The sequence below is a fragment of the Malus domestica genome, chromosome 04, assembly GCF_042453785.1.
Source record: "Malus domestica chromosome 04, GDT2T_hap1".
NCBI classification, from domain to species: Eukaryota; Viridiplantae; Streptophyta; class Magnoliopsida; order Rosales; family Rosaceae; genus Malus; species Malus domestica.
Genome location: NC_091664.1, coordinates 15,417,177 through 15,489,265, shown reverse-complemented (window position 1 = coordinate 15,489,265; position 72,089 = coordinate 15,417,177). Strand labels below are relative to the sequence as shown.

The 72,089-nt window shown below is 37.3% G+C and overlaps 1 protein-coding gene and 2 long non-coding RNA genes across 4 annotated transcripts; 1 reads left to right on the top strand and 2 right to left on the bottom strand.

Moving 5' to 3' along the window:
• Positions 1–39,132: 39,132 nt before the first annotated feature.
• LOC114824557 (uncharacterized) lies at positions 39,133–41,315 on the bottom strand. Its single transcript, XR_011580032.1, has 5 exons — positions 41,100–41,315; positions 40,857–41,016; positions 40,683–40,751; positions 40,252–40,320; positions 39,133–39,263 (listed from the first exon to the last, which is right to left on the bottom strand). It is a non-coding gene; the product is annotated as an uncharacterized lncRNA (long non-coding RNA).
• A 3,787-nt stretch (positions 41,316–45,102) lies between these two features.
• On the bottom strand, positions 45,103–47,442 carry LOC114824361 (uncharacterized). Its single transcript, XR_003772636.2, has 5 exons — positions 47,070–47,442; positions 46,827–46,986; positions 46,653–46,721; positions 46,222–46,290; positions 45,103–45,233 (listed from the first exon to the last, which is right to left on the bottom strand). It is a non-coding gene; the product is annotated as an uncharacterized lncRNA (long non-coding RNA).
• Positions 47,443–66,343: 18,901 nt separating this feature from the next.
• On the top strand, positions 66,344–69,129 carry LOC103446618 (carbonic anhydrase Nec1-like). 2 transcript variants are annotated; one of them, XM_008385755.4, is made up of 7 exons: positions 66,344–66,499; positions 66,634–66,854; positions 67,331–67,437; positions 67,512–67,617; positions 67,701–67,862; positions 67,950–68,003; positions 68,741–69,129. In XM_008385755.4, exons 1-7 carry the CDS (start codon positions 66,403–66,405, stop codon positions 69,011–69,013), a joined length of 1,020 nt encoding a protein of 339 aa, XP_008383977.3. In that variant the 5' UTR covers positions 66,344–66,402; the 3' UTR covers positions 69,014–69,129. The 2 variants fall into 2 exon arrangements, with proteins under 2 accessions (XP_008383977.3, XP_070676433.1); XM_070820332.1 differs by lacking the exon at positions 67,950–68,003.
• The last annotated feature ends 2,960 nt before the right edge of the window (positions 69,130–72,089 follow it).

Here is a 72,089-nt window from a genome sequence, read left to right as displayed (position 1 = left end):
TGTGGGGGAAAGGATTTGTTATGTGTGTGGGCCAAAGTCTTAAATGAGGCATGGGTTAGAAAAGAAAAAAAAAAGAAGAAAGAAAAAAATTCGTGGAAAATAGAAAGAAAAAAAGAAAAAGTTGTGAAAAGTATGACCTGATTTATTAAATAAATTAAAAGTGACATGTAGTCCATTAATCTGATAATAAATCCAAAATTATTGACCTGAAGATCAGTTTTGGACATTAACGATTCAATAATTTATTTTTATACTTTAAACTGTCACATACTTTTGTAGTAACGAAGCTCTCACACTTGAGTTCCCGACGAACCTCAAATCCACTACACTTAGTTAGTATATTGCATTATGTGTTTCTTGCAGGAACCTCTCATTATGAACTAATTGTTCATAAAACTAAATTGAACCTGTAGTTTCAAATTTAGTGCCTTTGAAACCCGAAGTTTTCATTCAAAACATACCACATGAAACCCGTAGTTTTCATGCATAAATTAAACCAATATATGTCTATAGAACCTGTATGTTCTACGATATATGTCTATGGCTTACCATATGACTAATCACGTGTTCTCCCTTCGTTTTAGGGACATGTCGAACTTGAACAAGCTCGATTTCTCCACTCTAGAAATCTCTGGAAGAAACTATCTGAAGTGGGTTCAAGACGTGAAGCTCCATCTCACTGCAAAGGGTATTAAAGCCACCATTGAGGCACCTATCGTCGACAAACCTGTTGACGAAGCTCAAAAGGCTACTGCAATGATCTTCATTTGAAGACACATTCATGATGCGCTGTAGACTGAGTATCTCACTGAGGAGGACCCACGCACCCTTTAGCTTACTCTGGCCGACCGTTTCGATCACCAGAAAGACATATACTTGCCTGAAGCAAAACATGACTGGCAACAACTTCGCTTTCAGGACTTTAAGTCCATGAATGAATACAACTCTGAAGTTTGTAGAATCTGTTCTCTGTTGAAATTCTGCAAAGTGGAACTAACCGAATCAGATCTCTTGGAGAAGACCTATTCGACCTTCCATGTCACCAATATTGTCCTACAGTAACAATATAGGGCACATAAATTCACCAAGTTTTCAGATTTGCTCTCTATTTCACTTATCGCTGAAAAGTAGAACCAACTTTTGATGAAAAATCATCAAGCTCGACCCATTGGCTCGAACGCCACGCCTAAAGCACATGCGACCTATTCTAGCAGCCATAAACGACGAAAGGACTGTCATGGCTGTGGCAATGGGCGGCAAGCCCAACCACAGGCCCAAGGTTAACATAGTGCCGCACCTAAGGGAAGAAATGTGACCCAGCAGTGTCCACCAATTGCCCCTAAGGCCGCAAACTTGAAGAATAAGAGCAAAGCTCCCGTTTAGGCTACTTCTACTGAACTGGACATGTGCTATCGCTATGGATCAAGGGATCATTGGTCACGCGTATGCCGAGCTTCCCCTAAGACTATTGCCAAATATCATTCTTGTCGTGAGTCTAACTTTGCACATGTGGATCATCCGGAAGATGCAACTACATCAATGGAGATATCGGATTCCAATGAGGCGTCAGGACCTATGGATGAATAAATTAGACATGTTTTTAGGGTGTTTACCCCTAGTGGCCGAACCTACTAGGAGTGGCCGGCCCTACCCCCTATTTTGCTAGGTTTATGGTTTAATTTTGAACAAATTTTCTATGTATTTGGAATACTTTGTTTGGTTTTGGTTTATTTTGAATTATGGATTGTTATTTGAACGGATATTATTTTCTCGAATTGCTTAATTGAATGAATGGACTTATATTTATACATGTGACCAATTCAATTAATTTATTTCTAGGTATGTCTAGTGGGGAAGTTAGTTGTCTAGCAGATAGTGCAACCACACATACCATCTTACGTGAACGATATTATTTTACTAACTTAATACCTAAGAAAGCTCCTTTGACAACTCTCTCAGGCCCATCCAACCTGATTGAAGGATACGAAAAGGCACGTATCATGTTGTCTAATGGTACAATTCTAACCATTAAGGAGGCACTCTATTCTCCATGTTCTGGAAGAACGTTGCTGAGTTTTAGAGATATTCGAGATAATAAATATCATCTTGAAACCACTGAAGATCATGGTTCTGAATTTCTTTGTATCACTTCATATGAATATAGCCAGAAACATATTCACGAGAAGTTGGAATGCTTGTCGAATGGGTTGTACATCATAACCATTCGCGGCATAGAAGCCCATAGTGTAGCCGACCCTATGCCTGAGTTCCCCGACACTTTGTTGCTTTGGCATGATCGTTTGGGACATCCTGGACGTTATATGATGCGTTGAATCCTCAAATCTTCACATGGGCATAAGTTACATCCCTATGTTAGACTTCTACCATGCAAAGCGTGTTCTTTAGGGAAGTTGAATACTCAACCCTCATATACAAAGATTATTCACGACCCCCCTAAATTTCTTCAGAGGATTCAAGGGGACATTTGTGGACCAATCCAACCAACTTGCAGACCATTTAAATATTTTATGGTGTTGGTTGATGCATCAACAAAATGGTCACATGTTTGCTTGTTGTCCACACGCAACATCGCGTTTGCTAAACTCATAGCTCAAATCATTAAGTTAAGGGCTCACCACCTTGATTATCTGATCAAGTCGATTCAACTAGATAACATTGGAGAGTTTACGTCACAGGCTTTTGACGATTATTGTATGTCAATAGGAATTAATGTGGAACATTTTGTGCCCCATGTTCATACCCAAAACGCCCTGGCAGAAGCTTTCATAAAACGCCTTCAATTGATAGCTCGAACTTTGGTTATGAGAACCAAACTGCTAGTATATGCCTAGGGCTATGCAATATTGCATGCAACTGTGTTGGTCCGCTTGAGGCCCACCATTACCCAACCACATTCATCATTACAGTTGGTCACTGGATACGAGCCTGACATCTCGCATTTACGGGTGTTTGGGTGCGACATTTATGTGCCAATAGCGCCGCCGCTACATACAAAATGGGTCCTCAGAGAAAAATGGGAATCTATGTCAGTTATGATTCGCCATCTATTGTTCGCTACTTAGAACCCTTGACAAAGATCTCTTTACCGCACGTTTTGCGGATTGTCACTTGATAAGACAGTCTTCCCATCGTTAGGGGGAGATAAGCATGCTAACGTTCTCGTAGAATGCCGCGAATTGTCGTGGTATGCTCCCACTATGTCTCATTTAGATCCCCACACTGCCCAGTCTGAAACTGAGGTGTGTTGAATTATAGATCTTCAGAGTATTGCTCAAAGCATGTCGGATGCTTTTAATGATCTAGCAAAGGTGACAAGATCACATATACCTGCTACAAACACACCTGCAAGGATAGATTTACCCCGTGTATGTCAACAACCCGCCTGGGAAAGCTGGACCGTCCCCGAAGATGGGAAATTGGCTAGCTGCCAATGTACCTTACCACCAATGTACCTACGCCAGTTTTGGGGTCGATTTATCTTCTAGAAAATTCTGTAAAAATATGGGAAACGTAGCTTTTGTTGTAGTCATATTTAGAATAGGAATGTGATTGTGTAAATTCTAAGGAATCTGGGAAAGTATCTTATATTCCTATTAGGATTAGATTATCTATTAAATATTGTAATCCTAAAGGGAAAGGTTTTACCCTTCCTACTACTATAAATAAAGGCACAATGGGGTGAATCAAACACACCTCACAATTAAATCAATCTCTCTTCTTTCTCAATATTGCCGAACCCTCTCTCTCTAAACCCTAGATCGTTCAATCAAATAGGCCTACAACAACTTTATCTTTTATCTTTCCAAGCATATATTGCACACCACTAGGAAAAAAATGGGGAAAGCCTTCAAATCTTCATTTTCCCATAGCTGTGCAATTCTGACAAGAAAACAACTTTTGCGGGATTGATTTGTAAAATTGGAAGGAATGGCTCTATGAAAAATTATGAAATTTTGACACAACGATTTTCAGCCTCTTAGCTTCCTTTTCCAATTGGCCTTGCATAAAAACTCTTCCGGAAAGTCGACTTATCATAAAAAAATGTTCTTAGTGTGCAGTTTGGCTGAAACTGAGAAAAGGAAAGTAATAAGGTTCCTTTTATAATCATTTCCTTAACAAAACTTAGGGATAATTAACATGAAAATATGATAAATAATGCACCTATCAAATACCCCCAAACTAAGCTTTTGCTAGTACTCGAGCAAAACAAAAATAAAAGACAACGAGGAAAGCACTAGACCTTCCATAAATTAGGCTCAATGCAATCTAAAATGGTCACCAAACTTAAAAGAATTAAATACCTTTCAAAATAAAATGAACCAAACCTTACACGACATTCTCAAGTGTAGTGGGTGAAATAACCAATGTCAATACAACTTACTCAACCCAAATAGATATATACAAACCAAAGCTTCCACTTCAAATCCTCTACCATGAATATCACTCATAAAGAAATCACACATTAGAGGCCAAAGTGTTTCACTCAAATCATGATAAGCAATACAAAACCCCATAAGCTTGCTCTTCACATCGTCTCTCCACTAATGTAAATCAATGCAACACCAAAGATCAAGGGTCTTTACAAGGATTGTAATGATAGACTAGGTTATAAGCTATCAAAAAAAGGATAGGGAAAAACTAAAACTTAAGAAATACCAAGACCTCTTCATTATGTAATTTGGTTGGCCCTCTTTTGACACTTGATCTTCAATTATTAGTGTCCAAGACTCATGATGTAGGGATGGAACAATTTCGAACTTTTATTTCCTAACTTCATAGATATATTTTTTTTCTTTTCTCTTTTTTTTCTTCAAAAATACGATTAAAATAAAGATCATACTACACATGGTACCTCGGTACACGCCACTTCTTTAGTGTAGAACCCAACCTTTATCTTCCTTGATGTCCACTTGGTATCCCTTAATCTATAAGGTATGGCAAATATAGGTTAAATGGGTAGGGATGAATGTGGGTAATGAAGGAAAAGGCTAAATGTTTGGCTTCAAGAGGATAACTAGGGATAATATAACATAAAAGGTTGGTTAGAAAAGCTCAAACAGTCCAAAGATAGCCTTAATCATCTCTCTAATGTTGCATGACTTAGGATTTCGCCTCAAGAGATATTGAAGCAAGTTCTAGTGAACGATAATGCTATCATGAAACTCACAAGAAAGAATATGCAAGAGGCTCAAAATCTCACAAAGGTTCAATAAGTTTTCACTTAAAATCCACATATAATTCTCTAAGTTAAAAGCTAATCATACTGACATTGGTTATTTATAAAAAATAAATTTGAGAATGATCGTGTAAGAATCTGATTAACCATATAAAACAATTGAAATTTCACATAAAAAGAACCAATTCAAATAAGTTTGTGACCTAGAAGAAAGTGACGTATTATCATTGACTTATGGAAGATCTAACTAAAAGAAAACAACTCAAGAAAAAAAAAAATCTTTTTGAATTTTTGAAATTTTTTTTTGTTTTTATGACATTAAATTTTAAATAAATGACACATTAGAAAAAAAAACTAAAAAAAAAAAAAAAACAAACTAAGACCTAAAAAGTAAGGAAACGACCCAATCAAATTAACTTTCAGCAAAATCAACTCCTAGCAAACTATAATCGGCAATGCTTTGAAAACCATAAATTTTTCGATATGTGTTTTTTCTTATGCTTTCAATGCTTATAAAACTTAAATCCAATCCCTACCCCCAAACTTAAATTAAACATTGTCCTCAATGTTTAGAACATAGAAACATAACAAATAACACATGTAAAGAGAGGGTTTCGAAAACTTCCCCGGATTTTTCATTGGAGCATGAATGAACAACGCTAAAGCGTGATGCGAGATGCCTTGTAATGAATTCCCCCAAACTTGAATTTTGAATAGCCAATGTTCCTGAAATCATGAAGGAAATTAAAAACTGACTCCAAAAACAAAATGAGAATTACGAAAATAAAAGAAAGATTTAGAAAACGTGGGTTGCCTCCCAAGAAGTGCTTCTTTATTGTCACAACCCATCCCGAAATAGTATATTTTTAGGTATGAAAAGTCAAGTATGCCCTTGAACGGTTGTAATGTTGTGTGGTTTAAACTTTGGATTTGGACCAATTCATTAAGTCCTTAATATTTTGGGACCAATTAGAATTTAAAGACTTAAGGTTTTGTGCTATTGGTGACCCAACTAGGACCACACACACACCACACGTGCATACTCAGATCTCTCTCTCTCCCTTCTTTCGCATTTCTACAAATTCCATACAGTGTACGGACAAAACTTGGATCAAGCATTCCAGGCACGGATCAAAGGTTTGAAAGGTGATTTTGAACTCCTAGCAATCCCAGGAATCCAACCATACCTTTGGTTGAAATCAAACCCTTCGGAAACCAGAGAACCAAGAACCCTAGATTTGATGCATTGTTCATGCACACGTAAATGTGGAGGTTTTGGAAGATTCTAAGGTTATAGGAAGCTTTGGATTGTCTTCACGAAGCTCGGAGAAGAAAAACCAAGCAAATTGGACGTCGGGAGACCTAGTTTCGACAAGTTACAGGTTTAGCCAGATTATCAGGGGATTTTCTGGCGAGTTCCATCGTTTTTGGAGCATTAAATAGGTATGGGGATGTTCTACAAGTTAAGAGCTTTAAATTGAGTTAAGTTTCATGAAGTTTGGATGAAAAATGACTGCGATATTAAGGTTAGAAATTTTCCAATTTTTCCGGCGACGACGACGGTTGGCGAACCAAGGAAGGAGACGACAAAATATTCCGTCAAAATTGACGGAATATTCTAACAGTGTCAGGTTAGTTTTAACGGTATACGCTATTTTTAACGAAATATTCCCTAACGCCGTTAGGGTTACCGTCAGTGTGCCTGGCACGTGGGTGGTCGGAAAATTTTTCTAAAAATATGGGGATATTTGTGGAGTTGTGTAGATCACGTTGGTATATTCAAACATCCCATTTAAGCAATGTATGAGAAGTTATTAGCTAATATTGGTTATGTGCTTTAAATTAACGTTTATTTAGTTAATTCGTGATGTGAAAATTAACTTAACACACAAATTAAAACCCTATAATTGTAGTATATGTAAGTAGGGATCGTTCTAGCCGGGGATTAGAAGGGATGCTAATCAACACAAATAAGACTCAAAAACACTAAACTAGACTCTATAGACTCAAAACTAACTTCAAACACTCAAAACAGCAACAAACAATAAAAAAGACTCAATTCTAGACCTAACAAGTGATTTTGACGAAAATAGAACTTAAAAGACTCAAAAGACCAAAAGAAAACAGGTTTTGACTCTAAAAACAAGACTTAATGAATGGGGATTTTGTTTTGACAAAATTGAAAGTTAAAACATAAACTTTGAAAACAAACTTAACAAAAATGATTTTGGATGAAAAAGAATGGTGAAAGGCTAGTTAGAGGGTTCCTTCTCCACACATGAAACATATGCATACGACTCGATTTCCAGTTACTCTTTCAACAAACCATGAATGACAATGCCCCAAATTAACTAAATTGCACCAATTAATTCTCAGATTTCCCTAGATTCATTGAATTGAATGGAATACGCATTACAACCAAATTATTCTTATCAAGGACCCTAACTATGGAATACGCATGATAGAGACACATATCAAAGATCATTAAGTTCAATGGAAATCATAAGCATTGACGAGGCATTCATAACTATGGAATACGCATGTTACTCTTGCCAAGGATTTACTTAACACAATCGTGACTAGCGACTTTTACTACTTATGAATATAAGTTCATAACGATTAGGTGAAATTCCCTTATACTCTAGCATCAAATTCATGCATGCAAACTAAGTGTCGACCCTCAATCAACATACATAAACATGTTATCAATCAAATAGATAAGTAAACCACATTCACGATTTATGAAATCATAACTGGAAGAAATCAAGTCATATAAAACATATGATCATGGCTTTGAATTCCCCTCTAACTATAAAGAAATTAGTTCATCATGTTCGCAAATAAACAAAGATAAATAAATTTAAACATTGACATAAAGATAGAAAACACCTAGAAACGCTCCAACAATCCAAGCTCCTTGAATGGCATGCACGGCTCCAAGAGTCTCCTTCCTTCTCCTTTGCAAACTCACGGCACAAGAGGGATGTTTGGGTGAATGGTGTAGTGAAAATATGGTAGAGGTTGGTGTTGGAAATGTGCCCTAAAGCCAATCATGTGATGATACTTTACGAACATTTCACATGTTAAACTAATCTAGTTTTACATATAAAGGGCATACATTATTGTTTGAGCCGTCTCATATAAATGTTATATGCTTAAACGATAAAGTCCAAGGAATATGTGATTGGGAGAATGTAATCTAATGAAGTTAGATTCATGAGACCATTCTTTCGTAGACACATCCTAAACGTTCCTGATCATAGGATTGCCAATTGGGCGTTGACAGTCCGTTAAGATCAGTACGTACTATGTCTTCTCTCAGGGAGAGTGATTAGTCTCGAGTCATTGGTGTGTGTGACATCAAGACAAGTACGTAGGTGCTCAATAGAGAATGAGTTCACTGAACGTGATCAACGAAGAGTTCTTATATTCCATGTCACATGAGAACTCATGGTTGGGATAATGCAAAGTAGTCCTTTGACCTGAGGCATCACAGTTGTCTTGTGGTTAAGTCCTTGATCTTTGATTATGTCAAAGTCACCCCCTCGGGGTGTCCACGGCATCGTTGGGGTTAAGCCACTTAGCTATGGAGACAAGTGAATGCGCAACAAGGGATCTCTAACCTTCAAACAGTTGAGGGAGAATACTCTATGATATGATTTGGAATCTCTGGCCAGAGTATGAATGAGATTGGGGAATGCGTTCCAAATCACATTCAAGGAAATCATATAAGCAAACGATTCACATTGGATAGTAGACATGAGTAAATAAACTATCATACCAAACAATGTGGTCAAGAGTATTAGATTAGAGAATGACCGTATTGCATTTGTAATCCCGAACTGAATAGGTTCTCCACCTCTTCTGATTAGCTTGGGTAACCATGATATGCTGCTAGGTGTCACTCATGGTTTGTGGAAGCCCTAAACGTGTGTAATCACTAAAGGGAGAATTGAAAATAGTTTCAATTCACAATCGATGTAAAATGGTTTTAATCGCCCACTACCTCGCTAAAAGGAACCTAATGGATCGCACACCGTAAAAGGTAGAGATTGGAGATTAAACGGAAATGAGTAAGAATGATTAAATGGTTTAATCATTTAATTATGGCAAGGATTAATTAATATGTTAATTAATCAAACGAATAAGTTCGTTAAAGACTTCGGGATAGTTTTGGACCTTAAGGCCCAATGGGCTTCGAACGTCAAGCCCATTAACTTAAGTTGTATGACAATTTAATGAATGAAGATTCATTAAAGCCCAAAAGCCCAAAATCCCCTAAATGGCCGGCCATAGTGTGATGAATTAGAGTTTTGGTTATTTAGGTCACTTAAAGAAGTGACTATATAAATGACTTTATAGCCAAAATTCATTAAGGAAAAATTAAGGGTTTATTTTGGGGGAAAATTGGTGAGAATTGTCTCTCCATTTTCTCTCTAAAGAGGCCAACACCTTGGAGGGTACATCTAGCAATCCTACTACTCCAAGGTCACTCATTTCTTCTACAATCAAACCTTGGTGAAGAGACTTAGAGGTTCCCTATTTTGGGAACTTGGAGAAACCTATTTTTCCATCCAAATCCATGGATCTAAGAAGCAAGGAATGAAGGCCCTATCTCTTTGGGTGATTAGCCTTTGCTTAAGCAAAGAGGAATCTACAAAGGTAATAATTTCAACTCACTTTGTTTTGAGTTGATTATTGGTTCACCAATCTACTAGGCTTTGAATTTCATGGTAATGTTTTGTTTTTTGAGTGCATGCAAGCATGATTCCGCCTTTAATTGTTAATTGCATGCTATATGATGTTGCTCAAATGAACATGTTTTTCAAAATAAATTCCTTCAGTTGGTGACTAAATGGTGCAGCAAAGGATGGTATTTATAGGCTGAAATTCGCAGCCCCTATGTAGCAAAGGAAAAGGATTTAAAGGCCTAATTTGTATAGGATAATAACACACAATCCTTGAAGGAAAAGGCTAAGGCTTTTAGAAACCAAGGGGGAAAGGAATAATCAGGTTTCTAGAAGTTCTAGAAAGGTTTGGGGCGTCACTTTTGTAGGACAAGGGATAAGGCCTTCTAGAAAGGTTGTTTTGTGGCTGATTTCTAGAAAAACAAGGGATAAGGTGTGGCACCTTTGTAGGAAGGGATAAGGCTTATAGAAATCAGGTTTTAAGCATCCTAATATAATTAGGAATCCTCCATCGTAGCTGAAATATAGGTGGATTAGGATTAGGATAAGATAGGATAGGATAAGGTTTGTTTGGATAAGATAAGCTAAGATAAGGTTATGGATAATGTTTTGGATAAGGTTTCTTCACTTGAGCTGATTCTTTGGCTTTAACTTCCCTTCTTCAAGTAGGAAACCTTGTTTGAGTAGGAATCTTCAATCTTCTAGAAATCCAACTTCAACTAGGAATCATTCTTCAACTAGGAATCCATTGTTGACTAGGATTTCATCTTCAATTAGGCACTTTCCTACTTCAATTAGGAAACTTTGCATCTTCAATTCTTCAACTTTGAAACACATTCCTAGCTTCTTCAATCCTTCAAATTCGTCCATTCTTTGTGCTCCACATGCATGAGCTCCATTCTAGCTCAATTTTGCTCCAAAATGCTCCAAATTGCATCTTTTTGCTTACTTTGTCCTTAAAACCTGAAAACACATGAAAATAGCTTAAAAGACTAACTTAACTAAGAAAACACAACATAAATGCATAAGAACTAGCTAACTAAGGCGCATAAATATGCTCCTATCAAATTCCCCCACACTTAGCTTTTGCTAGTCCTCGAGCAAAACAAAGAAACAAAACGAAACGAAACAAAATAATCAAAACATAACCTAAACCTTCCAACGTTTGTCTCAAGGATTTCCAATGAAACATGACACATTAAAAATCACTACTTACATAGATTTTAGTTATCCTTACCCTTTAGCACATACTTAATCATAGTCACCATTCACTAGCACACATTTAATCAATTAAAACAACATTTTGAATGTAGTAACATGCCTTAGAGAATTCCCTCAATTCCTCACAGGATATACTCTCTATTTTCACACAGATTTTCTAACTACACACCCTATACTAGTTATATGAGAGAAGTTTGATGTAAATATGAAAACGAACGCTCACATATATGTATAACAAAGAAAGCATTTTCTGGAGTTAATAAGCATTTAGATATGATCTCATGAATGGAATGCTACTACTTAGATGCGAGAACCAAGGATATCATATGCTCATACCAATTCCAAACTCCACATATTGAAACACATAACAATCAAGATAGAAGCAAAGGGTTGTAACGGGGCTAAGGTATTGGCTAACAAAGAAAGGTAAGGATAAACAAACATTCTTAAAGAATAATAAGCAAAGTAATGAAATTGACACTTAGAATTCACTTTAGAGCGCATAAATCAACTTTTAAACACAAGGTAGGATTCATGCAATACTTAGGGTCAAATTCAATTTTCTGGACCCTTTCTTCAACAACCAACACATGTGAGGTAATTCTCACTTCTTTTCAACTCTTTTTCCATTCTTTTCACACTTTTTTCTTCATTTTTTCTTTTTCTACGAATTTTGCTCCTTTTCTTTTTTTTTTTTTTTTTTTTAACCCGTGCCCTTCTACTTCTTTTGGCACACAAAATTTCCCTTCCCCCACACTTATTTTTCTGCACAATGTTGATCAAAAGGAATTCCCTCTAAGTCATGATTTATTATCCTTTAAGAACAAGGGTATGGATAGTCCTAATCTAGGCTAGGTAAGGATAATGTGGCTAACAAAGAAAATGGCTAACTAAGGAATTCCCTCCGATGGAATGCCGTTGACATGATCAAAGATCAAGGACCTAACCATTAGACATCTATGATGCCTCAGGTCAAAGGACTACTTTGCATATTGTAACTTTCGAGTTCTTACATGACATGTATGTTCGAACTCTCTTTTGATCGTTGTTCAGTGTACTCGATTACTCTTTCGAGCACCTATGTGTTTGTCTTAGTGTCCAACACCAATTGACTTGAGACTAGTCATACTCAAGCTTGAGTTGACATAACACATACTAACCTTAGCGGATTGTCAATACCCAATTGGCAATCCTATGGCTAGGAACGTTTTAGGAATGAACATAAGAGAATGGTCTCGATAATCTAACTCACTTAGATCACTTGTCTCTTAGATCAAATACATCCCTAGGATTCCCTTATTGCTTAAACACATGATACAATAAATAGTGATTAACAATAAGCTTTGCCTTTCATTAAACATATAAAAGTTTAATACATTAAGTATTCCAAAAAGCTATTACATCAAATGAGTGGCTTTGTGGGCATACTTCCAACAATCTCCCACTTGCACTCAAAGCCATCCTCCCATGTATCTAATACCCATCTTTTCCATATGACAGTCAAGCTGGATTTGAGACATTGGCTTTGTCAGTGGATCTGCTACATTATCGGCTAAAGCAACTTTGAGGATGTTGACTTTCCCCTCGGCAGCATATCTTCTAATGATATTAAAGCGCCTGTCAAAATTCTTGTTCTTTTGATGTGCCCTGGGTTCTTTGGCTTGAGCTATCGCCCCACTATTATCACAGTACAAAGTTATTGGTGATGTAATGGTTGGAACCACTCCAAGTTCAGTGATGAACTTCTTTATCCAGAACTCTTCTTTGCCGGCTTTAGCTTTAGCGACATATTCAGCCTCTGTTGTGGAATCAGCAATTACACTTTGTTTCTTGCTTTTCCAACTAACAGCCCCACCATTTAGAGTGAATGCATATCCGGAGTTGGAACTCCTATCATCGACGTCAGATTGGAAATCTGCGTCTGTATAGACTTCCACTCGCAACTCTGCTGCTCCTCCATATACGAGGAACATGTCCTTAGTTCTTCTTAAGTACTTAAGGACTGTCTTGACAGCTGCCCAGTGTTCTGGTCCTGGGTTAGATTGATATCGACTAGTAATGCTCACAGCATATGCGATATCAGGCCTTGTGCATATCATGGCATACATGAGACTCCCTATGGCAGAAGCATAAGGAATAATATTCATTTGCCGTATCTCTTCAGGAGTCTTAGGTTCCATGGACTTAGAAAGGTGAATTCCATGTCTAACAGGAAGAAAACCTTTCTTAGATTGTTCTATCTGGAACCTACTTAGCACCTTATCAATTTACATAGATTGGGATAATCCAATTAATTTTCTGGATCTATCACGATAGAGCTTTATCCCAAGTACATAAGATGCATCTCCTAAATCTTTCATGTGGAAGGTTTTAGACAACCACACTTTTACAGAAGAAAGTATTGCAGTGTCATTCCCGAATAGTAATATGTCATCTACATATAACACTAGGAATACTACTGCCTCCCCAACGACCTTTTGATAAACACAATTGTCGTCTTCGTTTTGAGTAAAACCAAACGTTTTGATTTCAGTGTCGAAACGAATGTTCCAGCTCCTGGAGGCTTGTTTAAGTCCATAAATGGACCTTTGAAGCTTGCATACCTTAGTCTTTTCAGACTTGGACACGAAACCTTCGGGTTGAGTCATATAGAGCTCTTCCTCTAGGTAACCATTCAGAAAGGCCGTCTTCACTTCCATTTGCCAAATTTCATAATCATGGTACGCATCTATAGCAAGCAAAATCTGAATGGACTTAATCATGGCTACAGGAGAGAAAGTTTCTTCATAGTCAATCCCTTCTCTTTGCCTGTAACCCTTGGCTACTAGTCTAGCCTTATAAGTCTCCACGTTCCCATCAACGCCTATCTTCCTCTTGAAGACCCATTTGTTTCCAACAGGTACAATACCTTCTAGAGGGTCTACAAGAGTCCAGACCTGATTTTGATATATGGAATCCATCTCGGATTTCATGGCCTCTTGCCATCTCTTTGAATCAATGTCGGACATTGCTTCAGTGTAGTCCCTAGGGTCCTCCTTTGTGTCATTGTCACCTAGAAGGTGCAATTCCGCAAAGTCATTGTCTAAGCCATACCTCTTAGGTGGCTTACTAACCCGTTCAGATCTACGTGGAGCTAGGGGTTCAGGAACAGGGTTGTCAACTTGTCGAGTGCTTGTTTGTGGTTCATTATTAATCTCATTAATTTCCATCTCTTTGCTTATAGTTCTTTTGAGAATAAATTCGTCCTCCAGAAACTCAACAGTTCTGGCGACAAAGACTTTCTAGTCGTCTGGATGGTAGAACTCATATCCCATAGTTTCTCTAGGATATCCCACAAAATAGCACCTTACTAATCTCGCTTCGAGCTTAGTAGCTTCAAGCTTCTTGACATATGCTTCACAACCCCAAATCTTAACATGATTAAGACTTGGCTTTCTTCCATGCCATATCTCATAGGGCGTTTGTGAAACTGATTTGGAAGGTACTCTATTAAGCAAGTAAGCTGCTGTATATAGAGCGTATCCCCAGAATGTTACTGGTAGATCAGCGGAACTCATCATAGAACGAACCATGTTCATCAAGGTTCGATTTCTCCTTTCAGAAACTCCATTAAGTTGTGGAGTTCCCGGTGGAGTCCACTGTGATATTATTCCACACTCTTTAAGATAATCTAGAAACTCATTACTCAGATATTCACCCCCTCGATCCGATCTTAGGATCTTTATCTGTTTCCTAGTTTGCTTCTCAACTTCATTCTTGAATTCCTTGAACCTTTCAAAGGATTCTGACTTGTACTTCATAAGATACACATAGCCAAACCGAGAGTGATCGTCGGTGAATGTGATATAGTAGGAGAAGCCTCATCTCGACGTAGTAGACATAGGTCCACATACGTCAGTGTGGATTAACCCTAGAATTTCAGTGGCACGCTCTCCTTTTCCAGTAAATGGAGATTTGGTCATCTTCCCTTTCAAGCAACATTCACTAGTACCCATCTGGTCATTACCTAATGGGCGGATATATCCGTCTTTCGACATCTTGTGAATCTTATCAAGGTTCACATGTCCAAGTTTAAGATGCCACATCTTTTCTTAGTTAACTTCTTCTCTAGCCCTTTTGGGTTTTGAGGTATTCCCGCCTGCAATACAGTGCATCCCACTATTCGTCTCTAGGTGAAAAAGTCCCTCTATCATATTACCATGAGAGATAATACGACCGTTCAAGTATAAAGTGCAACTCATTTTGTCAAACAATACTGAGTGCCCATCTCGTAAAAGCTTAGAGATGGAAATCAAATTCTTTATACATGAAGGAAAATATAAACAATTTTTAAGTTCCAGGACTTTCCCAGATGGTAGGTTAAGCATGTAGGTGCCTATTGCTTTTGCAGAGATTTTAGTGCCATTTCCAACTCGCACAACCATCTCCCCATTGCGCAGTGACTTGCTCCCCGCTAGTCCCTGCATCGTATTACAGATATGTTGACTAGCGCCTGAATCAAATATCCAGGAATTAGAGCTCACTATAAAAGCACTATCTATGAAAGAAATAGTCTCTTCAAAAGTTCGTGTCATAAGGCTCGCAATGCGCACCCTGTATTTCTTCTTCCAACGTTCATCATTTCCACAATGAAAGCATGTTCCTTTGGATTTCTTTGCCTTCTTCTTATGCAACCTTTTCCTTGTGTTTGCATTCTCACTCCCACTGTCCATTTTGAAACCTTTTTCAAATTTACAGCACATGTCAATCATCTCGTTTAAAGCATGATCGAATCTATTCACTTTATAGTTTACAATAAACTTAGTGAAATCATCCGAGAGAGATGCAAGGAAAAAGTCTTGGGCCATTTTCCCATCGATGGAAGTTCCTAAACTTTTAAGATCTTTAAATATATTTTCCATCTTTTGTCCATGTTTATGGACCGATGTCCCCTTTGCCATTTTGGCATTCATTAGACTACAAACATTTGAGAATCGTACATTACTAGTCTCAATGTCATGCATCTTATGCAAACTTTCAACCATGGCACAAGAAGTGTCCATGTGCTTATGTAGCTTCATAAGCTCCTCACTAAGTGAAGTGAGGATTAAACATTTGGCTTGTAGGTCATCCTCATAGTGTCTAACATATTTTTGACACTCCTCCTTTGAAGCTAGTTTCGTAGGAGGTAAATGAGGAGGGGATTGCTTAAGCACATACAGTATGTCTTTCACCTTTGAGACATTCTCAATGTGGCGATACCAAGCAAGGAAACGTTGGCCCTTAAGGCCCCTTTTGTCAAGTATAATGGTGGGTACAATTTTAGGTATGTCGTTAACTACATAACATAACAGAAATCGTATTAGATTGTTTGTTTTAAAACTATTTGATTGGGTCTTTGAATCAAATAGTACCACCCACTATTTTTGGCAAATTCCACATCCCTCAATAGAATTCGAGAGTTATATTGAACTCTTAGCGGGTTATGGGAGACTCACCATTACCAAGCCCACCTCACGATGATACGATGTTGGTTAGCAAAAATAATGATGAGAGAATAACGCATTATTCATTTACAACCTTTTGTAATTACCCATCCGTTTGGCCTCTAGAGAATGTTGCCTCATGATGATACGATGTCGGCTCCATTGCACTTAGTTTAAGTTATTCCCACCATGCTTAGTTTGTGAAGGGGTTCAAGAATAGCCTCACGATGATACGATGTCGGCTATCCTCGTTGCCTACACTCACCTCATCATATGTTTATGGACTCCTCCTGGATGTAAGCACATACTTTGAACTCTCCCATGATAGGGTGAAGCCGGTGCATGAGTCACAAACGATTGGAGCCCATTACGGTGGAAGGCCTACGAAGAGATGTTCAAAACATCTCTCGCTTATCAACTTAATATTCGTTTGTCGAGGGAGTAGTTTTGGGCTACATCAAAATCATTTTAATCTTATTAAAAGAACATGGGCCTATCACAACTATTGGTCCAAGTTAATATGAATTTAGTAGTTTATAATACTCCCACTATTTCGAAGAAATAAGTGAGACTATATGGAACTACTAACGAATGCATTGCATCCTCATATGGACTATATAGTCATATTAGGTTTTTAGGATGATTATGAACCGTTTAATTTGATCCAACACAAGCCTTGTGTTGGACCTTGGGTTTAAGGTAGATAGTTGTTGATTTTAGTTACGCGTTTAATCCAATTAAACCGTTATTTCCTATTGGGCGTTGGACCCAACTATTCCATTTTGCATACAATTAAACAAATAGGAATACATGAAATAATAAGAAGGGCTTATGCCCTTTTACAACACAAATGATGGACTTATGTCCATTTACAACAAATTGAATTAATCAAATTACATTCAAATCTACAATACCAAACCCAAACATTCATAATGTAAAGCGGCCAATCACATAGCTCAATTATCGAGGCCTTTGGTTCATAATCACCCTTTTCTTAATTAATCACATTAACTAAGAAAGCAACTTAAACAATTGGTTTTTGGATCCATAGAATTGATTTAAATGGAACTAAATGAAATGAAAATCCAATTCTCATTAAAGAGACAAAACAATTTTGTTCTCATTTTATTTGGGCCAAAAGGAAACTATGACCACAACAATTGGGCCACAATGCAAAAACACAAACTTTTGGGGTCACTTTGTAAAACACAAAAGTCCACAACTTCATGTAATTTCAACTGGAACCCAAAATTTTAATAATGTAAAAACATCATTAAAGGATCAAAACAATTCGTCCTTTAGAGTTTTTGGGCCTTAACGTAAAAACGTAAACTTTTGGGCCAAAGTGCAAATACACAAAAGTATCAAAACTTTATGTAATTGCATAAAAGGCCCCAAAAGTACCCCCACTAGGGGGTGGCCGGTTTTTGGAGTGTGAATGAGTGTGAAAGGGATTTTATGCAAGTTGATTTTGGTGGGTGAGGTAAAGGTGAAATTGATGGTTTGTAAGAAAATGTTTTGTAAAACATTAAAGAGTTTTGTCAAACATTAAAGCCAATATTAATGCTTCACCAATAACTATCACCCATCAAAATTAAACCGAAACTTTATGAAAAAACATAAAACTTTTGAATCAAAACTTCAAACCTTTTTTGTTCTTGGCAAGAACTTCAAGAACATTGAAGAACACCATGAAAACTCATAATAGCTCCATGAATGTTTTCACTCACCAAAACTCAATTTTTCACCACTCAAAAGAGGGCTAATATCCTAGGGTACTTAGGGGTTCCAAAAGTCACCTTAAAACCATTTTAACAAGACAAACATGAACCCAAAAAATCACCCTTTGGATTTGGCCGAATTTCCCAAAATACATGGCACCAAATTTTAGTTCCAATATTCATGCTTAAATGAAATACATCTACAACATTTGAGATGCTAAATTTTCTAGCAAAATTTATATATTCAAAAGCAAGAACAAAGCTTGTAACATTTACAACATTTAAATCATAAATCATGAAAATCACAAAACCGAAAAGGATTCACCATAAACTAGGCCTAGGCTCTGATACCACTTGAAGGAAAAATTTTGTCCTAGCTAAGAACAAGAAAGAACATTTGAATACATATGCATACTATTAACACTTTATAGTAGGCATGCATTAAAAAACAATTCATAAAACCCATGACTTTCAAAGCCTAGTATATGGTGAACCAATAAACTCTTTAACAACATTAAAGAGAAGTAAAGATTTAGAGTTTCTTTACCCTTGAAGCTCATCCTTGTTTACACAAGGGATTCACCCAAGTGGAGGGCCTTCAAGTCACCTCCAAGCTCCTTGGATATTGCTTGTGATTTCCTTCTCATTTTGTGCTCCTTTGGTCCTTGAAGATGTAAGGAAAGGATCTCCAAAAACACCAAGGGTTAAGTGTGAAGATGAAATGGATGACTTAGAGAAGAAAAGATTGTTAGATTAATCTCTCTAAGTGGCCGGCCTCTTTGTAGAGAGAAAGAGAGAAAAAGTTTCACCTCTTTGCCTCAAAGAAAACCCTTTATGAAAATAAAGCTATAAAGTTGCTTTTATACTTCATTACAAGTGAGTGGCAAACTTGTAATTAATCCAAGTTTGCACCATTCACCCTAATGGCCGGCCTCTCCTTGTTATTGGGCTAATTTGCCCATTTTGTTTTAGTTGTCATACAACCTAAACATAATGGGCCTTGTGGACCAAAACGCTTTTGGGCGCCGTAACCCAAAACCAACTTAAAAGCCCAATACGAACCTTTCGTAAAATTAATTAACTAATTAATTAATCTTGACCATTCTTCAATTAAACCATTTAATTGCATATCCATTTCATTTAATTTCTTCACTATCGCCCTTACTCGGTGTACGATCCATTAGGTTCCAATTAGCGAGGTAGTGGCCGATTGTTACTCTTAACGATCGATTGTGAATTGAAACCACATTTCAATTCTCCCTTTAATAATTAGTGTTTGCTAATCATTAGGGCTTCCACAAACCATGAGTGACACCTAGCGGTATGTCATGGTTACCCAAGCTAAGTAGAATTGGTTGGAGAACCTATCCAGTTACAACTACAATGCAATACGGTCCTTCTCTAATACAATACTCTTAATCACATTGTTTAAGTGATAGTTTGTTTCATGTCTACTATCCAATGTGATACTTATCTATATGATTCCCTTGAATATGATTTGGAACAAACTTCCTAAGTCATATTCATATGCTTTGGCCAAAGACTTTAGAATCATATCTTAGAGTATTCTCCTTCCACCATGGAAGGTTAGAGATCCCTTATTGTGCATTCATATGCCTACATGACTAGATAGCTTGACCCTAACAATGCCGTGGACACTCCGATGGAATGCCGTTGACATGATCAAAGATCAAGGACCTAACCATTAGACATCTATGATGCATCAGGTCAAAGGACTACTTTGCATATTGCAACTTTCGAGTTCTTACATGACATGTATGTTCGAACTCTCTTTTGATCGTTGTTCAGTGTACTCGATTACTCTTTCGAGCACCTATGTGTTTGTCTTAGTGTCCAACACCAAATGACTTGAGACTAGTCATACTCAAGCTTGAGTTGACATAACACATACTAACCTTAGCGGATTGTCAATACCCAATTGGCAATCCTATGGCTAGGAACGTTTTAGGAATGAACATAAGAGAATGGTCTCGATAATCTAACTCACTTAGATCACTTGTCTCTTAGATCAAATACATCCCTAGGATTCCTTTATTGCTTAAACACATGATACAATAAATAGTGATTAACAATAAGCTTTGCCCTTCATTAAACATATAAAAGTTTAATACATTAAGTATTCCAAAAAGCTATTACATCAAATGAGTGGCTTTGTGGGCATACTTCCAACACAAAGTGTGATCAGAATGACTCTGATGATACCCATTCTTTTTCATAACTTAAGTAAACCTATCAAACCATGCACGTGGTGATTGCTTAAGTTCATAAAGTGACTTACACAACCTACATACTCCGGTATTCCCACCAGCACTATACCCGGGAGGAAAATCCATATATACTTCTTCCTCCAAATTCCCATGGAGAAAAGCATTCTTCACATCAAATTGTTTTAAAGGCGAGTCCATATTTGCAGCTAAAAAAATTAGAACACATACCGTATTCATCTTGGCAATTGGAGCGAAAGTTTCCTGGTAATCTACACCATATGTTTGGGTGTATCCTTTAGCTACCAACCTTGCTTTGTACTTGTCTATTTATCTATCAGCTTTGTATTTAATTGTAAACACCCATCGACACCCAACTATCTTTTTGCCTTTGGGTAGAACCATCACCTCCCAGGTATTATTTTTCTGTAATGCTAACATTTCTTCATCCATTGCTTTTTCCCACTTTGGATACTTCAAAGCTTCATCCACTCGGGTTAGTACTTAAATAGACTCCATATTGTCCACCAAAGTTTGACGCTCCAATGCAAGACCATTGCATGATACATAGTTGGCTATTGGATACCTCACCTTCCTTTCCGGAGAAAACCTATCAGGGGGCACACCTCGATTTTGTCGTAATGGCAATTTATATGTACTTACATTATTACTTGGATTAGTTACATAATCATCTACAATACTTACCTCAGGTATATTTAGAAAAGATGTATTGGACGACACTGTGGAGCTAGAGAGAGAGGGTGACATATCAGTAGGTTTGACAAGTGTCTGCCGTGATTGAGTACTAGTCTCGGCAGGAATCTTCCATGGCCGATTAGAAGCTGTCTCGACAAAAGAAAATTGAAAAGCCTCCTGATGTTTGGTATGGGCTGACGAAAGTTCTGCCACAGGTTCGACAGAAGCTGGCTGAAGGTCAACAAGATCATTCCCAACACCTGCAACCGAGTGTTATTCGACAGTGGTAACAAGTGTGCTTTCGGCAACTATGTCTCCCCCTAGGACCAACCAACCTAGATCACCAATAATGTTCTCCCTTTGGTGATCTAAAGTGGAATACACTTGAGTATAAAAATACTTTGATTTAGAAAATGTCACATCCATGGTTACATGCATATGCCAATCTTAGGATGATAACATTTATATCCCTTTTGATGAGACGAGAAACCCACAATTACACACCGTAGGGCACATGGATCCAATTTACTGCGATGAATTTTCTGGATATGAACATAAGCCACACACCCAAATACTCGAGGTGTGAGAGTATTAGTAGACACCACTAGATGTTGAGTGAGAAATTGGAAAGGTGTTCGAAACTCAACAACCCAAGGCAGCATATGGTTAATCTCATCCACGGCATAAGTAACAGCCTCAGGCCAAAAATGCTTAGGAACAAATGCTCCAAGAAGTAGAGCATGTGTCGTTTCTAAGATATGGCAATATCAACTCTTAGTAACCCTATTTTGTTGTGGGGTGTGAGGACATGTCGTTTCATGGAGAATGCGTTAATCACAGAGAAACTCTGATAACTCAAAATTAATATATTCACTGCCATTGTCAGAACGGAGAAATTTAATAACAAAAGAATATTATGTCTGAATCATCTAAGAGAAAGATTGAAACACCATACCAACATCACTTTTATTTTTCAACACATATAACCAAGTCATACGAGTGCAATCATCAACAAATGTAACGAACCATTTAATTTCAAAATGCACAAGTTCAAACGACAAAGATCTTTTATTCATACTAGGAGGAAATGAAGCATGATGGCTTTTAGCAAGAATACATACTTCATAATGTAAGTCTGATTCATTTATTCCACTAAATAAGCCATATGCAGTAAATACCCAAAATATGCATGCCCTAACCGACGATGCAATAACCATACTTCTTGTAAATTACTAGTACGAGATGCTCGAACCGCATTAGCTCTGCTAGGAACGACATCATCCACATAGTACAACCCCTATCTCTTAGGGCCACGCCCAATTATCTCCTTGGTTTGAATATCCTGAAGTAGACAAAAAGATGGATACATTAGAACAACACAACCCAATTGTTCAGTAACTTGTGGTATTGATAATAAATGATGTGATAAAGATAGAACAAGTAAGCAACAATGTAAAGAGAAAGATGGTGTGAGATGCACGGTGCCAGTGTCAACCACGGGTGTAAGGGTGTCATTGGCAATTGCTATACTTTTCCTATGAGATGTTGTCATATATTGAAACATATTTTTATCATATGTCATATGATCCGTTGCACCAGAGTCTAGAATCCAAACTGTATGATGCTCATTATCGGAGGCTAAAAGAACACGCCCCACAATACTTGTGTTGGATGATGAGTCACCATGAGTAGTACGAGTCAATAGAGTCTGACTCAGATCACCAGAGCTAGGCTTGGCCTCATTGGTTATTGGTGTGGCAGCAATAAGGGAGGCACGACCTCCAGTTGTTCCCTCATTGGCATGTCCTTTGGCACACAATTGTTTCTTCAATTATGGAAACCACTCAGGTGAAGGAAAAATTTTGTCCTAGCTAAGAACAAGTATGAACATTTGAATACATATGCATACTATTAACTCATTAATATAGGCATGCATCCAAAAACAATTCAATAAAACCCATGACTTTCAAAGCCTAGTATATGGTGAACCAAAATAAACTCTTCAACAACATTAAAGAGAAAGAAGAATTTAGTGATTCTTTACCCTTGAAGCTCATCCTTGTTTACACAAGGGATTCACCCAAGTGGAGGGCCTTCAAGTCACCTCCAAGCTCCTTGAATCCTTCTTGTGTTTTCCTCCCTTTAGTGCTCCTTTGATGATTTGAGGAAAAATGATTTGTTCTCCAAAACACCAAAAGCTTGATGTCTCTAAGTCTCTTCACCAAGGTTGTATCTTGTGAAGATGATATGGATGATTAAAAGAAGAAGAGATTGCTAGATGTTTCTTCCTTTAATGGCCGGCCTCTTGGAAGAAAATGGAGAATATGTTTTCACCCAATTTCAACTAGAAAACCCTTGAAGCTATAAAGTTGAATTTATACTTTATTTCTTTGGTGAGTGGCAAACTTGCAATTAAGCAAACTTTGCCCATCCAACCCTTAATGTCCGGCCTCCTTGGTGTTATTGGGCTATTTGCCCATTTTGTTTTAGTTGTCATACAACTTAAACATAATGGGCCTTTTGGACCAAAACGCTTTTGGGCCCCGAAACCCAAAACCAACATATAAGCCCAATACGAACCTTTCGTATAATTAATTAACTAATTAATTAATCTTGACCATTCTTCAATTAAACCATTTAATTGCTTATCCATTTCATTTGATTTCTTCACATACATCCTTACTCGGTGTACGATCCATTAGGTTCTAATTAGCGAGGCAGTGGGCGATGTTACTCTTAACTATCGATTGTGAATTGAAACCACATTTCAATTCTCCCTTTTATTGATTAGTATTTGCTAACCATTAGGGCTTCCACAAACCATGGTTGACGCCTAGCAGCATGTCATGGTTACCCAAGCTAAGTAGAATTGGTTGGAGAACCTATCCAGTTACAACTACAATGCAATACGGTCATTCTCTAATACAATACTCTTAATCACATTGTTTAAGTGATAGTTTGTTTCATGTCTACTATCCAATGTGATACTTTCTTATATGATTCCCTTGAATATGATTTGGAACATCCTTCCTTTAGTCATATTCATTTGCTTTGGCCAAAGACTTTAGAATCATATCTTAGAGTATTCTCCCTCCACCATGGAAGGTTAGAGATCCCTTGTTGTACATTCATATGCCTACATGACTAGATAGCTTGACCCCAACAATGCCGTGGACACTCCGAGGGAATGCCATTGACAGGATCAAAGATCAAGGACCTAACCATTAGACATCTATGATGCCTCAGGTCAAATGACTACTTTGCATATTGCAACCTTAGAGTTCTTACATGACATGTATGTTCGAACTCTGATTTGATCGTAGTTCAGTGTACTCGATTACTCTTTCGAGCATCTATGTGTCTGTCTTAGTGTCCAACACCAAATCACTTGAGACTAGTCATACTCACGCTTGAGTCAACATAACACATACTAACCTTAGCGGATTGTCAATGCCCAATTGGCAATCCTATGGCTAGGAACGTTTTAGGAATGAACATAAGAGAAAGGTCTCGATAATCTAACTCACTTAGATCACTTATCTCTTAGAACAAATACATTCCTTGGATTCACTTATTGCTTAAACACATGATACAATAAACAGTGATTAACAATAAGATTTGCCCTCCATTAAACATATAAAAGTTTAACATAATAAGTATTCCAAAAAGCTATTACATCAAATGAGTGGCTTTGTGGGCATACTTCCAACAATCTCCCACTTGCACTCAAAGCCACCTTCCCATGTATCTTATACCCATCTTTTCCATATGACGGTCAAGCTGGATTTGAGACATTGGCTTTGTCAGTGGATCTGCTACGATATCGGCTGAAGCAACTTTGAGGATGTTTATTTTCCCTTCGGCAGCATATCTTCTAATGATATTAAAGCGTCTGTCAATATGCTTGTTCTTTTGATGTGCCCTGGGTTCCTTGGCTTGAGCTATCGCCCCATTATTATCACAGTACAAAGTTACTGGTGATGTAATGGTTGGAACCACTCCAAGTTCAGTGATGAACTTCATCATCCAGAACGCTTCTTTGCCGGCTTCAGCTGCAGCGACATATTCAGCCTCTGTCGTGGAATCAGCAATTACACTTTGCTTCTTGCTTTTCCAACTGACAGCCCCACCATTCAGAGTGAATACATATCCGGAGTTGGAACTTCTATCATCGACGTCAGATTGGAAATCTGCGTCTGTATAGCCTTCCACTCGCAACTCTGATGCTCCTCCATATACGAGGAACATGTCCTTTGTTCTTCTTAAGTACTTAAGGACCGTCTTGACAGCTGTCCAGTGTTCTGATCCTGGGTTAGATTGATATCGACTAGTAATGCTCACAGCATATGCGATATCAGGCCTTGTGCATATCATGGCATACATGAGACTCCCTATGGCAGAAGCATAAGGAATACAACTCATTTGTCATATCTCTTCAGGAGTCTTAGGTTCCATGGATTTAGAAAGATGAATTCCATGTCCAACAGGAAGAAAACCTTTCTTAGATTGTTCCATCTGGAACCTACTTAACACCTTATCAATGTACATAGATTGGGATAATCCAATTAATTTTCTGGATCTATCACGATAGAGCTTTATCCCAAGTACATAAGATGCATCTCCTAAATCTTTCATGTGGAAGGTTTTGGACAACCACACTTTTACAGAAGAAAGTACTGCAGTGTCATTCCCGAATAGTAATATGTCATCTACATATAACACTAGGAATACTACTGCTTCCCCAACGACCTTTTGATAAACACAATTGTCGTCTTCGTTTTGGGCAAAACCAAACGTTTTGATTTCAGTGTCGAAACGAATATTCCAGCTCCTGGAGGCTTCCTTAAGTCCATAAATAGACCTTTGAAGCTTGCATACCTTAGGCTTTTCAGACTTGGACACGAAACCCTCGGGTTGAGTCATATAGAGCTCTTCCTCTAGGTAGCCATTCAGAAAGGCTGTCTTCACGTCCATTTGCCATATCTCATAATCATGGTACGCAGCTATAGCAAGTAAAATCCGAATGGACTTAATCATGGCTACAGGAGAGAAGGTTTCTTCATAGTCAATCCCTTCTCGTTGCCTGTAACCCTTGGCTACGAGTCTAGCCTTATAAGTCTCCACGTTCCCATCAACGCCTATCTTCCTCTTGAAGACCCATTTGTTTCCAACAGGTACAATACCTTCTGGAGGGTCTACAAGAGTCCAGACCTGATTTTGATACATGGAATCCATCTCGGATTTCATGGCCTCTTGCCATCTCTTTGAATCAATGTCGGACATTGCTTCAGTGTAGTCCCTAGGGTCCTCCTTTGTTTCATTGTCACCTAGAAGGTACAATTCATCAAAGTCATTGTCTAAGCCATACCTCTTAGGTGGCTTATTAACCCGTTCAGATCTACGTGGAGCTAGGGGTTCAGGAACAGGGTTGTCAATATGTCTAGTGCTCGTTTGTGGTTCATTATTAATCTCATTAATTTCCATATGTTTGCTTATAGTTCCTTTGAGAACAAATTGTTCTTCAAGAAACATAGCATTTCTGGCGACAAAGACTTTCTGGTCGTCAGGATGGTAGAACTCATATCCCATAGTTTCTTTAGGATATCCCACAAAATAACATCTTACTGATCTCGCTTCAAGCTTAGTAGCTTCAAGCTTCTTGACATATGCTTCACAACCCCAAATCTTAACATGTTTAAGACTTGGCTTTCTTCCATGCCATATCTCATAGGGCGTTTGTGGAACTGACTTGGAAGGTACTCTATTAAGCAAGTAAGCTGCTGTATATAGAGCATATCCCCAGAATGTTACTGGTAGATCAGCAGAACTCATCATAGAACGAACCATGTTCATCAAGGTTCGATTTCTCCTTTCAGAAACTCCATTAAGTTGTGGAGTTCCTGGAGGAGTCCACTGTGATATTATTCCACACTCTTTGAGATAATCTAGGAACTCATTACTCAGATATTCACCCCCTCGATCTGATCTTAGGGTCTTTATCTGTTTCTCAGTTTGCTTCTCAACTTCATTCTTGAATTCCTTGAACCTTTCAAAGGATTCTGACTTGTACTTCATAAGATACACATAGCCAAACCGAGAGTGATCGTCGGTGAATGTGATATAGTAGGAGAAGCCTCCTCTCGACGTAGTAGACATAGGTCCACATACGTCAGTGTGGATTAACCCTAGAATTTCAGTGGCACGCTCTCCTTTTCCAGTAAATGGAGATTTGGTCATCTTCCCTTTCAAGCAACATTCACAAGTACCCATCCGGTCATTACCTAATGGGTGGATGTATCCGTCTTTCGACATCTTGTGAATCTTTTCAAGGTTCACATGTCCAAGTTTAAGATGCCACATCTTTTCTTGGTTAACTTCTTCTCTAGCCCTTTTGGGTTTTGAGGTATTCCTGCTTGCAATACAGTGCATCCCACTATTCGTCTCTAGGTGAAAATGTCCCTCTATCATATTACCATGAGAGATAATACGACCGTTCAAGTATAAAGTGCAACTCATTTTGTCAAACAATACTGAGTGCCCATCTCATAAAAGCTTAGAGATGGAAATCAAATTCTTTATACATGAAGGAAAATATAAACAATTTTTAAGTTCCAGGACTTCCCCAGAGGGTAGGTTAAGCATGTAGGTGCCTGTTGCTTTTGCAGAGATTTTAGTGCCGTTCCCAACTCGCACAACCATCTCCCCATTGCTCAGTGGCTTGCTCCCCACTAGTCCCTGCATCGTATTACAGATATGTTGACTAGCGCTTGAATCAAATATCCAGGAACTGGAGCTCACTGTAAAAGAACTCTCTATGACAGAAATAGTCTCTTCAAAAGTTCGTGTCATAAGGCTCGCAATGTGCACCCTGTATTTCTTCTTCCAACGTTCATCCTTTCCACAATGAAAGCATGTTCCTTTGGATTTCTTTGCCTTCTTCTTATGCAACCTTTTCCTTATCATTGCATTCTCACTCCCACTGTCCCTTTTGAAACCTTTTTCAAATTTACAGCACATGTCAATCATCTCTTTCAAAGAATGATCGAATCTATTCACTTTATAGTTTACAATAAACTTAGTGAAATCATCCGAGAGAGATGCAAGGAAAAAATCTTGGGCCATTTTCCCATCAATGGAAGTTCCTAAACTTTTAAGATTTCTAAATATCTTTTCCACCTTTTGTCCATGTTTATGAACCGATGCCCCCTTTGCCATCTTGGCATTCATTAGACTACAAACATTTGAGAATCGTACATTACTAGTCTCAATGTCATGCATCTTATGCAAACTTTCAACCATGGCACAAGAAGTGTCCATGTGCTTATGTAGCTTCATAAGCTCCTCACTAAGTGAAGTAAGGATTAAGCATTTGGCTTGTAAGTCATCCTCATAGTGTCTAACATAATTTTGACACTCCTCATTTGAAGCTAATTTCGTAGGAGGTACATGAGGAGGGGATTGCTTAAGCACATACAATATGTCTTTCACCTTTGAGACATTCTCAATATGGCGATACCAAGCAAGGAAACGTTGGCCCTTAAGGCCCTTTTTGTCAAGTATAATGGTGGGTATAATTTTAGGCATGTCGTTCACTACATAACATAACAGAAATCGTATTAGATTGTTTGTTTAAAACTATTTGATTGGGTCTTTGAATCAAATAGTACCACCCACTATTTTTGGCAAATTCCACATCCCTCAATAGAATTCGAGAGTTATATTGAACTCTTAGCGGGTTATGGGAGACTCACCATTACCAAGCCCACCTCACGATGATACGATATTGGTTAGCAAAAATAATGATGAGAGAATAACCCATTATTCATTTACAACTTTTGTAATTACCCATCCGTTTGGCCTCTAGAGAATGTTGCCTCACGATGATACGATATCGGCTCCATTGCACTTAGTTAAGTTATTCCCACCATGCTTAGTTTGTGAAGGGGTTCAAGAATAGCCTCACAATGATATGATATCGGCTATCCTCGTTGCCTACACTCACCTCATCATATGTATATGGATTCCTCCTGGATGTAAGCACATGCTTTGTACTCCCCCATGATATGGTGAAGCCGGTGCATGAGTCACAAACGCTTGGAGCCCACCACGGTGGAAGGCCTACGAAGAGATGTTCAAAACATCTCTCGCTTATCAACTTAATATTTGTTTTGAGGGAGTTGTTTTGGGCTACATCAAAACATTTTAATCACATTAAAAGAACTTGGGCCTATCACAACTATTGGTCCAAGTCAATATGAATTAGTAGCATATAATACTCCCACTGTTTCGTTGAAACAAGCGAGACTATATGGAACTACTACCGAATGCATTGCATCCTCATATGGACTATATAGTCATATTAGGTTTTAGGATGATTATGAACCGATTGATTTGATCCAACACGAGCCTTGTGTTGGACCTTGGGTTTAAGGTAGATAGTTGTTGATTTTAGTTACGCGTTTAATCTAATTAAACCGTTATTTCCTATTGGGCGTTGGACCCAACTATTCCATTTTGCATACATATAAACAAAAAGGAATACATGAAATAATAATAAGGGCTTATGCCCTTTTACAACATAAATCAAATGATGGACTTATGTCCATTTACAACAAATTGAATTAATCAAATTACATTCAAATCTACACTACTAAAACCCAAACATTCATAATGTATATCGGCCAATCACATAGCTCAATTATAGTGGCCTTTGGTTCATAATCACCCTTTTCTTAATCAATCAAATTAACTAAGAAAACAACTTTAAACAATTGGTTTTTGGATCCATAGAATTGATTTAAATGGAACTAAATGAAATGAAAATCCAATTCTCATTTAAAGAGACAAAACAATTTTGTTCTCATCCTTTTGGGCCAAAAGGAAACTATGACCACAACATTTGGGCCACAACGTAAAAACGTAAACTTTTTGGGCTAAAATGCAAATACACAAAAGTATCTAAAACTTTATGTAATTGCACAAAAGGCCCCAAAAATAACCCCACTTGGGGTGGCCGGCCATTTGGGAAAAATTTGAAAAAAAATCTAAAAAATTTTGCTAGTGGTTTTTGGTGGGTGAGGAAAAGGATGAAAGTGATGATTTGTTTGAAAAAATAAAGTCTATGACTAATTATGACAAATATTAAAATCATTTCATCACATCTCACCAATAACCTCAATCATCAAAGTTTAAACCAAAACTTTATGAAAAACATAAAACTTTTGAATCAAAACTTCAAAACTTTATGTTCTTGGCAAGAACTTCAAGAACATTGAAGAACACTCATGAAAACTCATAATAGCTCCATGAATGTTTTCACTTACCAAAACTCAAATTTTCACCATTCAAAAGAGGGCTAACATCCTAGGGTACTTAGGGGTTCCAAAAGTCACTTTAAAACCATTTTAACAAGACAAACATGAACCCAAAAAATCACCCTTTGGATTTGGCCGAATTTCCCAAAACACATGGCACCAAATTTTAGTTCCAATATTCATGCTTAAATGAAATACATCTACAACATTTGAGATGCTAAATTTTCTAGCAAAATTTATAAATTCAAAAGCAAGAACAAAGCTTGTAACATTTACAACATTTAAATCACAAAATATGAAAGTCACAAAACCCAAAAGGATTCACCATAAACTAGGCCTAGGCTCTGATACCACTTGAAGGAAAAATTTTGTCCTAGCTAAGAACAAGTATGAACATTTGAATACATATGCATACTATTAACTCATTAATATAGGCATGCATCAAAAAACAATTCAATAAAACCCATGACTTTCAAAGCCTAGTATATGGTGAACCAAAATAAACTCTTCAACAACATTAAAGAGAAAGAAGAATTTAGTGATTCTTTACCCTTGAAGCTCATCCTTGTTTACACAAGGGATTCACCCAAGTGGAGGGCCTTCAAGTCACCTCCAAGCTCCTTGAATCCTTCTTGTGTTTTCCTCCCTTTAGTGCTCCTTTGATGATTTGAGGAAAAATGATTTGTTCTCCAAAACACCAAAAGCTTGATGTCTCTAAGTCTCTTCACCAAGGTTGTATCTTGTGAAGATGATATGGATGATTAAAAGAAGAAGAGATTGCTAGATGTTTCTTCCTTTAATGGCCGGCCTCTTGGAAGAAAATGGAGAATATGTTTTCACCCAATTTCAACTAGAAAACCCTTGAAGCTATAAAGTTGAATTTATACTTTATTTCTTTGGTGAGTGGCAAACTTGCAATTAAGCAAACTTTGCCCATCCAACCCTTAATGGCCGGCCTCCTTGGTGTTATTGGGCTATTTGCCCATTTTGTTTTAGTTGTCATACAACTTAAACATAATGGGCCTTTTGGACCAAAACGCTTTTGGGCCCCGAAACCCAAAACCAACATATAAGCCCAATACGAACCTTTCGTATAATTAATTAACTAATTAATTAATCTTGACCATTCTTCAATTAAACCATTTAATTGCTTATCCATTTCATTTGATTTCTTCACATACATCCTTACTCGGTGTACGATCCATTAGGTTCTAATTAGCGAGGCAGTGGGCGATGTTACTCTTAACTATCGATTGTGAATTGAAACCACATTTCAATTCTCCCTTTTATTGATTAGTATTTGCTAACCATTAGGGCTTCCACAAACCATGGTTGACGCCTAGCAGCATGTCATGGTTACCCAAGCTAAGTAGAATTGGTTGGAGAACCTATCCAGTTACAACTACAATGCAATACGGTCATTCTCTAATACAATACTCTTAATCACATTGTTTAAGTGATAGTTTGTTTCATGTCTACTATCCAATGTGATACTTTCTTATATGATTCCCTTGAATATGATTTGGAACATCCTTCCTTTAGTCATATTCATTTGCTTTGGCCAAAGACTTTAGAATCATATCTTAGAGTATTCTCCCTCCACCATGGAAGGTTAGAGATCCCTTGTTGTACATTCATATGCCTACATGACTAGATAGCTTGACCCCAACAATGCCGTGGACACTCCGAGGGAATGCCATTGACAGGATCAAAGATCAAGGACCTAACCATTAGACATCTATGATGCCTCAGGTCAAATGACTACTTTGCATATTGCAACCTTAGAGTTCTTACATGACATGTATGTTCGAACTCTGATTTGATCGTAGTTCAGTGTACTCGATTACTCTTTCGAGCACCTATGTGTCTGTCTTAGTGTCCAACACCAAATCACTTGAGACTAGTCATACTCACGCTTGAGTCAACATAACACATACTAACCTTAGCGGATTGTCAATGCCCAATTGGCAATCCTATGGCTAGGAACGTTTTAGGAATGAACATAAGAGAAAGGTCTCGATAATCTAACTCACTTAGATCACTTATCTCTTAGAACAAATACATTCCTTGGATTCACTTATTGCTTAAACACATGATACAATAAACAGTGATTAACAATAAGATTTGCCCTCCATTAAACATATAAAAGTTTAACATAATAAGTATTCCAAAAAGCTATTACATCAAATGAGTGGCTTTGTGGGCATACTTCCAACATCAGGCACCCCATGCTTGGTAAAACATGTATCTTCAGTATGACGGGTTTGATCGCAAAAAGTACACTTCAAATCATCTTTGTTTACTCGGGTAACGGGATGAGAATTCAAACATGGATTAGAGGAATTAGCTTGATGGAAGGATGTAGGTGGTCGAGATACCATAGCCATCGACGGTGTCCCTTGGCTATTTATGTTACTCCCACCCATCATAGTGGTATGTTGTTGTGCTTCACGCCTAACAACAGAAAACACCTTCTCGACAGATGGTAAGGGTTGAGTTCATAAAATATCACTACGTACCTTATCAAAGATATCATCCAAACTGGCCAAGAACGCATAAACATGATCTATTTGGATTTCTTCACGAAGAGTCTTGAGATCAGTAGTACATTCCATCTTGATTGGTCTCCGTTGATCTAACTTTTGCCAAACGGACTTAAGGTCAGCATAATACACACCAACAGGCCAACCTTCTTAATAAATTTGAGAAATATCTGAACCATCATAATATGTTCGAGCCACCTTTTCCCAAACTTCTTTAGTGGTACGAAGGTGAATGAAAATCTCATGATAATAGGCTCCATAAAATTGATCAGCCACTATTTCACTATTGCATTCCCTGTCTCCCATGTTTCATACCCATCATCATTATTATCTTTAGGTTCCTTGATACTCTCTGTCACGAATCCCTTTTTACCACGTCCAGTGATGTGCATCTCCAATACTTTGGACCAAAGAGGGTAGTTTGATCTGTTGAGTTTCATAGTGTTTGGTACGACGAACGCATCATTCTGGATAACAACCGGGTTCAAAACTGGATGGTTGGTTGGTGTACGGGAATCACCCTCCAATTTCAGCGCCAAGTTATCACCCACACTAGTCATTCTGACTTGCAGGAACAAATTTCACCGTACCTAATAAACGACACAACACCAAACACGGTAGCAAGAAAATCACATTGCTGCAAATCCACCAACGCACGACTGGACTTATTGCTGCAAGAAAAGCATAGGAACAAGTCAGCTGAGAATAGCACATCAGCGGAAAAAAAAATTATTTTTCAGTGTCTAGGGTTACGGGAAACCAGGCTCAGATGCCAAATAGAATTTTACGACTTAAATTTCATTGTATTGCATAATTGAAATATATACACATACAATCCTTGTTCCATAAGGAAACAATAAAGGACACAAAAATATATCCTTCCTAATAAAAGACTCCTAATATTTACACAATCTTTACATTCCCTTTTAATGTTTACTCACGTTTTACACTAGGAACTTTAAGATCAATGGATTCAAATATGTAACACTTAGGAATTTTAGGTGGAATTGGATTTGCTTCAAGCACTTTAAAATTTGGTAACTCATCAACACCTTGAATTTTGGCAGGGAGTGCCCAATTAGTAGTGGCTATTTGGCTAGGCGACTCATTCAAGGGGTCAAAAGTCCTCCTCACTTCTCAATGTGGTGTAGGCACTATCTTCTTCATGGAATGCATCTCGCTTAATTGAATTAAATTTGGATTCACTTGGAAATATTTCACCGTCTCTTTCACTCAATACTGCAGCAATTTGACCAACTTGCTTCTCCAAATTTGCGATTGCTTGAATCATCAATGCAAAAGCTTCTTCCCATGAAGGTTTTTTGGGTTCCACTGGTGTGGCTTCTTGTATAAACTCAGAGAATTGAGCACTAGAAGACCAATTTTCCGTTGGAAATTGTTGATAAGCCATCTCTTTCCTACTACAAGAAACAATGAAACGAAGTTAAAAAATAACAATGGAAAAGGAAAATAATAAATAGAAATTAAAAAATTTTGTAAAAGAAAAGTAAGGGAAAGAACTTAATTCCACCACAAAGAGAATCCTACAGTGGGTTTGAAAACTAACAAACTACCGCAACCATTTTGTTTTTGTTTATTTTTTTCAAAAAAAAAAATTAAAAAAAAACTATGAAAACTAAACTAGAAAAATTAAGTAAAGCGCAATTAACAAGCCGAATTGGAATTAAGGGGCAATCCTCGGCAACGGCGCCAAAAACTTGAGGTGTATTTAAACTAACTTAAATAATAGATTAATTTAAACCAAATTAAACTCACAAGCGCACGAATCAATTGTAGTAATATGTGCAAATACAAGGTAGATCCCACCTGGATTGCTTTAACACCAATTTAACCGATTAATCACGCTAGACTTTATTAAACAAAGAAATGATAGATTGAATTGAATAATTGAGTACTTGATTAAGACTAAAATTAATAAGAAAAAGAAAAGACAATTAATTAAAATAACCACACGACAAAAGAAAACCTAAGGTTATGAATTCACCAATAACAATCATATTTACTTTTCCTAGAGCCAACTACTATCCAATTATAATGCCAATGTTAAAGGTTGTTCTTTCTAAGGTATGAATTAATCCGTGGTCAAGCATCAACTCTTGTATCTCTATATGATAATTCGATCCTATTGGTTAGGCATACAATTAAACACATAAAAATCCATTAAGCGTAGAAGAATCATGTAAACCAAGTAGGACTAGCTTGATGTTGGTCATCCTCACTAGTTTGTCTACTCTTCTTAATCTTAGTTCCAATAAACCTAATTGATTGGTCATCCTCATAGATTTATCTAACTATCTAGATGCAAAATTCCTAAAGGTGACCAATTATTAGAAATCTGAATCTAGAATAAAATACTCACAAAGATTAAGCATATAACATGGCATATAATAAGATAATAATTAACAAAGTAATTCACATATATTCATGTCATGGCTTCATCATAGACGTGAGAAAATAACTTAGTTACACATAGAAATAAAAATAAAAGAAGGATAGAACCCAGAATCCATGGCAAAGCACGTCCCCAAGCTCTTCTTCACTAATTGCGAAGATGGTGAATCGTGTAGCGGTGCGGGTGATATCGAGGGATGCGGGGATGTAGAGAGAGCTTAGGGCACCTTATTTATACTAGAAAAACCCTAAAAGGTCTGGGAGAAACTCTCCTAAATAAAACCAACTCTTAAACAATTAATGACACAAACTAGGAAAGAATCATTCTTGGCTAGGGAAACACGTCATCTGTCTTGCACGCTAGTTTTGGGGTCGATTTATCTCCTGGAAAATTCTGTAAAAATATGAGAAACATAGCTTTATCTTTTATCTTTCCAAGCATATATTGCACACCACTAGGAAAAAATCAGAAAAGTTTTCAAATCTTCATTCTCCCATAGCTGAGTAATTCTGATGGGAAAACAACTTTTGCGGGATTGATTTGTAAAACTGGAATGAATGGTTCCATGAAAAATTATGAAATTCGGGCATAACGATCTTCCGCCTCTTAGCTTCCTTCTCCAATTGGCCTTGCATCAAAAATCCTCCGGAAAGTCGAATTATCACCAAAAACGTTCTAAGTGTGCAGATTGACTGAAACTGAGAAAAAGAAAGTAATAAGGTTCTTTTATAATCAATTCCTTGACAAAACTTAGGGATAATTAACATAAAAATATGATAAATAATGCACTTATTGATGAGTCAATATTATGCCATATATTTTACCCTATTCTTAGTTATAGTTTGGTTATTTTGGTAGAATTTTGATACTTTGTTATATATTTTCAATGTAGGATATTTGACTTCCTCTGGAGAAAAAAGTAAACAAACAGATGAATTTTGGAGTGATTCCAATTGGAGGATGTTCATGCTCCTTTAAAGATAATTGTATCAAAGTTTCAGATTTTTTTACTAAGCCATTTGACCGTGGCGATGAAATAAATGCCCAACGTGCAAGTTTTTCAGATTGACGTTTTTGGACGTTTTGGGTATTTTAGAGGTCAAGATGGTATATTTTTTGGATGATTCCTTCTGAGGATTTGTAGGGGACGTTTCCAGCTTTCAAAAGAGACCTTTTGGAATCAAATCGAAGTTGATGTGACTGGTCAAAGGTCTGATTTTTTGAGAAATTTGAATTTTAGTTTAAATAGGAAACCTTTTATTTTATGTTTTATTATTTTATTATGCTTCCTAGTTTTATTTAAGACCTTTTAGGTTTTTATTTTGTAGTAGCATAAATAAAGATATTTAGCCATTAGGGTTTTGAGGAAGGAAGGAGAGCAGGAGAACACACACACACACACACTTTAGAGAGTATTTCAAGTTTATTTTCTAGGTGTTTTCTATCCTTATTCTCAATAATATTTTGTTTTATAGTTGTTCATAACTAATTTCCTTTTGCTAGGGTAGGGCGAAGCCAAGAGCCTTAACATGAATATGTGACTTTATTAATTTGCTTATGAATGGATGCATTTTTGCTTTGAATTATTAATCACTGTGATTAAACTATCTAATTGTCTTAATGATTCGCGACCATTAAGGTTTTTAGACAAGTAATTTGATGCAATTTCTGTTGAAACATCATTCTGAAATTGAGGAGGGCTTCTTGTGATTAGTAATTGTAAGTTCACTTAAGGCGAACATCACGCTCTTAAGGGTTGCATTGTTTTTCAAAGGGTTTTCACAAAACGTAATGAGTTTTGCATGTTTATATTTGATCTGAACATCACAGATGAGTTGCATATTAGATATACGTTTTTGCTTGAACATCATGAGGAAAATATGTATTAGGAAAGCCTAACATTCAAAGCATGAATGTAGAAATTCATAAGTAATTGGTAAAATTGCATAGAATTGTTAATGGTGACGACAGAACCCTAGTGTTTAAATTGTTTTCCAAAATCGTTTTCTTTTGCTTTCTTTACTTGGTTGATTTTAATTGTTTTTATTTAATTTCATTTTTATTATTTTAAATTTCAAAATCAACCTTTTCAAAACTTGTTTTAAATAATAAGCTATGAATTAGTTTAAGTACATATTATCCATTCAATCGCTGTGGAAAACAACCATACTTGAGCTACTATACTACGATAACCTTATACTCTTACAAGTATTTTTAAGTTTTTTTATCCCTACTTTTGTAGGTGGCAAAAACCCTATCACTTATCACTATTTAGTAATGGCGTGTCTCTTTACGTATCATCTCTACTTGGTTATTAATTAATTAAGATAATTAAATATTTTTCCTGTATTGTTTTTCTTTGCTTTCTTAGTAGCCTTGTAATCCCTTTCTAGTTTTATGTTGAATTTGTGTAACATGAGAAAGCAGCATGATTTGTTGCACAATTATGAGTTTGCGGGTATCATCATTCTCATTTATGTGCTTACTAAATTCGAAAGGAATTTGAGTATGATATATTCATGTGTTTACTAACCAACTAAAAATGATAAATTAAGTGGACCTACATTGATTTTGGGTATCTCATACCGAATTCTTCATCTTTCCATCTCTGGTAAGTAAACAAGGCCATGATTAGATATGTACGTAATACCACCAGCATTTAGAACAATTTCCAATTCGGGAGAGTAACTTCGAAATTTTTTTTTTTTTTTAAGGTGTGAATTCGAATTTCAACCATATAAGTTTTGGACAATTTGGAAGGAACATCACTCCTATTACATCAGCTCATTTAATAGTATTTTGAATACTGTTGTGGCCTATTTTTCTAAACAGAGAGAGATGGTACAACGACAAAGAGAAAAGAGAGAGTTGGGTAATTTTGTGGTAATGTTTCTCATCACTTATATCTTTATTTATAGTAATCTTCGTAGACTTACTCACCTTGCAAGTAATACAAACCTAAAAGAATAAGCTCTTCTAGATTACATGGAAACCCTAAATATAATCTAAAAATGATTTAGACAATCACTCATGTGGTATAAGTAATATTACAACACTCCCTCTTAAGTGTATTACTCAAGTACTTGTCACATCAAATCTTCGTGGATGATGTAGAAGCAAGCAACACATAGTCTAAGGAGAAAAGTGATAAAATGCATTAAATAAAAACTAAACATCTTCATGATGCAAGTAGAATGCACACAAAGATATGATCAACCTATAGTAGGTGTTTTATCAAAACCTCGTCAATCCAAAAAAAAAACCCAATGGGAGAAAATGATCCAGATCGTAGTGCCACACCCCTACCTGATATCCAAAAAAAATAAGGGTAAAGATGTGATGGATATCACCAAATAGGTGATGAAGCCATAGGTAAAAATTTAAAATTGGGATATTTTGGATGCGGTCCCTAATCCTTAACATTCTTTGATTAAAACCTTAATAGTATTCAAAGTTTGATCAAGGTCCCTTGACTTTGTACACTTCATTATATTACTATTAATATTTATATTTTTATAGTTTTGACATTAATTGTTTGATATTTTATGAGATTTATAATCCTATAAATTTAAAATCCCTCATTATAATACTTGACACACCCCGTCCCGAAGGAGGGCATGCTGGCCGTCACGTGAGAGTGACGTAACCATTTGCACAGTACGGAAGCTTTAATTATACAATTTATAAGTTGATACACCCGAAGGTGAGTCCTAATTTTGTCCAATCTGTCAGAACACCGTCGAATTCCTCGTAGTCACCACACCTTTGTGATTCCTGAACCTGGAGGGGCGCAAAACCAAAATTGAGTGGGTCAGTAAAACAATTCTTTTCCAAATCCAAACATTTCTCAAAACGTTGTAACCCCTCTCCGTAAAACCTGTATACTTTCCCAGAAATGTAAAATATAAATATACATATATATTCTCAAAACTTCATTGTTACTATCTCAACATTATCTCTTTATCAATCATGCCATGCCATGTCATCTCAACATTTCTCATATTAATTATGCCATGCCACATTATCTCAACAGTAATAAGGTATGAATGCATCAACATAATCATATCAGGTGCAAGAAAGTAATCAACCGTAGGCCCTCTAATAGCCCTATACGGTTGAACCTAGAGCTCAAAATCTATCATTATCACTCTACCGGAGTCACCTCTGTGACCCGTCTGGCCTTCTGCACACAAGTTACGCTCTAGTGCTTCTCATAAATCATCTGTGCACATAATCTAAGGTCACCCACCAGTCGGAATCTCACTAACACTCTCGCGACTGGCCTGTCGTACCCACTCCGCGTGGACTGTACGACTAGCATCTACTTGGATCCAAGGCGAGCGTGCGATGCGGTGAATACTATAAGCACTAAACTATGGTGCAGGATTTGAGCTCAATATACATCAACATCATCATAACAGAAATAAATACTCACATGTGCGTCCACCGCACCATTTCATACATATGCATCATAAATCAATTCTTACCTGTGCGTCCACCGCACCAATTCATACATATGCATCATAAATCAATTCTTACCTGTGCGTCCACCGCACCAATTCATACATATGCATCATATATTAATTCATGCATGGCATTTCAACTCACATTTCTATATACTTTTCATATCAATTCTATGCATGGTATTTCACTTCCCGTTTTTCCACATAACTCATATGCATTTCATTTTAAACATATTTTCATTTCAATTCAATTTCTGGGAAACGTCAAGTATATATATATACGGAAAACAAAACTGCCCACTCACAGAATACATCGACGTGTCGAAGGTCCCTGAGCCTCCCTTAGCCATGCCCAACGTCCGTATAATCCTCGCCTATACGAGAAGTAACCAAATTAACATTATTTAACGCATAATCCCACTCTTAGCTAATAACTCCTCATATATTGCTCAAATTGGGTATATGAATATACCACGGTGATCTACTCGACGTCACGGACGTCGACATATTTTTAGATTAATTTTTTTACTGTAGCACGCGCCCCCACGCGCCAAGGAAGGCACGGGTCCACGCGCCCCCACGCGCACCTTCTTCTTCCTTGGGTCGCCGGACTGGTTTTTCCGGCGGCCGTTTTCTGGGCAGTTTTTCAAATTGCCATAACTTTGTCATTTCTCAACGAAATCAAGTGCTTCAAAAACGAAAGTTGTAGCCCTTGAAGAGACAAAGAGAATGGTACCTTGCACAACACCTAGTTCGCCGTGGTTTGGCCGGAAACTGCCTCGAAAGCCTCGGAGGTCGCCGGAAACTGGGTATTTTTCAAATGAGTATAACTTCTTCAATACTCAACGAAATTGAGTGAAACAAAAAGGAAAGTTGTAGTACTTTACGAGACGAAGAGATTGATACCTACCTCGACTCCTAACTCGCCGGGGATTCGCCGGAAAATGCCTCGAAAGCTTCGGCCAAACTTTGAACTTGTCGATCTCCGTGTTCTTACGTCCAAAAACTTCCAACGAAGCACTCCGAGCTTCCTTGGGACCTCACTAAGCTCACTATGAGCTTGGATTGTCCTAAAAATCAACCAATTCAAAGCTCATGAACAGTACACATTCACGGCAACTTTAGAAACTAGGGTTTTCGAAGTGAAACTTACTTGAAATGGGTATCATCGTGATCGTATGGTCTTCAGGAGTACGATGGCACTCTTAAATCCGTCGTTGGTGGAAGTTTAGGGTGTTTTTTTGTGGTGGTCTTGGTGGTTGCCGTGTGTTCGAGAGGGTGAGAGAGAGAGAGAGATCTGAAATGGAAGAAGAAGAGAGAGAAGGAAAGGTTACGGGTTTTAGGGAGTGCTTTGAGGTATGAGGATCCCACCTTAACCCAAACACAACATTACAACCTAGTTTTAGTCCCTAACACAAATTAACCATAGTTTAGGAACTTTAAATAAAACAAATGTCATCTCTTTACACACCTTAATCTCGTTTAAGGTCATTTTTGAAATTTCACGTCCTCGGAATGAAAAATCCCGGGACGGGCTGTGACAATCTCCCCTCGTTATAGAATTTCGTCCCCGAAATTCTAGCCACCAACCAACCCATCAAAACTCATAAAATAGCCTCGGATACATACCTCTCATCCGTTCTTCCGTCTCCCAAGTAGTTTCTTCCGCTGAATGGTTCATCCACAATACTTTTACCACTTACTCTGTCTTAATTCTGAGGGCATCACAAGCTTGTAAGCAACTTCACCAACTTTTCGATAATCACTTAAGTCCGATTCACTTAGGATTTAACTTACCTTCTTTCTCTACCTTGGTTAATTCTTAAATTTCTTCGTCAAGCATTTAAGTTTCGAGTACGACCTTACCAAACAGGCCTAACTTGAAATTTAACAAGTATAACTTCTTCTCGATCTTCCATTCTTAATTTTTCTTCCGTTGGTTTTCAATTCACAAGATGATACTCTTGGCAAACGTGCCAGACATTAATCATACTGTAGTCTTCTCACCAAGTGCTTCAGCTACAACAATTCACGATCACCCTGATCGTACCATCATAATAACTAAGTAATTCAAACCACCTTTGTTGCCTCATATCAAAATCCTTCCGAATAAACAAATATTGGAGACTCTTTTGATTTGTAAAATCTTGCATTCTTTTCAACATATAATGTCTCCACAACTTCACAGCAAGGATGATAATCGTGACTTCCAAGTCACCAGTAGGGTAATTCATCTCATTAGGTTCCATTTGTCGTGAAACATATTCAATCACCCTAACATTTGCATCAATACATCTCCAAGAATATTTAATGTACCATCACCATAAACCAATAATTACCGTTATCTTCTGGGATTACTAAAATACGTGTATGAGTGAGGAAATACTTTAGTTGTTGAATCCCTTACTCACAATTTCCTTCCCACTCATGCATAACTCTTTTTCTCAACAGTCTCGTCAATGACAAAGCAATGACTGAAAAATCTTTCACAACCATCCAAGATAGCCTGGTAAGTTAAGAAATTCCAAATCTCAATTACGACTCGTGGTTGTTCCAAATTCTCAATTTCTGCTATCTTTTAAGGATTCACTTGAATACCTTAAGAATATATAACAATTCTCAGAATGCGACTTGATTCATTTAACTTTAGCCTTTGCTAAACTTAGCATACAACCAACGTTCTCTCAATCTTTGCTTCATCGACTTAATACATTTACATGCTCTGCTCTGGCTTAGAGTATACCAGAATATCGTCAATGAAAAATGATATCAATCTATAAAGGCATTATTGGAATACTTCATCCATCAACTCATAAAACAGCATGAGTATCCATATAGCATCACCAAACTTCATAAAGACTATAACAAGTCCAGAAAACTATCTTATGATCAATGTCGCTCAAAATCTTCAATTGGTAATAACCAGACCTCAATCAATCTTTTGAAAATACACAAATACCTTTGAGCTGGTCAAACAAACATCAACGCACCATGGATAACGGTTCTCGATCGTTACCAATTCCATTGTCTATAATCAAGGGATAGTCTTAAAGCCCATTTTCTTCCTCACCAACGAACTAGGGTTCCCCCAAAGCGTTGTACTAGGTTGAATAAAACTTTTATCAACCAATTCTTTCAACTGAATTTCCAATTCCCTTAACTCATCATGAACCAATCTTTAACATAAATTTATACCTGGCAACAAATCAATAGTGAACCTCATATCTCTGCCTGAAGGCAATCCAGGTATACTTTCAGGGAAGACATCAAGAAAAGTCTAACTCTTTCGACATTATTCACACTACTCCAAACAACATCATTTAGCACCACATGAGCTAATATTTTTGACAGCCTTTCGAAAACAATCTCTTTGCTCTCACAGCATAAATAACGGCCTGACTCAATCCACTTTGCATACTTACAAAAGTAATCTCTGGTCATCCAGATCGATGGAAAGTACTGGTTTCCCGTAACATTTCGTCTTGTCACAATTATAACCAACCAATCTAATGGAACAGAATTAACTGATACAATATATATTCTATCATTATTAAGCATTCTAAATAAGTACAATACTAACATAAAATAATCTACCGGGTTGCTTGCTTAACGAATCCACGAATGAGTTATTAATATTACGGTCTGCAGCCCGCAATACTGATAAATCATCGTTGTCTCGATAAGTAGGCAACCACTCTCAAAGATATAACATTACTATTTTGTCACTCAATGCAAAATACATACACTCGTCTCAACTACATTTATTTACTACTCTCTAGGTAATAACATACATAATAAGAAATATATCAGCCGAAGTCAACTAGAATGACCAATACGGCTGATTCAACTCTTATCTCAATAATACGTCGGCCGGATCCACTCCGCGTGGTCGGTACGGCCGAGCCTATAACTCACCAATTTCTCATGTGTCAGTCGAATCCACCTCTCGTGGCCTGTATGGCTGAACATATAACTCATCAAATCTCTCTGTACCCACGGTCAATCCGACCAAACTACTAAGTTCATAAACCTGCTGAATCGATACTACGATGTCATAGAAAACTGTTGGGTACAACTGATTTTAGGGACGATTCACAATTCTGTGTCCCCTCTGTTCACATAAACACATTCATTAATTTCACACTTCCCAAAGTGTTAATTTTGTACCTGCTGCACAAGGTACATTTCCTGTACTCGAGACACCTTGTCTCAAATATCTGGGATTACCAGTATATCCATCACTTTTACTCTGACCAGCGACATTAAAACCTCAGCTGGAAGAATTAACTCTAGCTTCACTTCTTTCGAAGCTCTGAATCTTTCTATATCCTTGATAAGACGAATCATTAACTTTATCGTCTTCTTTTAATTCCCATTCATTTCTTATTCTTCTTTATTCTCGTTGATCATGTTCTCAGAGTCCTCAAGACTCAACAGCATCTCGTATATTCCTGGTAAGAAGTATAATGGATAGTGGTCACCCAAAATACCACTTCCCTTTTTGCCACCCAGCTTAAAACAACATAACACCTCCACCAATAACAACCATATCTGGATGGAACGAGGCAAGTCTGAAAACTTTCTATAATATCCCTCGATCATCACCTTCCTTGTCTCATATTTGTAAACTCTTGTTTACTACCATCGATAAATGCCGGAGGGATAAACTTTTCCCTTAAACAAGTCCTTAAACAATTTTAAATCGGCTGTTCCTCCGGTGACAACACATCATACTCCTGTTTCCACCAGGATACAAATTCATACCCAAAACCAGGTAGTCGTCTCGACCCCCTGTCAGAAGGAAGATTCCTTTGACTTGCATATTCCGAAACATCTTTTCCAATTGGTTAATCCGTCACTTTGTTCCCTCAGGTTCATCATTTCTCTTAAGTGATTCAAATTCAACTCATAATCCGTCTTAAAATGTCCCTTTTTATAATAGACTGAATCACCATAATAATAGTTTTCCCTAAACCGCTATATTAGGGAGATTAAATTCCTCTAACTAAGTGGCTTGCTACGAGGCGGTGTAGTTCTGACAGAATTCACTAGAAACTTCTCAAGATGTCCAAGATTGCAACCATGCTCTGATACCAACTGACACACCCCGTCCCGAAGGAGGGCATGCTGGCCGTCACGTGAGAGTGACGTAACCATTTGCACAGTACGGAAGCTTTAATTATACAATTTATAAGTTGATACACCCGAAGGTGAGTCCTAATTTTGTCCAATCTGTCAGAACACCGTCGAATTCCTCGTAGTCACCACACCTTTGTGATTCCTGAACCTGGAGGGGCGCAAAACCAAAATTGAGTGGGTCAGTAAAACAATTCTTTTCCAAATCCAAACATTTCTCAAAACGTTGTAACCCCTCTCCGTAAAACCTGTATACTTTCCCAGAAATGTAAAATATAAATATACATATATATTCTCAAAACTTCATTGTTACTATCTCAACATTATCTCTTTATCAATCATGCCATGCCATGTCATCTCAACATTTCTCATATTAATTATGCCATGCCACATTATCTCAACAGTAATAAGGTATGAATGCATCAACATAATCATATCAGGTGCAAGAAAGTAATCAACCGTAGGCCCTCTAATAGCCCTATACGGTTGAACCTAGAGCTCAAAATCTATCATTATCACTCTACCGGAGTCACCTCTGTGACCCGTCCGGCCTTCTGCACACAAGTTACGCTCTAGTGCTTCTCATAAATCATCTGTGCACATAATCTAAGGTCACCCACCAGTCGGAATCTCACTAACACTCTCGCGACTGGCCTGTCGTACCCACTCCGCGTGGACTGTACGACTAGCATCTACTTGGATCCAAGGCGAGCGTGCGATGCGGTGAATACTATAAGCACTAAACTATGGTGCAGGATTTGAGCTCAATATACATCAACATCATCATAACAGAAATAAATACTCACATGTGCGTCCACCGCACCATTTCATACATATGCATCATAAATCAATTCTTACCTGTGCGTCCACCGCACCAATTCATACATATGCATCATAAATCAATTCTTACCTGTGCGTCCACCGCACCAATTCATACATATGCATCATATATTAATTCATGCATGGCATTTCAACTCACATTTCTATATACTTTTCATATCAATTCTATGCATGGTATTTCACTTCCCGTTTTTCCACATAACTCATATGCATTTCATTTTAAACATATTTTCATTTCAATTCAATTTCTGGGAAACGTCAAGTATATATATATACGGAAAACAAAACTGCCCACTCACAGAATACATCGACGTGTCGAAGGTCCCTGAGCCTCCCTTAGCCATGCCCAACGTCCGTATAATCCTCGCCTATACGAGAAGTAACCAAATTAACATTATTTAACGCATAATCCCACTCTTAGCTAATAACTCCTCATATATTGCTCAAATTGGGTATATGAATATACCACGGTGATCTACTCGACGTCACGGACGTCGACATATTTTTAGATTAATTTTTTTACTGTAGCACGCGCCCCCACGCGCCAAGGAAGGCACGGGTCCACGCGCCCCCACGCGCACCTTCTTCTTCCTTGGGTCGCCGGACTGGTTTTTCCGGCGGCCGTTTTCTGGGCAGTTTTTCAAATTGCCATAACTTTGTCATTTCTCAACGAAATCAAGTGCTTCAAAAACGAAAGTTGTAGCCCTTGAAGAGACAAAGAGAATGGTACCTTGCACAACACCTAGTTCGCCGTGGTTTGGCCGGAAACGGCCTCGAAAGCCTCGGAGGTCGCCGGAAACTGGGTATTTTTCAAATGAGTATAACTTCTTCAATACTCAACGAAATTGAGTGAAACAAAAAGGAAAGTTGTAGTACTTTACGAGACGAAGAGATTGATACCTACCTCGACTCCTAACTCGCCGGGGATTCGCCGGAAAATGCCTCGAAAGCTTCGGCCAAACTTTGAACTTGTCGATCTCCGTGTTCTTACGTCCAAAAACTTCCAACGAAGCACTCCGAGCTTCCTTGGGACCTCACTAAGCTCACTATGAGCTTGGATTGTCCTAAAAATCAACCAATTCAAAGCTCATGAACAGTACACATTCACGGCAACTTTAGAAACTAGGGTTTTCGAAGTGAAACTTACTTGAAATGGGTATCATCGTGATCGTATGGTCTTCAGGAGTACGATGGCACTCTTAAATCCGTCGTTGGTGGAAGTTTAGGGTGTTTTTTTGTGGTGGTCTTGGTGGTTGCCGTGTGTTCGAGAGGGTGAGAGAGAGAGAGAGATCTGAAATGGAAGAAGAAGAGAGAGAAGGAAAGGTTACGGGTTTTAGGGAGTGCTTTGAGGTATGAGGATCCCACCTTAACCCAAACACAACATTACAACCTAGTTTTAGTCCCTAACACAAATTAACCATAGTTTAGGAACTTTAAATAAAACAAATGTCATCTCTTTACACACCTTAATCTCGTTTAAGGTCATTTTTGAAATTTCACGTCCTCGGAATGAAAAATCCCGGGACGGGCTGTGACAATACTATTAGAAACGGTTATAATAAAAAAATTCAAATATTTTGATTGAATAAATGGATAAAAACTATATAAAAATAAGAAATAATAAATGGCAAAAGAATGTATCCATAGTGTTAAAAAAATTGGTACATTTCACATATAACAAAGTGGTACATTAATAAAGAATAATGGGTACATTAGAAATAAATTAGAGTACAGATAAAAGATTAAAAATTATGAATACAAATGAATTTTTAAAAATATAGGCGCTAAAAGAAATTAATACATGGGTACAAAATAAAACTAAAAAGAAAATACTACAAATTTAAAAAAAAATGTTGCAAATTAAAAGTGGGTACAAACTAAAAATATATATGATACAAAGTTTAGGCATAAAACATAAATATACCATATGTAATTTTTCTATCATTGATTAAATATACAATATCACGTGACTGTATACACATGGGTACAAACACAAATAAAACTTTAAAAAATATGGGGACAAAAAAAAACCTAATATATGGGTCCAAATTAAAAATGAAAAGAAAATTGGTACAAATTAAAAAATATTTACAAATTAAAAATAGGTACAAACTAAAAATAAAAATATATGATAAAAAAATTTAGCCATAAATATAAATATACTAATTGTAACATTTTTAACATTAAAGGAATATATTTAAAAATAAAAATATTTTATTATTCAAATAATTAATGATGTTATTAATACCCAAGGACCTTGATCAAAAATTGAAAATGAATAGGATTTTAATCAATGGAGTAACAAAAAGAAGGATGTGAACCTAATTTTCCCTTTAAAATTTGTATGTGACAAAGAACTCACAATTACCTTGTAAGGGAAAGTTCGACTACAACAACCCTTCAACTTGGACACAGTAGGATTCAAACCCATTATTACATGTCACATCAGTTCAGAGCACACCAGTGATAAAAGCAACAGTACTCGCAAATCTCTTGGTGATGTGCAAATATAATCACAAGCTTGGTTACAATTTATTTCAAGTAGATAAAGATAGAAGTAAATCACCCTACTCCGTAGGAGAGATGCACTACTTCTAAAGCCCACTCGTCGTCATTCACTATTGCTTTCGTCTCACTGGGTCATGACGGGGTAAAAAATTAAGTTTGAGTGGATCATAATCATTTATCTAGTTTGAATCAATTCGACGAACCCCCATTTTAGAAAACCCATATGGTATAAAATACATACTAGTATCTGCTGTTGGAAATGTGCCCCAAACTCAACCATATGATGATACTTTATGGACATTTCACATGTTAAACTAAACTTGTTTAATATAAGGGCAAAGATTATTTGTATAAAGTTGTCTCATATAAATGTTATATGCTTGTACAATAAGTCTAAGGAATCTGTAATTAGGAGAATGTGATATGAAGAAGCTAGATTCATGAGACCATTTTCCTTCATACACATATCCTAAATGGTCCTGATCATAAGATTGCTAATTGGGCATTGACAATCTGTTAAGATCAGTACATGCTAAGTCTTCTCTGAGGGAGAATAGCTAGTCTCGAGTCATTAGTGTGACTAACACCAAGACAAGTACTTAGGTGCTCAATAGAGAATGAGTCCACTGAACGCGATTGACAACAGTTCTTATACTCATGTCACATGAGAACTCATGGTTGAGATAATGCAAAGTAGTCATTTGACCTGAGGCATTATAGTTATCTTGTAGTTAGGTCCTTGATCTTTGATTGTGTTAAAGGCACTCCAACAAAGGGTGTCCATGACATAGTTAAGCTTAAGCCATTTATCATAGAGACAAGTGAATGCGCAACAAAGTATCTCTAACTTTTAACCCGTTGAGGGAAAATACTTTATGATATAATTAAGAATCTCTGGTTAGAGTATGAGATATAGGAAATCATTCTAAATCACATTCAAGGTACTCATATAAGTAAGATAATTACATTAGATATTAGTCAAGAGTACTGTATTAGAGAAATGCCGTATTATATTTGTAATCCCAAACCCAAACTGAATAGGTTTTCCAACATTTTCTGGTTAGCTTGGGTAGCTAGGTCATACTGCTAGGTGTCTCTCATGGCTTATATAAGCCCTAAAGGTGTATAATCACTAAAGGGAGAATTGAAAGTAAGTTTCAATTCACAATTGATTAAGAATAAGTTCTAATCACCCACTGCCTCGCTAAAAGGAACCTAATGGATTGCACACCGTGTAAGATAATGGTTGCAGGAAATCACAAAGATGAGTAAGGACAATTAAATAGTTTAATATATAAGGCAATGATTAATTAATCATACTAAAGGTTCGTATTATGCTTTTACGTTAGTTTCGGGTTTCGGGACCCAAAAGGGTTTTGATCTACAAGGCCCATTGAGTTTAAGTTGTATGACAACTAAAATTAAATGAAAATTAACCCAAAATTAAAGTCAAAACCGGCATTGCACAAGAGGGAGTGGTGGTGGATTATTACAAGTTTGCGACTCACTTAGAAAAAGGTATACATGCAACTTTAAAGCCTTAACCTCTTTAAATGGTTTTTCTTTGAGGAAAGATGAGAGAACACAAGCTCTCACTTCCTCTCTAGGAGGCTAGCCATGTGGGAGGAAGATACTAGCATGTTCTTCCTCTTACATCACCCATCTTCTTCCTACAACCATCTTTGGTGTAGAAACTTAGAGGCTCTCAATTTTGGGAGCTTTTGGAGAATCCATTCCTCCATCCAAATCCAAGAAGATATGGAGCCAAGAAGCAAAGTTCTTCCATCCACATCCATGGAGCCAAGGAATAAGGAGACAAAGGAGAGAAGACCCTCACATGGGTGAATATCCTTTGCAAAGCAAAGAGATGCTTCAAAGGTATAAAAGTCCTCAACTCTCTTTGTGTTTAGAGTTGAGTCTTGGTTCACCACCACTACTAGGCTTTGAATTTAAAGGTTTAAGTTTTGTTTTAAAGTGTGTAGAAACATGTTTCCGCCATTTAATCGTTAAATGCATGTATTATTTTGCTTAATAAACTTAGTTTTTTCATATATTTTCATCTACTACAATATATACTTGAAAATACATGCCAGTCACAAGTCAGAAATCATACATAAGGAACTGCAATACATTACAAACGTCTACTAATGCGAGTATATGCACATGCATGAACATATGCATCTACATGTATATGGCTAGCAACTGCCACTCTCAAGTTCTTCTTAGCATTTGCTAGTACATCTAGCCTCTACCAGAAATAATAACACTTGTAAATATACAATGCTGCAGATAATTCTACACTTAATTTACAACAGACAATATGGTGACAATAAATCACAATATAATATAACTCAATTAACTATCATGTACTCAACAATATCAAATTTAGTCTCTTTAGAGACCAATATCAATGCATGTATGTTTATCAAAATCATCATGTGTATTCGTAGAAATTTAGATCGTTCCTCTACAATAAAGGCCTTCCTTTCATTAGTACAAGTCATGTGTTTTTTTCTTTTTTTGGGGTAAATCCTTTCTGTAGAAAGGAACAAAGTTTTTATTCCAAACTTAGATTACAAACCAAAGGCCCATATACACATATAAACAAAACAAAACAGGGGCCACCACATCAAACTCAAAAAGGCCCAACCACAACCCAAAGCTAGAAACAAAAACAAAAGAAAATTCTAGAGTCCTGTTACCACCACCACAAAAGTATTTCCCGATCAATCCTTTTCGCATTCCCCAGCAGACACCAGAAATCCTACCAAGTAGCACCCCAGAGATTAAAAGCATGAAAATCCCATCACCCCAGCCACAAATGTTGTGCCGATCTCAGCCAGAAATTGAAAGAAGTCTGTGGATTTACCACGAACAACAATGCCAACATAGGCAGATAGAGAGAAAGAGGTGGTGTTGTAAACACCCGAGCCAGCGTGATCACCGAAACTCTACACACGTTCTTGAAAGATCGCAACAAATTGTATTGAAAATTAACTGCAAACCGAAATGAAATTGGTCGAGGAAGATGGACGTCCATGAGAATTGAAGAAGAGGGTAAATTGGTACGGATAGCAGGAGGTGAAGGCAGCAAAACGAACAAAAAATGAAACTTAGAGAACGAAAGATCTTCCACTGACCCCCGCCACAGCGAGGGCCGGCAGCAATAGAATTAGATGACAGGGAAACCACTAACAGTGGAAAAGACTCTCAGAATGAGAGAAAACCTCTCACACATAGAGAGAAATAGTGCTTAAAAGTGCTAAGTATTTAGTACAAGTCGTGTTTGCACCGGTATCAATACCTTTAGTCACTTCCAAGTCATTTAATGTTTCCAAGTTTCAAACTTGATAAATAAATCTGACTTAGTGAAAACGAAGTGTAAAACTTGATATAGGACGTTGAATAACCTTAGGGTAGGTTTTGGGTCCCTACACGCCGCCATCGTAAGGACAGACACATGCCATAATAGCAGGCATCACACACCATCACGCATCACCTAGTTGCGGCAGACGCGCCGCAACAATCGCCACCAGACAGCTGCGTTGGTGCAATGGTAGTCGTCGCCTAGTGCTACCACATTTCAGGTGAGTGTGAACTAATGATGGTAACCGCATATACGTTTGCCGTTAGAGATTCAGTTAATGTTGACGTCGTTAAGTTCGTTGTTGACCGCCGAGCTCTATAGTCAGAATCTTAATGGGATTCTGCATATTTCCATGAAAATGCATTTCATGTAATTGAACTACAAAACTTAACAATAACGTTGGGAAACTCACCACAATCAAAACCAACAAGGTTTGGACAATAATTAACCTTGAACTCGTCAAAATTTGGTCGATTTCCCTTGCTAAAAATTGAAAACTGAACACAAAGGTGTACATAATCTTCAAATCAAACCCAAAAACCACACATAGGGTATGAGTCCATCACTTGGCCTCAATTTAAAGAAATTTTGAGCTCGACCGACATCTAGTTCATCGATTTTCACCACAAAACTCGCCAGAGAGCTTCTGTAAACTCTAGTCTCGAGTTCATCTCTTTTCTGTCATCATAACTTATCCTTCGTAAGATCATTTTTGAATCCGCTTTCGCTCACCACTCATGATTACGAATACTAATTGAATAAAATGAGAAAACATGAGAAAACTAATTTAAATCTAGTGGTTCATAATTATTCACCATAACCCTCACCAGAGCGTTTTCATCATTTCACACCTTTTGGGAATAAAAAATATTTATTTAAAAGACAGGTACGAGTCTACTCCCTTAAGAAAATTTTGTTCCGGAAATTTCTACAATTCCAGTGATGGCAGTTCCCAAACATGTTGACCATCTAGCATGTAACAACTAGCGGAGCCACTTAAGGACCATGATAGACACAGGCCCCTTCAGGCTTCTGCAGCTCCTACCACAACATTAGCATGTTGGTTGACAGGACTTTTCTGACAGGACTTTTCTGACCCCTGTTTTACTGCATGAAGGTGCTGAAGAAAAATAATTTTAATATAAAATAAGGTCTACTACATGGTCTGTTGCCATGGTAGCAGTTGTAAGCTATGACGTTTTCAACTAGTTCACCGTTTATGATATAATTTTGTAATACCAAGTGTCCCATAAAATCTCTAAAGCCTCATCATTTCTCTTTAGTTTATAATTACCATAATAATGTAACTGTATTTTTTTTTCACTTATAAGTAGGTGATTTTAGATCAAACTCTCATTAAAAGTGAGTATACTAAAGTATTGTTGCTCACTCATTGCATCAAAATACTTATCTAGTCAACACAACAAACACCTGAAATTTTCTTACGTTATTTATATTGTGCTTAATTCCCTTAATATGACCTAGCCTAAATGCCTCTCCTAACCTCAATTTCTGGCTCTGCCACTGCAATACAGCATGAATACATGGAAAACATTGTGAACACGAGATAACTCCAGTGGTAGATCCAGAGGACACGTACAACTGCAATCAAAGGCAGTGTAACGAGGACATAATATTCCTTTTTAAGGTGATAGTTTTAGAAATACATGATCACCTACAATCTATTTCCTACCTTTGGCATGTCTATGTGCAATATCTTTATGTTGATCTTGTGCTACTTTCAGGTTTCTCTTCATCACTTTAATCTTTTCAATGACGTCATCCACTAGTTCTAGACCCAAAATAGCTCGTTCACCCAGTTCATTCCAACAGAATAAGGTTCTGGAAGATTTCCTATACAGCACCTCAAATGGTGTCGCACCAATACTTTTATAGAAATTATTGTTGTAAGCAAAGTCCATCAATGGTAGATATATGTCACAAGTGCCATCGAATTGTATTATAGTGGTTCTCAACATTACCTCAAATGTCTAGATAGTTCTCTTGGACTGCCCATCTATCTGAGGATGAAACAGTTATGTATAGTAATTGAGTACCCATAGCTTGATGAAAAGCTTTCCATAATTTAGAAACAAACGTGACGATCAGAGACAATTGGTACAAGAACTCTATGTATCCGAACAATCTGACTAAAGAAGAGTCTAGCCAATTTAGCAATTGAATAAGTTTCACGAACCACAATGAAATGCTCTAACTTCGTGAGTTAGTCAACAACAACTCAGATGCCATCATAACTATCCCGTGTCTGAGGAAGCTTATATAGAAAATCCGTAATAATCTCTTCCAATTCCAAATAGAAATAGGAAACGGTTGAGACAACCTTGAAGGTTTCTACCTCTCAACGTTGACTTGTTGACAAATTAGACATCTTTCCACATATTCAACAATGTCAATCTTCATACCCCACCCATAGTAGCATGGTCTAATAATATAATACATTTTGGTAGCACCATGATGCATAGCTTAGGCCGAAGTGTGCTTCGGTAGAATCTTTTTTTTTCTTCATCTTTAGGGACATTTAGTCAATTTCCCAACATAAGCATTCCATCTGTTTTGATTTTAAGATCTTGTCTGATATCATTTCAGACATAAATGACCATTCTTTTGAGCTGAGGGAACCCGATCAACAAGTACGTGCCTAACTTGGAAATAAGCTAGTGAATGGTGACTATGATTAAGTATGTGCTAAAGGGTAAGGATAACTAAAATCTATGTAAGTAGTGATTTTTAATGTGTCATGTTTCATTGGAAATCCTTGAGACAAACGTTGGAAGGTTTAGGTTATGTTATGTTTTGTTTTGTTTGCTTTGTTTTGCTCGAGGACTAGCAAAAGCTAAGTGTGGGGGAATTTGATAGGAGCATATTTATGCGACTTAGTTAGCTTGTTTTCTTGCATTTTCATAGTTTGTTTGTGTTTATTATAGTGTTTTAAGCTATTTTCGTGTGTTTGTAGGTCCATATGACAAAGTTGGCAAGAAAGTGTAATTTGGAGCATTTTGAGGCAGTTTTGGGCACCAAATGGATAGCTTATGAATGGAGCAAGATGGATGGACGAATTTGAAGTTCAAGAGGCTAGGAATGTGCTGAAAAGAGTGAAGAAATAAATCCAAGTCAAGGAAGATAAGAAATCAGCTCAAAAGAAGGAACATTATCCAAAATCTTATCCAACCTTATCTTATCTTATCCTATCCTAATTTAATTCCAGCTGCATGGGGGATTTATTTTCAGATTAGGACACATTAAAATTGGTTTCTAGAAGCCCTTATCCACTCCTACAAAGGTGCCACACCTTATCCCTTGTTTTTCTAGAAATCAGCCACAAAACAACCTTTCTAGAAGGCCTTATCCCTTGTCCTACAAAAGTGACGCCCCAAACCTTTCTAGAACTTCTAGAAACCTGATTATTCCTTTCCCCCTTGGTTTTTAAAAGCCTTAGCCTTTTCCTTCAAGGATATGTGTTATTATCCTATACAAATTAGGCCTTTAAATCCTTTTCCTTTGCTACATAGGGGCTGCGAATTTCAGCCTATAAATACCATCCTTTGCTGCACCATTTAGTCACCACCCTATACCATATTTTCACTACACCATTCACCCAAACATCCCTCTTGTGCCGTGAGTTTGCAAAGGAGAAGGAAGGAGACTCTTGGAGCCGTGCATGCCATTCAAGGAGCTTGGATTGTTGGAGCGTTTCTAGGTGTTTTCTATCTTTATGTCAATGTTTAAATTTATTTATCTTTGTTTATTTGCGAACATGAGGAACTAATTCCTTTATAGTTAGAGGGGAATTCAAAGCCATGATCATATGTTTTATATGACTTGATTTCCTCCAGTTATGATTTCATAAATCGTGAATGTGGTTTACTTATCTATTTGATTGATAACATGTTTATGTATGTTGATTGAGGGTCGACACTTAGTTTGCATGCATGAATTTGATGCTAGAGTATAAGGGAATTTCACCTAATCGTTATTAACTTATATTCATAAGTAGTAAAAGTCGCTAGTCACGATTGTGTTAAGTAAATCCTTGGCAAGAGTAACATGCGTATTCCATAGTTATGAATGCCTCGTCAATGCTTATGATTTCCATTGAACTTAATGATCTTTGATATGTGTCTCTATCATGCGTATTCCATAGTTAGGGTCCTTGATAAGAATAATTTGGTTGTAATGCGTATTCCATTCAATTCAATGAATCTAGGGAAATCTGAGAATTAATTGGTGCAATCTAGTTAATTTGGGGCATTGTCATTCATGGTTTGTTGAAAGAGTAACTGGAAATCGAGTCGTATGCATATGTTTCATGTGTGGAGAAGGAACCCTCTAACTAGCCTTTCACCATTCTATTTCATCAATTTCGTGAGTCTTTTTTATTGTTATTTGCTGTTTTGAGTGTTTTAAGTTAGTTTTGAGTTTATAAAGTCTAGTTTAGTGTTTTTTATCTTATATTTGTTGATTAGCATCCCTAGTTAATCCCCGGTCTAGAACGATCCCTACTTGCATCATTACTACAATTGTCATCAATAGGGTTTAATTTGTGTGTCAACTTAATTTTCACATCAGCTCACAATCTTCATTCCACTCATTAGTTATTCTCTTATGGGTCAACTTAGTAAGTGGGGTAGCTATAGAAGAGAAGTCTTTTACAAACCTTCAATAATAGCTTGCAAATTCCAAGAAACTTCTTATCTTTAACATATTCTTTTGTTGTTTACAGTTAACTACTGCAGAGAATTTTTGTGGATCTACAAAAATTTCTTAGGCAGAACTGACATGACCTAAGAAACCCATGCTAGCAAACCAAAATTGACACTTTCCTAACTTAGCATACAATCTTCTCCTTCTTAATCTTTCCAACACTAGTCTAAGATGTCTTGCATGATCTTGTTCACTCTTAGACTACACATGTATACCATCAACAAAATAGTATCACAAATTTGTCTAATCAAAAAGGCATAACATGAAGTTCATAATGACCAAACCATGTTCTAAAAACAGTCTTCAGAATATTCTCACCACAAATCTTCAACTGATGATATCCCAATCTCAAACCAATCTTAGAGAGAACTTGGGCTCATCTCAACTGATCGAAAAAATCATCTATTATGGGAAAATGACAATGATTCTTTGTTGTTGGCTACACAAAACCTTTGTCAACTAGTTCTTGAAGCCAAACATTCATTTTCCTTAGTTCAGCTAGTGTCATCCGATACAACGTGAGATATATAGGATTTATTTCAGTTACGAGTTTGATAGAAACCTTAGTCTCTCGATCTGGTGGCAATCCAGGTAAATCTTTAAGAAATAGTAGTTCATTTCCTCGTGCAATTGATGACATCATGATATTTGGAAAGGCAGTTCATTCCTCAAATTATTCGGAGTCAACATGGTTTAAGGGAATAAGGCGCAGTTAAAGCACAATCCAGATCTTGACCTACATTTACCTTCACTGTATGTGAAACAAATAGTACACAAAGGGATAAGATCTCTTCTAAAAGAACCACTCCATGATCCACTTCCGAAAATTTTGAGCTTCTAGCCGATAACTTACTCAAACTAGGTGTAGCAGGATTCTATGCTTCATTAGATACTGAAGATTGTCTCTTCTTTAAGCAGTTTTTTGTTTCATTCAGCCAATAGACAAAGCTTCCTTGAGGTTCTTTGCCTTAAACTTATTACGAAACCCACTAAATTAATCATTACTACCTGTTGATAGGAGCATATTTATGCGACTTAGTTAGCTTGTTCTTGTGCATTTATGTTGTTATTTCTTAGTCAATTATGTATTTTAAGCTATTTTCGTGTGTTTGTAGGTTCAAATAACAAAGTTAGCAACAAAGTGCTATTTGGAGCATTTTTGGGCCAAGATTAGATAGTGCAAGCATGGAGACATGAGGATGGATGTTTTTGAAGAATTGAAGACTAGAAATCAGCATGTGTGTGTGCAAGTGTGTTGACCTACAACTCCAAACATCCATCCACTACACCCATTACATCCACTCATTACCAAACATCCACCCACTACACCCATTACATCCACTCATTACCAAACACTCATCCACCACACCCATTACATTCACTCATTACCAAACATCCATCCACGACACCCATTACATCCACTCATTACCAAACATCCACCCACTACACCCATTACATTCACTCATTACCAAACATTCATCCACGACACCCATTACATCCACTCATTACCAAACATCCACCCACTACACCCATTACATTCACTCATTACCAAACATCCATCCACGACACCCATTACATCCACTCATTACCAAACATCCATCCACTACACTCATTACATCCACTCATTACCAAACACTCACCCACTACACCCATTACATCCACTCATTACCACAACATACACCACTACCACCTTAATTAGATGGTGGTCCTCTCCCTAGCCTATAAATACATCCACCCTTCACCATAACAAGGGGAAGGAGAAAAGATCCATCAAAAGACATTACATTCACATCTCACAACTCCATACATTTACACTTTCATTCCTTGTGATAAGCTCATATTTATATATATTTTACATCAAATTCACTTGTCTTTTCTTAGTTAGTTCCTTATATTTTTGAGCTATTTACTTTGTTTTTGTGTTTTGTGGAATTTGTCAAGCAAATAAAAGAAAAATAGCACAAGTGGGATTTTAAGTAACAAATTCGTCAAAACTGCCTGTGCAGATCAGCTGAATTTGGAAGCAAGTTGCAAACAGATCAGAATGAATTATAGAATGAGCCTTATATGCTTGGAAAGCTACGGATGTCTATTTTCTGGAGCATTTTGTGGATTGTTAATATCATTTTTCTAGAAGAAGTTATGGCTGTTTTAACACTGAAAGGTTTCCAAGACGCTGAGCAGTTCGTAACTGCAATGAAAGCAATAAACCCAATAAATCTAGCAGCTGAAACTGATGCAGCCAAGAACAAGTCAGCTGACACCTATTCAAATATCAGAGGAAATGGAATTAAAAATGAGGATTAAGAGGGAGTAATTGGCATAAAGGCTACCTAAAGTGTTACAATTGTTTTACCACATTTCCTCTCACTTATTGTCATCACTAAATGGCTATTAGTGGGTGAGTTAAGGAGAAGAAAATGATGCAGCAAGAATGGGTTTAAAAGCAGCATTGGGGAAGGAAGGAAGGGGGGAGGAGGCCTCGGTCGATTTCTTTCGGTTCTATCTTCTCAAACTCATGTCTATCTTTTGTTTTAACTTAAGGATTGTGTGTAACTAAATTTTTAGTAGTTAGGGGCTGTTTTGAAGCCCCGAATATGATTGCAATTTTGTTATGACATTTCATTGAATTACTTTTATGAATGGATGAAAATTGGTTCACTGCTTGTCTCATTGATGAATTCTTTATTTGTTTTCTATGGATGCATACGTAGTAAGCATATCTAGGATTCTAATGCTATGAATATGTGTGTGCCTGCCCTTGTTGAATGAGGACCTACATATATTCTAGAGTAGTACTTGTTAATTGCGATTAACATGTGAACCAATTTCTAGGATAAGTAAGACAACGCTAGTACTTACGATGCCTTGTGATGACTCAAACTCTTTTCGTTCTTAATGATTTCTTCTTGTTAAATCTATGAACACGCCATTCTAGATTGCATGTTAGGGACTAAGTTAAGTTGAAAACGTCATTCTCTTAACATACTACATAAGAAAGAGTAATAGGTTGAGTTCTAACATTGAGCCAACTTGAGCATCTCCATCCGGAAATAAAAGAAATTTGAATGAAACATAATATGTTTGCATGATTATTTGGTGGTGGATAGCAATAGCCCTAACTCGTTTTTCTTAATGTGTGAACTACTTAATATCTGTTTCTGTCCTGTTTTTGTTCGATTTAATTTAAACAGAAAATCAACTCCAAAAATCCCAAATATTTGTGTGAGTGTAGCTCTTTGTATCTAGTATCTGCATATAAAATTTCGTAAAATTTAGATAAGTGTAAGTCGGTCTAATAATTATTTTTCGGTGGCTGGTCAGTAAGGACAGCAACCAGTTTTTGTGACATTTTAAGTAGTTAGATAAAACAATCTTCTGCGGGAAAGACCCTTATTTTCATATGCTAAAATTGACAAATCTTATTGTTAATAAGGAAAATCAATAAGACATTTGTGTGCTACTTTATGGTGTGCTTTTAATCCTATCACCTTGGCCGAGAGAACACAATCCACCCATCCACCCTTCACCATAACTCACCTATATCCATCCACCACCATAATTTACCACTCATCCATCAAACCACACCTTGTGCCGCAACAAAGAGAAGAAGGAGGACCCTTGGACGTGCTTGCCATTCAAGTTGGATTGTTGGAGCGTTTTGAGGTGTTTTCATTCTTTTGTTTTTAATGTCTAAATTTGTTTATCTTTGCTTTGTGAGTATGAAGAACCAAACCCCCCTTAGCTAGGGGGGAATTCGAAACCATGTTCATGCTTGCAATATGATTTGATTACCTTCAGTTGTGATTTCATAAGTTGTGAATTCAATTTGTTTAACTGCTTGATTGATAACTTATTCGTGTATGTTTATTAAGAGTGCGCACTTAGTTTGCATGCATGAATATGATGCTAGAGTATAAGGGAGTTTCACCTAATAGTTACAAACTTATATTCACAAGTAGTGGAGGTCGCTTATAAACGATCGTGTTAAATAAATTATTGGCAGGAGTTTCATGCTCATCATAGTAATGAATGTCTCGTCAATACTTATAGTTTTCATAATGCTTAATGATCTTTGATTGTATCTTTATTGTGCTGTTCACGTAAAGAACTTTTTGAAGAATGCTTGAATTGTTGTATGCGTTTTCCCATCCAATTCAATAACTTAAGGAGAACTTGAAGGTTAATTTAAGCGGACTTAATTAACCTGGGGTGTTGAGTTTCATGATTGATCAAAAGAACAACTGAAAATTGGTTTATGTGCAAGTATGTCATGTGTGGAAAAGAACCTCCTAGCTAGCCTTCCATCCATTCAATTTACTCAAATTCGTGCAGATTTCATTAGTTCTTTAATTTACTTGTTTTGTTTTCAAATTCGTCAAAATCAAAACCCCCTTTACTTTAAAGTGTTTTATTAGTCAAAATCTGTTTTGATTTGTGTTTTTAGGTGTCCCAAAAGTGTGTTAGAGTCCAAATCTGCCCAGTTTGTGTTTTTAGGCAGATTTGAGCGTTTTAGCTTGTTTTGAGTCCTTTGAGTTTGTTTTAAGTTCTTTGAGTCTAGTTTAGTGTTTTTAACTTTGTTTATATGCTTTTAAGTCAGTTTAGAGGTTTTAGCAAGCCATCCTAATCCCCGGTTTAAAACGATCCCTACTTGCATTTATACTACAATTTGACAACAAGAGGGTTTAATTTGTGTGTTAAGTTAATTTTCGCATCACCTGTCTATTTACCTTTCATTGTTTGTTTCTCATTCTTGCGAATATTCACTTGTTCCACACTTTGAGCAATACGAAAAGCAGATTCATACATAGCTTCACCACTATGAAAGTGCACAAGGGTTAAGTCCAGTTATGACCTGCTTCTTGTTTACTTCATCATTATCTTTGGAACTCACGCTTATACTTTAGCTACAAGCATGTCACCCTACTCTAGTGAACGAAATTCCTAAGGTTTCATTGCTTGAAAACTCGTGACTTAGAAAACTTCTCTTGAACCTTGTCTTAAACATTTCCCAAATCACAATTGTAGTGGTGGTAATAGATCTCTTTTCAAACTTCTGCCAATTCTTAACACTTTCTTCTAGGAAAAAATATTGCAGTGTTGACCTTCTGATCAGCAGGACATCTCATTAATTTCAATACATCCTCTATATGTTCCAGCCATGATTATGCAGCTTCACTCAGTTGCGACCGTCAATGGTATAAGCTTCATGGCTAAAGACAATTTTTACTAGTGGACGACCTCTTTTTCACTTGGAATCAATTGAGCTAAAGGATCGGTCAATTGCTTTAAACCAGGTACATTAGTTTATTCCCGCCTATAAGGCATAATTCTATCAATAAAGACTCTAAATTATTAGCACAATAACATGCATCATCCCATGCAAATGCATAACTTCTAACCATGCTCTGATACCCAAACTAACACACCCAACCCAATAGATATCAAACACAGGGTAGAGATGTGATGGCCACTACCAAATAGGTGATGAAGCTACAAGAAAAAAAATTAAAATTTGCATGTGATAGAAAGAGCCAATGAGTTCATGTTTAGCAAAATAAAAGTTCAACTACAACAATCTCCTCACTTGGGGACACGTAGTGTTGAAACTCATTATTACATGTCACATCAATTTAGAGCATAGTAGTAGTAAATGCAATAATACTTCCAAATAGTTGTGCAATGTGCAAACAAAAACACAAGTTTTATTATAATTTATTTGAACTAGATAAAGATAGTTACTCCATATGAGAGATGCACTATTGCCTAGTCCACTTGTCGTCATTCACCGTCACTTCTGTCTCACTAGGTCTTGTGGAGGCAAAAAACAAAGTGTATGTGCGATCACATGTATCTACTTGTATATTGCCAACATCTACTAGCTCTCAAGTCATTACTAGCATCTACTAGTACATTTATTATTTACTGGAAATAATAACACATGTAACAATATGTGGTGAAAATAAATCACAATATAATAAACTCAATTAAATATAATGTACTCAACAATCTCTAATCTAGTCTCATTCAAGAACGAAATCATTGGCATGTAAGTTTACCAAAATCATCATGTTCACCAAAACTGTTAATGAAAAGATCCACTTACAGAAACTCATATTGTTCCTCAGCAATAGGCGTTTTCCTTTCATTAAGACAAGTTATGTTTGCACCTGTATTAACACATTTAGTCACCTACTAGTCATGTAAGTTGCACCTGTATTAACACATTTAGTCACCTATTAGTCATGTAAGTTTCTGGTGTCAAATGTGATAAATGACTCTTAACTAGTGAAAACAGAGTGCACCACGTGTTTCATGACATCGAATAAACTTACGGTAAGTCTCATATGGCCACGCTCCACTGCACGCCAAGCACATGACGCCAAGCACCGTTGTACATGCATCATGCTCCACGGTACTCGCCACCATCGTTGGCGGGTAGCCGTCTCAGTCGACCTCGCACAGCTACGTCGAAACAATTGCAGTCACCGTCCACCGCTGCCATGTGTCAAGCAAATTTGAGCTAAAGAATGTAACAGAATATAGCTTTCAGTTACATATTCCTTTACAACTAACAGAATCCTTCATTGAAGTCGTTAAGTTCGCTGTTGTCGAGCTCCGTCGTTAGAATCTTTGCCGAATTCTACAATTTTTAACCCAAAACATAACTTAGTCTTCGTACATTCGTTTTCGAATCTGCTTTTTCTCACGCACTCATTAGTACAAGTACTAATTGAACAAAACTATAAAAAATGATAAAACTAATTTATACTCAGTGGTCCGTAATTATTCAACATAAACTTTGCCAAGGCATTTTCGTCAATTCATACTTTTTGGTAATAAAAGACATTTATTTAAGCTACGGGTCATAATACACAAGGAAAAGAGTACACTAACGAAAATTGAATATACTTCTGAATAATATCCCTGAGTTTGATAAAATTTCATAATGAGAACTACTAGCATTGAAAGTCAGACAATTTATTAACAACGAAGAAGATGTTGGGTGTAGTGCACTGAGCTAAGTACAATAAAGCATCATTGCACTTAGAAATAGATATTCAGGCTCCAAAACCTCTTCCGCATCAACTTTAGGATGAAAAGGGCGTTCTCGTTTTGCATCTAGTGTTCAAATAACCATATGAGTACTCGAAGGTTTTGCTTTATCCTCATTAAAGTGCCACAACCTTCTTGGTGTAGTTCGATTGATGAACTAGAATACCATCCAAACAATGCTCAACCTTTAGGTTAAGATACTATCAAGTGCTGCCTAGATCTTTCATCTCAAATTTCGACTTCTGCTACCAAACCGTTTTCTCAAGCTTTTCGGGAGTCCCAATAAGCTTCATTTCATCGACATAACTGAAACTATGCAAAACCAGAATGCGACTTCTTGATAAACTAGCATGGTGATATATAATTCTTCACATATGCCTGACCAATCAATACTTAATCAGACAATAATACAACATTCGTCTGATTATTTCAATCTATAGATTAAGTGCCTCAATCAAATAAGATGGTGTTCCATGGTATAGAACTATTTGGTCCAGTCAATATAAGTCATTTGAAATATTTCATGTAGAAGTCTTATCAAGATCCCCATAGAGATACGTAGTTACCATGTCCATAAGCTGCATATTCAGTTTTTCAAAAGCTACCAAATTGATAAAGTAGCGAAACGTTATAACGGCCATTACGGGGGAATACGTCTCCTCGTAAACAATTCCAGGGCGTTGAAAGAATCCTTTCATGGTAAGGCATGCCTTATATCACACTACTTCATTCTTCTCATTACGCTTCGTTACGAAAACCCACTTATAGCCAACATGCGTCACATTTGGGGGTGGCGGAACTACAGACCCAAATATTTTACATTTCACAATGGAATCGAGTTTGACCTGGGCTTCTTGTTTCCAGTTTGACTAATCAATTTTACGTCGGCATTCATCAACGGACCGCAGTTCAATGTCATCGCTCATCATGATATCAATAACTATTGTGTATACAAATACATCATCGACTATCATCTTATTATGATTCCAAAATACATCTAACCTTGCATAATGACCAATATCTCTCTATACTTGGGAGGCATATTTGTCTCTACAATGGCACTTCCATAATCTAGAATACCCTTATGTGTTGGAATGTATGAGCTAGCAATGGTAGGATTCAAGCTAGGTTCACTAGTGTGTGTCGTGGGTTTTCTCTTCCAAGGTTGTGAATCCTTTGATCCTACACGTTTGCCATGCTTCAGGGTAGTAGCAAATGATTGGTTGGCCACCAGTGTACCAAGCCAAGCAACAGGTGCGGCCACCCGTCCTTTGGGGCCATCTCATCCTTCCAATGCGATGTTTCGACGTACACAAGGCACATCTATCCTTGAATGCACGTTTGCAGCTGATATATGTGATCTTGTCACTTTCACTAGGTCTAGACACAGCTCCTGCAATTTTTAGGGTTTTGGAATCCTAATTTTCTTTTCTTTTCGATATACTCACACATATTCATCATCATATAACATGCATATAGCATAGAACAGTAATCACAGTATACATAGAATAAATTAAATTCAAATAGATTAGGGTTTTACGATTACTTGGATGTTTGATGAAGATGTTGAAAAATGTACGCAGGATTTCCTTGGGATCCTCTGCTTCTCACATAGACACGTTCATGCTAATAACATGTTATGAAACTAATTATAAAAGTGGGTAAGAAAAGAAAGGAATGAGAGAGAGAGAGAGATATGGGCTGGTTTATGTGAGAATTGTGTTCCACCTCCTAGCCTTATGCCTTTATTCATACTAATCATAATGGTTTTTCTTGCCTTATAAGTAATACAAATTCTACAAGAATTTGATCTCCCAACTGCTTTGGGATTCCTATTTTAATGTACATCTTAATTTTTTTTCTCTGCATCTGTTTCTTGTTGCAGTTGATAATGGCACAAATGATTACTCAAAGTATTTATTCAAAATGTCACGCAGTAAAAGAAATAAAAGATGAAATTGTTGCAAATGGACTATAGAAATTACATCGTATCATTAATTATTTCCCACTACCACCAGCTGGCGCTACTTACCAACTTTCGAATGGCTCAAAATAAAGGATGTAATTCACAAATCAAAAGTCAGAACCCTTGTGTAAACTACAACTCAGCACCTTGTATCCTTTCTGCAAAATTAAGGACCATGCACGAGCAGTTAGCCTGTTAAACCTTGCATATGAAAATTAATTTCATCCCCCTCTCAAAGTAATATTTTAATCTTGAAACATAAATTATATGAATAAAAAATAAAATAGTAAGGTAGTTAGTACTACCGTCTAGTAGTATTTCTCTTTATGTGTAAGTGAGAGGTATTTATTACTTCCGATTCTTGATGAAGCCAAGTTTGAATTGGTTATTGTGGTTGGCTCATTGTATGACTTTGGCAAAATTTTCCACATTGAATCTTAACATATCATTGTATTAGAAAAAATGATTGTATTAGTTAAAAATATAGAACTACGAAAATGTGTATTGGATATATGACTTTTCCCCCTACAATTCAGATAACTTTCAGACTATTTGTTTATTTCAAAAATATGTTTCCTCCAATTTTGGCAAATTCTCATGTGTGTGTGTGTGTGTGTATTAATTAACCAAAAAATAAATCACCAAAAAGTTAAGAATAAGTCAAGGTAAGTTACTCAAATGTAGCATCTAATATAGGTGAAGATAGCATTTACTTCCACATCTAGATCCTGTAACCTTTTTTACCGTGATTAGCACTGCTTGTATGATTTAGAAAGCTCTATAAATTTCAGTATTCATAGACTGAGGCATCTCTTTCTCAACACTTGTATAAATGATCTTTGTGGTCGTTGTTGGTTGTGAATGATGTTTGAATCAAAGCAAACTCATCTTCGGTTCTTTGCTTTAACAATTATTCTTCTGTACTTGCACCCTATAGCACTTACAGCTAAACCACTTGGTAATGCTAAATATATGGACTTTTCTCCTCCTACTTACTCATGTGCAGAAGGAGAAGTCGTGAGGGAATCATTTCCATCATCTTACAATGATCATCATTATTACATTCATGTTGAATTCGAATTTTTTATGCAGACCAAGAAATAGAGTTTGATTATAGAGAAGGAAGCGAGAAGGGGCCACAACACTGGGGAGAGCTTAAGAAAGAATGGACGGCATGCAAAGATGGAAAATCTCAATCACCAATAGACTTAATGGAGGATGGTGCCACCAAAGTGATCCCAACTTTTAGGGATCTTACAATGCACCATAAGCCTTCTGGTGCAACTCTCAAGAATGAAGGTCACTATATCGCGGTGAGAAAGTTAGAATCACTTTAGAGTTGTTTCATGGTTTTAAATGAGTACAATGTATGTCACATAGTATTATAGTCTAGCGGTATTTTCTTTACTTGTAAGTAAAAGGGTTTAATTGACTTCCTCACCTCTTAGTGTAGATAATATCATATATATGTTAAAAAAACATAGGGAATGCATGGTCTGTTAAGTTTTACAACGTATGTGGTAACAAAAAGTTATTTATTTATTTCCATATTGAATATCTATCGTCTGTGAGATTTGAATTCAGGATTTCATAAAAAAAAACTGGAGATTAAATGATATAGTCAATGTGAATTCAGAAAAATGGTCACTGAAGAAACACTACATTAATATTAACCCAGCATACTCACTATTAGCAAAAATGATAGTGTGCTGCTTTCATTTTCAAATACAGCTTTGGTTTTATTCCTCTTGCCAATTTCTTGATTATGTATTGTAATTATTTGGATCAGCTTGAATGGGAAGGTGATGCTGGATCTATCCAAATCAACGGCACAAATTACTTCCTCAAACAATGTCATTGGCACACCCCATCCGAGCACACCATCAATGGCATAAGGTCTCTCTCCCTCAGTTCCTTTGTCTTTAAAATCCAAAATGTTTCTTCCTTCTCTAAAGAGTTCTCCTCATTAGGTATGATCTAGAATTGCACATGGTACACCGAAGTGCCGACAAGAACAGTGTAGCTGTAATTGCCTTCCTCTACCAAGTTGGTCCTCCCAATCCTTTTCTCTTAAAGGTGAAAATCCTCAAAACACATATATATGTAAATGAAATTTTAAGAGATTGATGGCGTTATTCCAACTGTTCCACTTTTTTCAGGTGAGCAAGGATATACTGTCTGTGATTGGTACGAAGGAGAAACACTTGGGAGTGATTAATCCAAGTGAAATAAAATGGCCTAGCTTAAGATTTTACAGATACGTGGGATCACTCACAACCCCTCCCTGTACTGAAGCAGTTATTTGGACCGTAAACGAAGGGGTACAACCCCTTTACCAACCCTAAAGAATTTTTCCTGTCTTGATATATATCAATAAACATTTAGCTAACCATAAACTGCATCCTCAGGTAAGTATTGTTTCAAGAAGACAACTGGAGTTACTTAAACAAGTAGTTGATGATGTACGTCACCTTATCTTTGTTTAGTGGTTACTATTTCTTTTTCTATTTTTTTTTAATTTAACAATTATTTAGATTTGAACTTAGGTAAAAATTGAATAATGGAATAAAACTGACTAAAATATGTTAGCTGTCTTTATTTGTAGAGATACTTCCCTTTGGCACAATTCACCACGCGGTGTTTGTTGAACCGGTAATTATGCCACTAAGACTTAATTATGGCACAATTCACCACGTGGTGTATATATTTATTTGTAAATATTTATAGCATTTGTGTCTAGTTATATCATTCAAATAAAAACACAATTATTTTTTAATCAAATATGATATGTTTTTTTTCTTCGTACACACTTTTAGTGTTAAAAAAAACAAGTCAGACATTTAGTCTTTACACATGGGCATAATCTTTGTGGCTAATGTCAACTTGTGATGCATAGATGGCATGATTATTTGTGTGTTAAAAGAAAAGAATATGAATATAACTAATTTGACTCAATTGATGTGAAAAATATGACAAACGATATTTGTGCTTAAAAGTTGGTTGTCTGTGAGTAATTTTATATAAGTATCACGACCTCCTTCAAGATCATAAAACCTCCAGCTAAACCGAATGCTCATTGCTAGTGAATACTGTACCAAGTTTAGATACACTAGAGCATCAATTAACTCTGTATACTCATCAGTGAGGTATAAATTTTGGGGACATGCATATTAACTTTTTTCTGTTAATTATAATGCAGTATGCAGTGATGAATGCAAGGCCATTGCAACCTACCAATGACCGAGGTATCAAGCTCTATGGCTCGACATCATGGTTAAGTGATGACAAAGTATCTCATCACACAACGATTAATGCTGCATCAAGCCCTCAAGAGTCGATCAATGCAGCGAGTGCACAAGAGAGTAGCCACAGCCCCAAACAGGGTAACCACAGTCCCCAACAGACTGTTAGACTATTTCCGCAAGTAATCGCGTGTCTGTTCGTGTGTCTTCTCCACTTGGTTATTAATTAAGATATCAAATATTTCCTTTGTTGGTTTTTTGTGCTTTCTTAGTAGCCTTGTAATCGCTTTGTAGTTTGTGTTGAATTTGTGAAACATGAGAAAACAGCATGAATTTGCTGCACCAATTGTGAGTTTCTGGTGTCCCATTTCTGGTAGCCTTTCATTTTCTACCTCAAACTCAACGAAGGACATTACATGATTAGGTACAAGCTCGTAATACCAGTATTTAGAAGTAATCTTAATTCGGCTAATTAAAAGCATTCACTAATCCACCCAATGACCGGAATTCGTCTCCTCTTATTACTATAGTCTAAAGTTGAGGGGATTGTTGTGGAGCCAAAAATAATCACAAGGCGACACGTGGATTCTTGGGTAAAAGAGGACAAAAATACCCTTGAGGCATATTGGGATTCCTACGCGCGAGCAGCGGGCAATCATCCCTAAACCAAGTCAAAAGTGCCCAAAATAGGTAACAATTTAAAGCCTATTTCATCAAATCCTTTCTATAAGGTAATTCCTAAAACCTAATTTATTCTATATATTTTGTATTCCATTATTTAGCTAATCAATTAGCTAAATGATATTTTCCTTTCATATTCCCTAAAAATTAATTAATTAAGGGATTAATTACCTAATCAATCCCTTAATTATCAAATAAAACACCCATTCACACCTAAAACTACTAAGAGGCCGGCCACCTCCCTTTTCCTAACCTTTTTCACTTTTCTCCATTTTATTACCCCATTTATACAAATAATCAATTTTGTAACTCCTAATTAAATATAAATTAAACCCAAAAAACCCTAGTCACCTCCTATCCCTATAAATATACTCTCATTCTCACAAAAAAAGCCAATTCCAACACTTTGGCAAAAATCCCAAAATTTTCTAAACACTCTTTCTCTCTAAATTCTAACTTTGGCATCGGAAGTTCTTCGGCCAAAGCCCCCCCCATTCATCGTGGGTGCGTGAGGCTCTTGGCCTTAACCTAAGGTGTTAATTGTTTTGTAGGTGCAAAATTGTCCAAGATTAAGGAGGAAGAAATTTGCATCCACAAATTGGTGCTTTCATTGAGAGTTGAAATCCATACTCGTAGAAGACTCTTGCACAAAAAGGTTTTTTTTTTTTAATTTTCTAGTCCATTTGAATATTTTTCATACGTTCCTATTATTAGAATGTTTTACTGGCAAAGGTTCTTTGATAAAACGTATAAGCAAAATATAATGGCTAGAAATTTAGAAAATTCCACAAGTGAAAATTCTAATGTTCAAGAAATGGGATTGCGGAGATCCGTGAGGCTAAATGCGACAATAAGTGGAGCAGCACCACCACCACGAGTTTCCACCATGGGAACCACCACGGTGGCTACCTCGGTAGCCACCCGTGGCGAGGTCCATGGTGCCTTAACCACGGCTCGAGCTGTGCCATCCAAGGCTCACGGCACCAAGGCCACGACCTAAGTCGTGCCATCCAAGTTTGCACGGGCCCGGGCCCAAGCCTCTCATTTACTTGCATCACATACTAAGCAGCCTGCTCCCGCCAAGCAACCTGCTCTCGCGGCCCAGCTTGCTCCTGCCAAGCAGCCTGCTCTCGTGACCCAGCCTGCTCCCGACGAGCAGCCCACTCCCGTGGCCCAGCCTACTCCTGCCAAGCAACCTGCTCTCACGGCCCAGCCTGCTCCTGCCAAGCAGCCTGCTCCCGTGACCCAGCCTGCTCCCGACGAGCGACCCATTCCCGTGGTCCAGCCTGCTCCTGCCAAGCAGCCTGCTTTTGTGACCCAACCTGCTCCCAACGAGCAGCCCACTCCCTGGTCCAGCCTGCTTCCGTCGAGCAGCCCACTCCCGTGGCCCAACCTGCTCCTGCCAAGCAGCCTACTCCCGACAAGCAGCCCACTCTCGTGGTCCAGCCAGTTAAGCAGCCCACTCCCGTGGCCCAGCTAGCTCCAATCGAGCAGTCCACTCTTACGGCCCAGCCTGCTCTCGTGGCTTTCCAAGCAGCCAAAGTCGGCCCAAGACTATCTCAACCATCCGGACCTACCATCGAGCCAGGGGCATTCTCACCACATTTTTTCGTGGATTTGACATTTCCCAACTCAAATCTCATGCCCGGAGTCTACCACCCTTCCACTACTCAAAGAGGCGTATTCTTTCCAAGCTCTTCCAATCCAAATGGCAAACAACACTTGTCTCGACAAGTCATAGAGTTAACGAGTGCCCTTGCACAACAGACAACCTTGGTGAATCAACTTTTGCAACACATCGGGATCCAACGTGCCCCGGACGAGGTATCCCGAAGTAGGACAAGGGCAGACAGACCTTTCCAGCAGTGTCCCGGCAAGCAGCCACTCGACCAGCCACGAGCCGAACGTTTGGGTAGTGTACATTCCCGTCTTAGCGCGCGGAGGAGCATGCACTCTCGACTAGGCCCACGGATGAGCATACATTCACGGTTGGGGTCATACCCCGATAGTCAACATGAGCAACCTTCCGGGCAAAGTGTCCATTCGCGGCTAAGCCCACAAGGAGCATCCTCCACCTCATATCAGAGTAGGCAGCACGACGGACGGGGAGAAGCAGTCACTCAATCCCACTCAAGTTCAACCAGTAGCCTGCGAAGAACTCGCTCGCCTGCTAGGAACGCACCACATGCACTGCATCCGCGACATAGACGACCCAAACACATGGAAGAGCAACCTAGACCAGCAAGTCATGGCTGAGGGCAGCTGAGAGCTCCGCTACCTCAACAAAGGCAAATTCAGGAAGAAGTAGAGAGACTATTGACCAAGTGATGCGATGAAAGTTAAGCACTCAAATTAAACCCTCTTGTTGTCAAATTGTAGTATAAATGCAAGTAGGGATCGTTCTAAACCGGGGATTAGGAGGGCTTGCTAAAACCTCTAAACTTACTCAAAAACATAAAAACAAAGTTAAAAACGTTTGAATAGACTCAAGGGACTCAAAACAGATTCTAAAGACTCAAAACAACTTAAAAACACTCAAAACTGCCTAAAAACATAAACTGGGCAGATTTGACTCTAACACAACTTTGGACGAATTTAGTGTTTTGACTTATATCAAAACACTCT

What these genes read in the sequence shown, in the direction of transcription:
- LOC103446618 (XM_008385755.4), top strand. Translation starts at nt 66,403, where the DNA reads ATGATGTTTGAATCAAAGCAAACTCATCTTCGGTTCTTTGCTTTAACA. An exon ending in CACACCATCAATGGCATAAG is followed by an intron (nt 67,438 to 67,511) that starts GTCTCTCTCCCT and finishes TCTCCTCATTAG; the next exon opens with GTATGATCTAGAATTGCACA. An exon ending in TTAAACAAGTAGTTGATGAT is followed by an intron (nt 68,004 to 68,740) that starts GTACGTCACCTT and finishes ATTATAATGCAG; the next exon opens with TATGCAGTGATGAATGCAAG.